The sequence below is a fragment of the Gymnoscopelus microlampas genome (assembly GCF_963454915.1).
Source record: "Gymnoscopelus microlampas genome assembly, chromosome: 1".
NCBI lineage: Eukaryota > Metazoa > Chordata > Actinopteri > Myctophiformes > Myctophidae > Gymnoscopelus > Gymnoscopelus microlampas.
The window spans coordinates 12,217,397-12,289,485 of record NC_139962.1 but is presented as its reverse complement, the minus strand read 5'-3'; the positions used below and the strand labels follow the sequence as shown (position 1 = coordinate 12,289,485).

The 72,089-nt window shown below is 40.8% G+C and overlaps 4 protein-coding genes across 8 annotated transcripts; 1 reads left to right on the top strand and 3 right to left on the bottom strand.

Moving 5' to 3' along the window:
* Positions 1-1,706: 1,706 nt before the first annotated feature.
* LOC311051195 (troponin T, fast skeletal muscle isoforms-like) lies at positions 1,707-15,408 on the bottom strand. Of its 4 annotated transcripts, XM_084065626.1 has the most exons (12): positions 13,266-15,408; positions 11,703-11,720; positions 10,779-10,793; positions 9,755-9,773; positions 7,159-7,204; positions 5,643-5,759; positions 4,795-4,872; positions 3,643-3,753; positions 3,341-3,453; positions 3,101-3,191; positions 2,362-2,402; positions 1,707-2,007 (listed from the first exon to the last, which is right to left on the bottom strand). In XM_084065626.1, the coding sequence occupies exons 1-12, from the start codon at positions 13,399-13,401 to the stop codon at positions 1,971-1,973; spliced, it is 822 nt and encodes a 273-aa protein (XP_083921752.1). In that variant the 5' UTR covers positions 13,402-15,408; the 3' UTR covers positions 1,707-1,970. The 4 variants fall into 4 exon arrangements, with proteins under 4 accessions (XP_083921752.1, XP_083921754.1, XP_083921753.1 ...); XM_084065628.1 differs by lacking the exon at positions 11,703-11,720 and having other exon boundaries at positions 13,266-15,406; XM_084065627.1 differs by lacking the exon at positions 10,779-10,793 and having other exon boundaries at positions 13,266-15,404.
* A 12,065-nt stretch (positions 15,409-27,473) lies between these two features.
* On the bottom strand, positions 27,474-28,028 carry LOC311034930 (ADP-ribosylation factor-like protein 2; the record flags this gene model as incomplete). Its single annotated transcript, XM_084042959.1, has 1 exon — positions 27,474-28,028. The coding sequence occupies one exon, from the start codon at positions 28,026-28,028 to the stop codon at positions 27,474-27,476; it is 555 nt and encodes a 184-aa protein (XP_083899085.1).
* A 6,982-nt stretch (positions 28,029-35,010) lies between these two features.
* On the top strand, positions 35,011-47,186 carry LOC311051798 (uncharacterized protein). Its single transcript, XM_084066444.1, has 3 exons — positions 35,011-35,133; positions 35,442-35,683; positions 39,421-47,186. Exon 3 carries the CDS (start codon positions 39,430-39,432, stop codon positions 45,484-45,486), a length of 6,057 nt encoding a protein of 2,018 aa, XP_083922570.1. The 5' UTR covers positions 35,011-35,133; positions 35,442-35,683; positions 39,421-39,429; the 3' UTR covers positions 45,487-47,186.
* On the bottom strand, positions 38,383-66,879 carry LOC311051825 (uncharacterized protein). 2 transcript variants are annotated; one of them, XM_084066477.1, is made up of 15 exons: positions 66,462-66,879; positions 63,768-63,935; positions 61,468-61,690; positions 60,636-60,769; positions 59,208-59,445; positions 58,282-58,425; positions 55,275-55,298; positions 54,773-54,814; positions 54,168-54,211; positions 53,615-53,699; positions 52,742-52,876; positions 52,053-52,151; positions 50,270-50,353; positions 48,219-48,327; positions 38,383-38,699 (listed from the first exon to the last, which is right to left on the bottom strand). In XM_084066477.1, the coding sequence occupies exons 1-15, from the start codon at positions 66,518-66,520 to the stop codon at positions 38,653-38,655; spliced, it is 1,635 nt and encodes a 544-aa protein (XP_083922603.1). In that variant the 5' UTR covers positions 66,521-66,879; the 3' UTR covers positions 38,383-38,652. The 2 variants fall into 2 exon arrangements, with proteins under 2 accessions (XP_083922603.1, XP_083922604.1); XM_084066478.1 differs by lacking the exon at positions 55,275-55,298.
* Between the last annotated feature and the right edge of the window lie 5,210 nt (positions 66,880-72,089).

The window sequence follows — 72,089 nt, the reverse complement described above, 5'->3', positions numbered from 1 at the left end:
TTGGGACCTCAAAAAAACACTTTCACCTAGAAACTCCATTCACTGTACAACAATTCCCCCTTACTGTGGACATGCATCCTTGAGATGTTTTACTTTGAAATGATTTGTAGTTTTTGAAATATTTAACTTTAAGCGCCCAATACATTGTCAATGGCAATGGATATTTAAAGGGAAAAGGGTACAAACTTTGCCAGGCTAAGTTAACAGAACAAGTCAGAACCTCTGTGGTATAGTGGTTTAGATACAGGACTTACAACCAGAAGGTTACCGGTTCAAATCCAATCCGGACAGGTTTCCAACCAATACCCGACTCCTGCACCTTTATCTGATCTTTCACTGAAGAGCGTGCAAGAGACCATAAAAAGTAGGAGTGAGCCTTCATCTGTAGTTGTCACCTACAATTACCGTCAAGGTGTTCTTTTCCAATGATTCTAGGAATGCATGAATATTCTCAGTGAATCCTGAGGGCTTCATTGTGGGTGGTTTATACAGAGTGATCAGGTTGATTGTAGTTGCACATTTCGAGAGTGTTAGTGCTGTGTGTTCCACGTTGTTAAGTGACTTCTTTAATTGTGTTGGAGAAAGGTCATTTGATGCTATTGTCATGATCCCGCCTCCTTTTTGTGTTTGTCTTTCAGTTCTGAAGCATATGGAGTTTGGTATAATGAGAGCATTTGGATCTAAGATGTCGTGTGGTTTAAGAAATGTTTCCACTAAACATAACACATCAAGTTCTGTCAATGTTGGATCTTTGTTGAGGTCAAGTACATGTACAGGGGAGGCATCTGATATTCAGCATGGCAATAGTTAGGGTGGAGTGTTTTGCAGCAACTGGGATATGTTGGGATGTTTGTAGTTTTCTGTTCTGTAGTCGTCTCATTTCTTCGAGTACAGCAGGGTGAGTTTTGATTTGTTTGTTATGAAAGCTGAGGAGGTACAGGCCTTGTAATGATGTTACTCTACTGAGTGCAACATAGACCTGACCTGGGTAGAAGAAGCCATTTTCTCAGTCTGTACTGGAAAGTACTGTTCTTGATTAATCCTGTCTAAGCTATTTATATTACGTATTGTGATGACACCAGTGTGTCTACATAATGTATTGCTCCGCCATTTCTCAGCCATTTTTTCCTGCCATTATTCCTGTCTTACCTCACTTTGAAAGAGACAAAGTGATCTTTCAAAGTGACACATCTATTTATAGGCCGCAATACGTCATGCGTCTCACTAGCCAATCAGAGCACACTCTTTCAACGTATTGTCACGTGTCACGTGAGGCTTGACCAATATTAGCTTGGCCGAGGGGGGGGGGGGGGGGCGGAAAGTGAAAACATAGTCTTCTGGCGGAGACAATAACTAGAAAATGTGCTCCTCGGAGCACAGGTCTCCGCAAGTACTGTTCCTGATTAATCCTGTCTTACCTCACTTCAAAAGATATAAATGATCTTTTGAAGTGACACACCTATTTATAGGACTCTATTTCATCATGCGTCTCGCTAGCCAATCAAAGCACACCCTTTCAACATATTGTCACGTGTCACGTGAAGCTTGACCAATGTTAGCAAGAACGAAAACATAGTCTCCTGGCGGAGACAATAATGTGTAATTAAAACACTGAAGTTTTGAATAGGTGTTTGTAGTGAACATACATTCTGCACAAATCTCCACAATAACCCCCAGACGACTGCCCCATTCAAACATACACATAATTTGGGCTGAATAGGGATTTTATTATGCTGCGGAGAGCAGAGTTGCAGTGCCAGAACGTCACATTGTATTTACAAAAAATATGTAACAATGGTCCGGTGTTGGGGAACACACAAGAAATCGTCCAATTTCCTTGCAATAGCCTATCATTTAACACAAGAAATAAGACTGTAAGACGTCCAGTGGTTGGCGGGCTCTGGGTTGCTGGTTGGAGGCCAGGGCAAGGCACCTCTTGCTGGTGGTGGTGAACAGCAGCAAGGGGCTGCTCACTTCCTGCGACGGGTATGAGCTCCCTTCTTGCTGCTGCAAGTGTCAATAGCACATACAGATTGTCAGTGGTGTTGTTAAAATACTGTACAAAACTCGATAGATGGCTAGATGGATAGATGGGTAGATGGATAGATGGATAGATAGATAGATAGATAGATAGATCGATCGATCGATAGATAGATAGATAGATAGATAGATAGATAGATAGATACAGTAGATAGATAGATAGATAGATAGATAGATAGAGATAGATAGATAGATAGATAGATAGATAGATAGATAGATAGATAGATAGATAGATAGATAGATAGATAGATAGATAGAGGAGTGGTGGGGAAGGGTTGAGGAAGGTGTTGCCATGGATGAAGTGATGGTGTGGGGACTTACTGCTTATGTAGCTCGTCAATTCGGTTTCTGAGCGAGATGACCTGAGAACACAAGACAGACAGACATTTGAAAAACAGACAGGGAATGCCTTGCTTGAATATGGGACACTATGCAGCTGCAGCATAACCTAGTGTTCATTTAAGGTAACTGTTGGTGCCACTATAAATGACTATGAATTGAATACCTAAGGACCTCAAGTGAAGTACTTTTTTGAACAGACCTTTTTGGACAAAGTATTTTAAATGTAACTGTGCTGTTTTACATTTTTTGCCTAATAAAGTATTCAATCAATCAATCGATCAGTGAATCTTCTTTGTAAAAAATGTAAATCATTACAATTCTATTTGTCTGATATTGTTTTGTCTAAAGCTTGTTTAATTATAAAACATAACATTCGGGCAGCCCTCACATCTCGGGCCACTACTAAATCCCTAATTGTCTGTGCAAGACATGAAATTAATTTTGGTTTCTGTAAGTAGTATCCGTAAAAATATATGTCTAACAATCTGCTGAATAGCACTGTCAACAGCATTTTAAATATCTCTCTCACTAAAGTAATTTAGTTACCAAATATCTAAAAGGCTAAGAAATGTCAAACAGAATTAGGAATTATGCTCGTCCAGGAAATGTAGAGAATGAAAGAGATGACCAGAATTGTGATTTACTCAGGAATTAACATGAAAAGTGTGTATTTACAGTATTATGCTTTCTTGCATGCAGCATTTAGTTAGCTACAGACCTCATATCTCTGCCTGTTAAGTTTCTCAAGGTTGTCAAATTTGTCTGCCTCCAAGTTATGCATCCAGTTCCATAGTTCCTGGGCCTTCTCCCTGAGAATGGCAGATAACATTTCAACAAATATATACCAATATATATACCAATTCCACAACAATTGTATTATTCTTTGTCTTAATTAACTCTGAGAATGTGGCCTAATGAACACATAATAATTGTTGTCAATTGTTGTCCTGTGGGTCACCTAAGCTTGTCATCACTGAGACCGTCTACGTTTTCGATTGTTTTGCATTTCTCCGCCAAGACCTTCCTCTTCTTCTCTCTTTCTGTGACCTTCTTTCCTCTCTTCGCCTCCACCTTGAACAGAAGAAGAATCAGAAACACCCAGGCTTGTTTGGTTTATCTCCAGGTAAAAAACACACACACACACACACACACACACACACACACACACACACACACACACACACACACACACACACACACACACACACACACACACACACACACACACACACACACACACACACACACACACCATCATACCTTCTGCAGGCCACTGTAGCCACTTCCCATGTTGGTCAGAGCGGACTTCTTCTTAGCGTCATCCTCAAATTTCCTGTGGGCGTCTGCATCCTCCTTTCTCTGCCTCTCAGCCTGTCAAAGGAACAATCAAAATGTAACCAAATCATCAAGGAGATTACATTTTCAGTATTATACACTCCAGGTATCCAAACCACACAGGTGTAAAAACGTGTAAAAGATTGACCCATAAATGTAAATCTTTACAAAACTCACTATATCTATAGATCTTTTGCTGGCAATCTTTACAGATGCATAAGCATATAGGATGGGATACTGTAACGACACAGCGCTTGTGTGTATTTTTGTATCCTGTAAAGTGCAGTCTATTGTATAGGGTGTATGCTGTCAGATACCATTGTTCATTTGGACACACGCTGACACTTTGCACCTTAATCCCATGTACAAAGCACTGACCTTTTCCCCCCTCCCACCTTAAGTAACGTCCATAGCATATCATGTACACTATATATCTGCTGCTATACTCACGCACCATTATGTCTAATGAATTTCACCCACTGTTTTACACCTATAAACCTGTGATGTGACAAAAAAAAGTTGATTCTGATTCTGACTCATAATTGACAGTGTTTTTTGTGATGTTTTTACCTTGCTGTATCTTACAGTAGGCTACTTTTCTTACTCTGTATCTGTACCTTAACTGCTGTGCCGCCTCTGGCGACTGAATTTCCCCCGAGGGATCAATAAAGGTCTGTCTGTCTGTCTGTCTGTCTGTCTGTCTGTCTGTCTGTCTGTCTGTCTGTCTGTCTGTCTGTCTGTCTGTCTGTCCGTCTAGATAATGAGTCACATGGGATTCATCTTTTTTGGAATGTATATCTGACATAAAGAAAAAAGATGCCCTGATGAAGATGCATTGTGGGTATTTCAAGAGAGATTGTATTCATTACATGCTCATACATGTACAGTATGTGCATTGAAATGTTGTTTTAAAGTTGCGACCTCAGTATATTCCAAACTAAAACATAACGTATAATGTACTATGGATGTAATCTCTGAAGAACAAACAGAGTCTGTTTATGAGTGCTGGAAAGAGACTCGCATATTGGAACTTAAAGCCCTAATTCCCAGTGATTGGTGGCACAGGAAATTACATACCTCACGTTTGTTCTCGCGTTCTTTGGCCTGTTCAGCACGAACCCTCTGAATTTCAGCACGCTCAGCCCTGCGTTTCTCCTGAACAAAGTACAGTAAGGTATTCTTTAATATCGCTTGGGGCTAAATATGAGGTATGTCATTATGTGAGAATACTGCAAAAATGTCACAAAAAAAACTCATTCACTTTTGTACTTCGCAAATATTAAATACTGGTTATTGAATTGCTCTACCAAGTTATGTCACAGGTTTAACGGTTGAACCCCTGTTCATACACAAACTCAAAATACATGCGACTTAATAACATAGTAAAAAACATGTATTGTATTTGCTTTCATACAACTAACAATTGATCACTGGCAAATGTGACTGCTGATGCGTCATGTAATGACAAAGTGAAAACGGTACATCGATGTTAATCAAATTCATCTGAATAAATGTTTCTTTTTCACAGGTTCAATGAAATTTTGTGGCAAAAAGAGAACAATGAGTTTGAGTTCAGCGTGTTCTAGATGATGTAGTACAAAAACAGTTTTTCATATGCAACAGTTAAAAATGGATTCAAGAAATGATTCTCGATATTCACAATAACAGTAACTTCAATATAAAAATGTGTGAGAGCAAAGAGATGTCAAATACAAAAGGCAAGTGTAGCCCAAACCTCAAGACTAGAACAGAACAATTGTGGTTAAAAAAATGTGGTTAATTTGGCTGATTTAGATGTAATTTAGATATGAACGTATGCCCTTCAGGAGAAATAGCCTGGATAGTAGTGTAGAAATACTAAAGAAAGTTAATCAACTCCATGTTTCTAACCTTACAAAAACAGTCTGAGAAGAATCTTATCTCACAATTCTGTCTTTGAGACTAATAAGTTCCTCTTCTTCCTTCTTTCTGCACTCAAAGTGAGCATCTATCAGCCCCTGCAGTTCATTCAGGTCCTTGTTCTGACGTTTCTTGTGGATGTCCTGCAGGAAGCCAAAAGAAGACCATAGTCAGTCAGAGACAGTTCAAATCAACATGCTGGTGGTCCAAGGGGTACATACTGTTGGCAGTGTCACTGTACACCGCGGGATAGTCCCCAGTGGTGCATAACGGAAAAGCTAAGGCATTCCATCTTCAGGTGAAACCATTTTTATATATTTTGCAAGGCAAACACATTGTTTTTGCTTGCTTGCCTTTGCTTGAAAATAATAAATTGATCAGGAGGAAAAGCATACCACACATTGTTGTCTGTGTTTTTATATCCAAATCTGATGGATAAACACACTCATTCAGTTCCCAAACACTCACAGTATGAACATGGCCTGTAGACTAGCTGCTATCAGTAGTTGGATGCGTAGGTATGTTTTGGTTCAGTGATTATCTGGGGTGAAACGAGTCAAAACAGTCAGCGAGATTCAATTCAAAGACTAGTTACTTGTCACATACTCATACACAGGAAAATCCTCAGTGTTACATTCTGTACACTCTCTGAGTTACAAATGGATACATTAACACTTTTACTGTGTACGTGTATGAGCAGTGAGTAGCGATCTGATTGACTTGTTACATTAGTGTTCAAAGTTGTCAGTCCATTTGCCTTGCTAGGCTTCTATGGTGTGAGATTATAGTCTAGCACAGGTGTCCCCAAACTATGGCTCGGAGGCTGGTACAGCCCACCCTCAAATTTCTTTACATTTTACAGAGATAAGTATTTGTGATCCAATATGTCCACCAAGTTGAAGCAAACACAGTTGAAACAGTTTCAAATATTCAGAACCATATTTATTGAAACAATAATTCATGACACTGGCACTTTTTTCTGAAATAACATTCTTAGGACTAATATGTTCTGTGCATAACTGTAGTTTCTGGATTCAAAAAGATGGCATACCTGTTTCCTGGACTTATATAATATGAAGGTGTCATAATATATAGGTGTTTCTGCTTAAAGTCTGCTGCCCTAGCTAATCCAACAAAACTGAACCAGAATATTAGTTGATACATGAATTTGTATTTTTTAATAGGCCAACATTGTTCTTATGAAGCAGGTTTGTTCATAGAACAAATGACGTTACGGAAATCTTTCATTCCCACTCCAGCTTAGGTTGTGGGGAGATTTAGTGAATGAAATAAAAACACATTCTGTTCCCACATTAGAAGTTAAACATAGAATTTTCAGTGCAAGTGGGATAGGGGCTTAAATCTCATTGCTCGTCTGTGGCAATTAACTGTCAAGGTGGCAAAGATGAGAGACTCCCATGGTTGCCCCAGGCAGGGTCCCTGTACCTAAAAGCTACCAGGTATGAATGTGTGCCCTGCAACTGCAGGTAAAGAGGAGCAGTGCTTAAGAATTATGCTTGGTTAACAAAAAAAGAGACTTACGTCAAAGTCGACCTTCTCACCATCAGGGATCTTAGGTTGACTTGGTCTATAGAACAGTAAGAAAACATAAATAGTGTAATTCTTATGGTGAACATTGTTTAATAATAAATAATAGTAATAATAATAATGATAATTATAATAATAATACAAGATATAGAGTTTAATAATATCGATATCGATCATATCGATATTAAGGTGCCGTTTGTGAACAAATCCCAATGCGTTGTTCAATGTGTGACAACCGTTGGCCATGCCTACATGACCTGCACTTTGCCTGACATTTCTCTCTGTTTCCTTAAGACAGGTATACTGTACTACAGTATATGTTCATTGTCTGCAGCTGTGTACAGGCATTTAAGGCTATGGTCACGGACGTGCAATGGCAGGGGAGTGGTCAACAGGGGAGTGATTTTGCAATGCAGCCAGAAGTTCCACCCCTGTTTCTGTCGTCATGCGTGTGTGACCATACACTAAATAGGCCAAGGCTGTGTGTCTCTCTCTCTCTCTCTCTGTAGTGCAGTGGTTCTCAAACTTTTTAATGTCAAGGACCCCCAAATTGACACTTATTAGCCCACGGACCCCCATTTCAAAAGATATGCCAGGGACCCCCATAAGAGAAGATGTTTTACGGGTCTAGCAGTGATTCTCAACCATTTTAATTTCAAGGACCCCCAGTTTGACATGCATTAGGGCTACAGACCCCCATTTAATGGCATTTCTATCACTTGGACCGCAATTTATATTGTAAAATCAATGTTAATTTAACTCTGAGAGTGTACAAATGGAACCAAATGGACCCGTTAGGGTCCATTTGGTTCCATTTGTACACTCTCAGAGTTACACAGACCCATAACGGTCCATTTGGTCCCTGTCCATCATTTAGCTGGGGACCCCCTGGAACCCCCTCAAGTACCCCTGGGGGTCCTCGGACCCCACTTTGAGAACCAATGCTGTAGTGTACTAGTGGCATTGTATCTTATATAATTGGGAAGTTTCCTTTACACTCATGTGCCATTTTTAATCATCCTGCATTTGTAGGATGAGCAGCACAGCTGATTATGTGGGGGGGGGGGGGGGGGGGGGCCAAATTGCCCAGCCAAAGTAAAATAGTGTATTCCCCCGTTGGTACTGACTCGATTGGCATCTGATTGTCGGCAGTCATGGTGTACGTGCCAGAGTATAGCCTAACAACAAATGCGACCACAGTGGCTGACTTACAATGAATCCTGGTTGAGGAATGGAATGCCATCCCATAGCGGCATGTGACCATGGCTGGTGATGAGCAGGACTGCATGGTGCGAAGCTGTTGTGACTGCGTACGTATAGTTCTTCCACCCACTACTGAGAGCCCCAACTAAGCCCTAATACGGTAAGATACAATGCCTCTAGTTCAGTGGCGGAAAAAAGTACTCAAATGTTTTACTCAAGTAAAACTATCAATGCTGCAATGTAGAAGTACTCCGTTACAAGTGAAAGTCTGGAATTCAACATTTACTTGAGTAAAACTACAAAAGTATTGGTATCAAAATGCACTTAAAGTACCAAAAGTAAAAGTACCAAAATGTTTGAAAATAGCAGATCTACAAGCTTGCATCGCGATGCGCTGTGAGCTTGTAGATCTGCTATTTTCAAATAGCCTAGGTATAAAATAGGGCTAAAGTGGATAATGTATGTCTTAGAATGTAATCATTTATATCTGCAAAGTAACTAGTAACTAATATGTTCAAATAATTGTAGTGGAGTAAAAGTACAATATTTGTCTCTGAGATGTAGTGGAGTAGAAGTAAAAGTATAGACAATTGGAAATACTCCTGTAAAGTCAAAGTATCTCAAAATTGTACTTAAGTACAGTACTTGAGTAAATGTACTTAGTTACTGTACACCACTGCCTTTAGTTCAAACTTTTGAGTTTGAGTTTTGAGTCCAAAGGCTCTTCACAAAAACATTTTTGGAGTAAATGAGATTTAGCAGAAAAGAAGAAGGCAAAGCTTTTACATGCAAACTATCAACTATTATACAACGTTCACACTCTTCATTTCACTTGCACTATAGCAGGTATTTCCTGGTGCAGATTGTTCATGCTGTGTCTGAGAGATGGTTCTCTTCCATGATAGGGGCATGAGCTGTGATTGGCAAAACTGTATGTACTATAGAACTCAGTGGTGGAAAGTATTTACTCAAGTACTGTACTTTTCTTAGGTACTTTTACTCCACTACAATTATTTGAAAACTTTATTTACCAGTTACTTTGCAGATCTAAATATATAACATTATAAAACATCCATTAACCACTTTAGCCCTATTTTTTTTAGATAGACGATCTACAAGCTCACAATGTGTCGCATCGCGACGCGTTGTGAGCTGTAGATCTGCTATTTTAAAACATTTTAGTACTTTTACTTTAAGTACATTTTGATACCAATATGTTTGTACTTTTACTCAAGTACATTTTTAATTACAGACTTTTACTTGTAACAGAGAACTTCTACATTGCAGTACTGATACTTTGACTTAAGTAAAACATTTGAGTACTTTTTCCACCACTGAAAGAACTATACACATTATCACATTGACATTTGGAGCAACTTGCACTTACTTGAACTTTGGCTTCTCCTCTGTTCATTTGGTACCAACATAACAACAGGAAGACAAAGAATTGGTTTAGTTAGAGAAACACATTTGTAAAGAGTAAGCAGGTTTCAAAAGGCTAAAGTGGGTGTTTGTTTGGTTAAAACTGTAACGGGGAAACTGTTACGGGGAAACTGTAACTGTGGTTACATTCTGTGTATTTTCAGTTATGTTATATATGGCAACACTTCACAATGGCCATATCTCAGTCTCTTACCAAAGAAAAAGAATTGTAAGCACACAATAGTAAAGAGTCCATGACAATCTCAGCAAATACAATATTGAAATATAATTACAACTTTAATGCACTTTTCACTTTTGTAACCAATAGCGGTCACCTCAAGTACATTTTATATGTTATGTTATGAACAACTTTCATTCCCCTCTACTACGTGATGATGGAAGTGGAGAATAGAGACTTAAGTGATTCTACAAACTAAAGAGCCATGTCATTTAAATAGAGAGGGGAACTTTCAAAGTTTATAACAAGGGGTTACTGTATATTACATGAAACATCAATGCCTTCTATACTTTTTTTTCTGTTGTACATTACAGTATGTAGATGTTTTAATATCTTAGGGAGATTTTCATTAAGTTCTCAAAGAATAACTAGTGGTGTGTACTTGCAAACCTTTCCATAAATTGACTATCATGGGCTGACTTCAGAAAAAAAGTTAATTTTGGTTTTGAATTAGTGTGTAAATATTGATAATTATTATTATTATTATTATTATTATTATTATTATTATTATTATGCTAATGCTTATGGGCTTGTTGCGCTAAATAAACTTCAACACACACTTTTAAAAAAACACTACAACAGGATTGTCAGTTTGACTGTCATACAACAGTTAATTGTATTGCTAATCAAAACTACAAAATAGTTATTTGTTTTTTTAATTGGGAATTTTGGATTTGACTTTTTTGACGCTCACATCACTCAAAACAACAACAGGCAAGGCAAGAGCGAATCAGCAGGAAATACAAACTACCATCTTGTTCTCCCTCTTCCAGTGGCAGGGCATATGTCATGTCATGTCATGCAAAAAGAGAAAGAAGCAGAGCATAGATGAGCTGTGGGTCATTGTAGCTTCGTGCCCCTCAGACATTTGATAGATTGCATCTTGAGGATTTGGAATACTGGACTGTTTGCAATGGCTTTATAATTCATATACTGTACTTCTGTTATATCCATTTTGTTATTGCCATGTATTTGTGTGTGTGTGTGTGTGTGTGTGTGTGTGTGTGTGTGTGTGTGTGTGTGTGTGTGTGTGTGTGTGTGTGTGTGTGTGTGTGTGTGTGTGTGTGTGTGTGTGTGTGTGTGTGTGTGTGTGTGTGTGTGTGTGTGTGTGTGTGATATACACACACACCCCTGGCCTGCACTGTGGTGAAAATAATTCCACAGCATATATGCTGCCAGCTGTATTGTACAGTATGTGTATGTGTGAACCCATGAATCTTTAGAATAGCCTTGATCAGTATTTTTGGATGACTAACTGGACTCTGTGCAGTGTCCAGTTACAGATTGTACAAAACCTCCATGTCTGACTTATATGGAAAGATCAACTTCAACCAGAGGCGTCATTTTAGAAATAGATAGTTTGGCAAGAAAGTGACCACTTAAGCCCTATTTAAAAAAAGAGCAGAAATAGCCAGTCTACTGCAATGCATTGTGAGCGTGTGGATCAACTATTTTAGCTCGCCTATAATTACATCCCCAAAATAGGGCCGTCAATTTGAAGGTGGCTAATGAATGTATGATTTCAGACAAGACACATGTCTGTAACATGCATGTTAAACACGAAAGGGGGGAGGGGGGGGGGCAATTGCCATCCCCTGGGAACCCAAATGACGCCCCTGACTACGAAGCAGTTGTCCAGTCAGAAGATCAGATAGAAGAATGCGAGTCAACGTACCTTCCTCTTCATAGGCCTCTGCATGCAGCAAGCGTCCAAAGCAAGAGCAGAATAAGAGACCATTAGCCAACACTCCAGAGGCTTGCGGTCAGATTGCAGCTTTGTGTCTCTACAATGCAGAGCTTAAAAAGCGCATTTACCCAAATTGAGGTGTTCTTATATTCTTAGTTACATGTGTATACAAATACAGTTTTGAAATAATGATAATTACAATCATTGCACATGAGCATTAGAGCAAATTGTACATACCAATATAAGATTCTGAATTTTCATTGACTTACAACACCCCAATGTAAACGCTTCAGCAAATGGTGCAGAGAGATAGCAGTGATATAGCAGTGTCAAACAGCTTAAAACCATTCTTCATTCAAGCACATAGATAAGAATGGACAGTACATGATGAACCAATGGGAGATGAAGAAATGGCCTTTTACATGAGAGCAGCGCCCACGCCCTCCATTCTGTTAGGGATGGTCATGTTTGCAAATTTCATGTACTGTATGTCAATTGGTGGCCATCAATGGAGAGCAGCGTTAAGTCATGTAAAGAGCAGTTTGTTTTCTTTTAACTCCCCTTATGCACAGAATACACGTTCAAAACACACGTAGCAAAATATGTCATGAAATAAATGTGATGGAAACAAGGCAAATCCTTTTTTTATCTTTTCTTTTTGGATTACCTAATTAGATTAGCTAACGGCAATGATAATTGCAAGGATTTGTTTGCTATTTCTGATGAATCCTATAGGATGAGAGTCTTGTGTTGCCAGACAGATACTGATTTGTGAGTCTTAAAGTAGATGTGACTTATATTCATTGGAATAATGAATATAACTCACATCTCCAATCTTATAGGATGATGACATTAGGTAGGGTGGTGGCTTGGTTTCTGTAGGGAACAGATAATTAAACAGATAATGGATAGGTGCTAGCTTGATGCTGCTGGCACGCCATATTATCCAATAGATGTGCATCACACTGGTATAAGGAAGGGACTGAGGCAAGGCGAAAGCAGTGCTCAGTGGCTTGGGGACGAGAGAGTCACATCTGCTTCCAGGATGTTGTCACTATAATCTCAAGGAGAAATGGTGCACCTTCAAACTATGTTAACACTTAAATTGAGCACCTTAACCTAATTAATCCCAATAACCACAGTATTGCGCACATGTAAACCACTTGCCCTCGACCACAATGCACATCTATTGTAATCTTCATACTGGGCTTGTATGGAGGGGAGGCACAGTGTGGAAAGGGGCTGTACTTGGATGTTAATGAACTGAGCCTCAGTGCGCCAGGGACCCCATATTGTTTTATGATATTTATATATTTGTGTCTGTCTGTTTTACAGTACACCATGGAAACTCAAAAATCATTTTCCGTGCTGGATTCCAGTGAAAATACATAACAGTGACTTTAAACTGTCGCTATTTTGCTATAAGGACGCCTTTAAAGATCCCCTGGGGAGCAGGAAAATAGGGGGGTATATGTCCAGACCTTCTGTTCGCTGCTGTAGGTGTGTGTTTTGGTGGGGGGTTATGAAGAGAGCCGCCCCAATGCCACATACCTTCTACCTCTTGAGCCACCTCAGGCTCGGGCTCAGGCTCTGGCTCAGGCTCGGCCTCGGCCTCGGCCTCCGGGGCCACCTCTACCTCTACTATCTCCTCCTCCTGGGCTAGGTGGGGCGGGGCAGCACGGGGCATGCAGTAAAGCCACCAGGTTCAGGGAGGGTTCAAAAGAAGGGTGATAAATGAAGACCACAGGGATGAGACAGGACATAGCAATTTACAACACTTTACTTCGGTCAGCCCCAGTGCCGGGTGCCCAGTCAAATCCGGAATGCTAATTTAACTCTCTGCATAAGGTGGAATAAAATCTCCAGATTTTGCTGTGTGTGCCCCAGGCAAAATGCTGGTCCTGTATAAGAACATGTCTTGATTAAATAATAATACATTTTTCATTTCCCACAATCTACTATATCGATATGCAAACAGCAAAATATCGTATCGTGTGACTTTGTATCGTATCGAATCGTTTTGCAATGCAAATAATCGTATCGAATCGTTTTGCAATGCAAATTTCATCGATACTACAGTAAGTACTTGCGAGTTGTATTTAGCAATTTTAAGTAGAAAAAAAGAGAAAAAAGGGTTTAACTACTTTTCCATTACATATCGCTACACTTAGTTAATCGATAATTGTGTGTCATCTCTGTGTTCATGTCAATTTGCGGGTTTGTCCATATGTGTTCAAATACAATGTCCATAATATTTTTTTCCCTTAAAAAACCTGCTCTATGCACACGTTTCACACAGCAATTTTTTTCTTTAGTTACTGTATCGATTTTAAATCATTGATTCGTATCGCCATGAATTAACCAATATCGTCCATGTATCGTATCGTCAACCATGTATCGTGACGTGTATCGTATCGCTGTTAAAATGTATCATTACACCCCTAATTGCTATCATGCGAGTTGTGTAATTATTGCACAAACTTAAAGGGCCGTTATACTTGGTTTCGCAACGGTGTCGTACAGTATCTGCTAGGCCTACTCAACTAAGTATAAATCCCTACTCGGCCTCCTCTACAGCTTGGTCAGCACTGGGGCTGAGGTAAAAGCCTAAAATGTATGTTTTGGCGAAAACTAGTCATATGACAAAAATGAAATTTCCAACTGAAACTGCATGGGGTTCAGTTGAAAAAAACAGAGTTTTCGCTGAAGCATAAATTAGGCTTTACGCAGAGAAAGAGCACTGCTGGAGAATGGTGACACTAAGGACAGGAATGGTGGGTGGAGAGAGGTGGGGTCGGGATAATGGAACAGTTGATGGGAAAGAGATCAAGTTAATGGCATTGTGCATCAAAAACAGAAAGTGACATTAATAGGTTGATGAAATCATTTCCTGGGTTGGAGATGGTACTGGTGGAAGCTAGAACACGTCACACGCCACAAAGAATGTGGAAAAAGCCCAGACAAATGTCTTCTTCTTTTTTTGCCACATTTCTTTAGCATTGTCGTTTAAGAAAAAAGTCACTCAGTCAGAGAAGTCACCCTTAATGTGGAAGTGTTTGACAGGTAGCAGTGTGAGCTTAGTTCTTCAGAAACTTAACGCTGAAGGTAACATTAACACTACATATGTTGTCGTAAATCTGTCTGTCTGTCTGTCTGTCTGTCTGTCTGTCTGTCTGTCTGTCTGTCTGTCTGTCCGTCTGTCCGTCCATCCGTTCATCCAACTGTTAATCTGTCCATCTGCCCAGGAGATCAGTTGATGTTAAATCAGTAATTAAACAAGAGTTTTACAGCATGTATGTTAACAAATCATATTGAGAGCAAATCTTGAATATGGTAAACATCAGTGTCTGGTGAATTATAAAGAAAACTGGCAAAGCAGTCACTGGCATCGTCAAACACACGTCAGATTAAGAGTGTGGAGAGGGAACAGCTGGTCTCATTAGTACTGTATGATGAAGAAGGTTTTTAAGTGTCAAGTTGATTCAGTCGGGTTTACCTTCCTCGTCTTCACGTTTGGCAAAAAGAAGATATGGTGAAAAGAAAAAAGCAAACAGAATAATTATTACATCATTATACAGTTCTTCTTGGATTGTTGCTAAATATGAATACACACAGTTCTGGGTAGACATTCTAAAGCCAATGGTTCTCATCTCTTGTCCTAAAGTCAACTTAGAAAATGTAACCGTTTCAGAATTAAATGAGCCACTTTCAACCTGGCGTCCCTATTGTACATTATTGAGTTAATTTTTTATGCTATATTGATGAATTGAATGCATATGACCACAACGGAAACACGTGTCCCCAGGGCCTTTTTGTGTTAACCTAATGTCTGACTGTACATAAAGTATTCAATCAATCAATAAATAAATGAATCAATCAAAGTCATTACAGGTGAAAATCTAAAAAGACTTGGCCTTTATACAGTATACGGCCACTTTAGTCTAAATTATGCGACATCATCGTGAGTGGTTAAGGGTTAAATATTCAGACCCACAGACAACCAATAAACAAACACTATGGTTCACTAGGACCAGAGTTGGGAACCACTGAATTAGACAATGTCATCTGTGTATTCATAATAATATAAAGTTACTTAAGGGTGATTTATACTTAGTTGCGCGACATTGTCACTCTCCGAAAATAGCCGAACTCACAATGCCTTGTAGCGCTATTTTCGGTGTGTGCATGGCACGCAGCCAAGTATAACTCAGGCTTGAAGAGGAGACAGAAATGTACTCTAATGAGGAGAGGAAGAAAAGAGAAAGAGAACAACGGTGGAGGAGATTAGGATGGGATGAGAGGGAGAGGAAGGAAGGAAGGTGGGGAGGAGGAGAAGAAGAGGGGAGAGAACAAGAGGTGAGAGTAAAGGGAAGTAAGGATGACAGAGACAGAGGACGGAAATGAGAATGAGAGGGCCAGTAGGAGAGGAGAGGAGAGGAAATGAGTAATCCATTAAGAAGACAATAACCAAGACAGAAAAGTCTAAAGATAAATTACTTTTATGAAAAATATCACACACAAGATGCATCTGTAATGAACATAAACACAAAACATTTATTTAATTATCATTAAATTGTTTAACACTTACCCTCAACTTGATCCCTGAAAAATGGGGAACAAGATGTTTAGAAAAGATACAGGAAGTCCTATTGTCCTGCATTGTTAGAGGCAATTCACAGGCTTGATAAAACGTCAACATACAGTATTACAACTTGAGGAACAAAGGTATATTTAGTTTAAGTATAAAAACTGCTATATATATGTTTGATTGAGTGATTTGAAAACACTTACAATTCCTCAGTGTCGGACATGGTGACGATAGACTTTTAACACCTAAGGGAGAAGAAGAAATATTGATGAGCTGCTGCATTTAGGGACTGTCCTGCAACTAAAAAGTAACAGGATCAACAACCCCTTGCAGCAGGTAACATGTGTTCATCATTAGACAGGTGGCCTGGCTGACAAAATGACTGGTGGCAACCTGGTGGATCAACCAGGTACCCAGTAAAATCCTCAGTGTTCATTTATCCATTTGTAATTAGACACTCAGGACTTTACAGCGTAGTGTGTAACTCATGACCTGCACATGTGGCATTCCATGTCTTTCCTATTACACTGTAGTTTGTATCAAAACACCAGATCAACATGTTGATCAGGTGTATATCTCTCTGTTCGTGAAATATATATTTTTGTATATAAGGATAGACTACCGTAATAATGATCATTTGAGAAAACGGAAATGGCTCTGTGGGGTTGACCAGGAAGTTGGTGCAAGTCTCTGAGCCAAGTCCAATGAAACCCTACAACGCCCTCTAACACTATTGTATCATCTTTTAAAAATGTCAATGAGCAATGCACTGAACCCCAATGCACTGAACCCCTTCCTGTTCAGGTCATAATGTCACCTAAATATCCTGAATGTAATGTGTTTTAAAGCCAGCTGTTGTTAATTAACAGTTTGTGGTTCCAAACAGCAACAACATAAGAGGTCAGGGCATGAACACAATCACAACCTCACCCAATTTCTTTCACCACATCGTCCAATTGACCATCATTAAATGTCTCAGCAATAGTGTGCTCAGTGCTTTGCTGTGTAGGTAAAGTCGACGTCCAAGTTTCTAAGAAACAGTGTACACCAGTCCAGCTTTGGGCCAATGCGTGAAACATATTTTATTTTATTTTTATGCTGTCTGGGAACCATTAAAATGTGTAATCATCTGAGATGCAACCTGAGTCTCTGTGTTAAATTCCCTGAGCAACAACAGGTACAATATATTCCTGACAAGAGGCGACAAGAAAAGGACTACAGTTATAGTTTAGCTGTGAGCTAGCGGAAATATAACTCTTGTCCTTTTCTTGTCGCCCCTTGTCAGGAATATACTGTACCTGTTGTTGCTCAGGGAATTTAACATGTATCACATCTAGAATCCCAACCATCAACATTGCCAAAGTGCCCTTGAGCATATGCCATTGAACTGCTCCAGGGGTGTGGTACTACAGGTGACTCTCCTTTGTGATGTCTTATAATGTCTGTTTGTATGAAGATATAACTGTGCAAGGGTATGGGTATGTGAAAACATTTTACATTGAAAGAAGTTATCTTTTTTGAATCATCATTGCCTAATATTTCAATCTACAGATATTGGTGATACTAGGATGCAAGTATAACCCTCTGGCATTGGCATTTTGTTTTAAAATGCAAATGTTGGACGGTCATGTGGTATGGCCGACTTGTTAATATGTATGTCTATCTTTATAGAACTGATGCTGACAAACCCAAGGCCTAATGTGAAAGCTTTTATGAACTTTTATCCAGACCCACTTACACGTGGAACTGTAGAATTTTACTAGCACATCTACTAGTAGCTACTACTGTAGCACTATAAAGTAACCAGCGTAAAGGAGCACAAGTGTTCAGAGACACTATACTCAGAGCTTACTCCTCTGCTCTAGCCTACAAAGGGTAAATAGCATTTGTGATCCTTTTTGTTATATATAAAGTGTCTTTGGATGACTTTTTCACACTTGGCTATCCAGCACAGCTGCAGAGGTCACCGAGGCTTAGAGCTGGATCATATTTCAGACCATCAGCTAGGAGCCTTGTCCAAATAGCTCCCTTAATCCCACTGGTCCATCCATTCCGGGCACCACTCATCATATCATCATGGACTGTACAGTTCACTGTACTCTGCAGATAAAGAAAACTCTGATGACTATAACGTTGGGTCTACTAGATGGGCTACGGCTGTCCCTGGCCACGGTCATTTCCCCAGAGAAAACACATTCAAGAATCAGCACCATATCAAATGTTAATTACTGATGGGGTAGATACCAAGTACAGTATGTATGAGTGACAGTGATGAGTAAGAGAGGGATCGAATGAGGATATCTGGGATGTGTGAAAAACCGATGAAGGGTAGAGAGAGAATGTGGAAGCATGTCTCAGTAGGTCATAGGAAAGAATGATAGACGCAAACCATTCACGGCTTAACCACTCTGACATTCATTATGAGAATATCACCAGCTATCCCTAGCTAAGCCACCATCATTTGTCATTGAAAATGTTGGTACACTTCAGCAAACATTAGGCGTGTGGTTTGTGGTCCTGTGCAGCTCAAATGGGCAGAGCATGGCATTAACACTGCCAGGGGTACTGTAGGCGCTTAAATCCCGAAGGGGGCTGCCCATTCTAAAAACGAACACACTCAAGGTAACAGAAGGCACTGTGGATAAACGCGTCCCTCCAATGACATATTAATGGCAAATGTTACACATCCTTTGGCAATGAGAAAAGGCCGGCAAACATCAAAGAACCCCATGAACTGCCCCGCTAAAGAATAATCTCTATCCTGCCTGACATGTAATAACTTGTTATGTTTTACATCTTTTGATTGTTAAATATAATGGTACCATTAACTCTAGATTGGAATTATTTATTTTCCATGTTCTAATATATCTATTGTATCGACAACCTGTTCAGAAAACATGAAACATAGAGGCAGCTATGCACAGACATGAAACATAGAGGCAGCTGTGCACAAACAATCACACACATCCCCCCTCAGCTGACACTTCTTCATACAAAGACTGTACATGTAAACATACATGCACATACAAGCAAACACATACAAGCAAACACACGCACACGCACACACACACACACACACACACACACACACACACACACACACACACACACACACACACACACACACACACACACACACACACACACACACACACACACACACACACACACGCACACTGATGAATTTACATCCAGGTATTTCTTTACCTTAGTAATTAGTGTACTTAATGCTTTCTTGTGTTGTTTTTGTTATTGTTACGACAATGTAGAGGAACTGAAAACATGTACTTGTATATGAGATGTAACAAATAAAATCTTATATCTTGAAACATTATACAATTACAAATTCTAATAATTATTTCAGAAATGATGTAAACCAAGGCCACAAAGCTCATCTCCCAAATACCATCTGCATTCCTGAGCATGAACATAACATTTGACATGTTTGGTAATTGTACCCATACAACCAACCTGCTGGCAGAAACATCCACCCAGTCTCTGCTAGTGGGGGAACTGGTTTTAATGAGCATTAATTGATTTATTTCAAATGTTCTTCTCATACTGTAGGTCTCAAGTGGGAAAGACAACTTGGTCACAAATCCCAGACAACTCTCCACTTTCCCCTCTATTTTACAACATCTGTAGCTCCCCTCCTCCCATTAGGATCCCCTCACAATAAGCAACGTTTTGGCTTAAAAAAAAACGAACAAAAAAACAAACATATCTCAAACTACACCTGAAACAGGGTATTTGAGGAATCATCCTATCGCATAAGGCTAAGTCATGCTTTGGCTAAAAGTGCCTGCAACAAGCTGCTCAACAAGAACAATGTATTTTCAAAGCATAAATTAGGATTCAGGATAGTGGCTGCTTCTATCCTTTCCATCTTACCTCAGAGAAGGAGAAAGATGCAAGCTCCCCTGCGGAGGAAGACTATCTGCAAGTATCTGCAAGCTCCGCTCAGAGAATAAGGCCTTGTGATATAGTGATACTTGATCTTCTGAGGTCTGTTATTGGCTGCATGTGGGAGTGAGGTAGGCCCCCAGAGGGGGGGCCTGCAGGACATCTTAGTTCCCTGTCTCTGGATAAGGAGATGGATGAGATGTTGCAGATGAGAAAAGTGGGCTCAGGTTTAAAAGATATAGCAGCTGAGAAATCTCTGTTGCTATATTTGCCACAATAAGGCTGCCAGGGAATTATCATACAGAAAGTAATCTAAGCAATGGAGGGCCGGAGGAGGGTCTTAGCTGACAACGGCTTGTTACACATTCGCTTGGCATGCAGACAATGTCCCTCTGTCTCACGGCCAAGGCTGTGATCTCACAGACAGTCCATCCATCATGCACTCAGTCCGTCAGCAAGTTAGTCAATTCGTTATTTAGTCACTCGGTTGGTATGTCAGTCAGTCTGCTAGTAATCCAGTCATTCAGTTAGCTAGCCAGCTACTTGGTCAAAGTTAGTGAGCCAAGTTGTCAGTCCATTTATTAGCTCGGCCAATCATTCAGTTGGTCAGACAGTCAGTTATTCCAGTCAATTAATCATTCAGTCAGCTAGGCTGTAAAGTATTGCTATGAGTTATTATTTCATGACTTGGTGAAATAATAATTTAAATAGCCTCTTCGCTATCGGGGATCATGAGGGACAATTCACATTACACATACAGTATTTCTCCATGAGTATCACGTCTCTTGGAAAACATTACCCAGACAGAATATTTTATTTGACAAGAAGTTATGTGCCTAATGCACACACGCACTTGAAAACCTTTGCCTGTACTGTAAATTATTAAAAAAGGCTTTAAGTGTTTAAAGCATTATGAGTAGGCTATTTATGAGTGCCGATAACTATAATTATACGGTCTTATATAAGCGGATTATAAGGAATTATGAATGAGCGTCACGCTTGGCACAGACATGCGCAGAGCGAGTTCTGTCAGGGAACTCAGGGCAGTTGTTGGTGGCCGACCATTGGGCCACCTCAGCTCCACGTTCACGTCCACTCAACCAATCACACACTCATTGTCTCCAGCAGGCCGAAAGGCATGGCCGAGACTATGTTTTGCACCCTGTCCGCCATCCGTCCGTCCGTCCGTGTGTGTGTGTCCGTCCGTCCGTCCGTCCGTCCGTCCGTGTGTCCATCTGTCTGTGAGCAGCTAATCTCCGGCACCGTTGGCCCCATTTTCCATTTTCCATCCCGATTGGCTAAGGTTGGCTTGTAAAGTTTGCAGGATTGGTCTGTTTTGAAGAAAATGCCTCAAATCATGAACGCAGCTTGCGATTTCCGTGAAATTGTGCACGCACATTCCCACCAGGGAAAAAGTGCCACTTCAAAATGTTCAAATCAACCTCATGGTGGCGCTGTAACAGGCCGATTCGCGGTTTTAACTATAACTGCACCGATCTGCGTTAAACTTTGCACGCACAGTCCCTAGAGGCCAAGGAAAAACATCTGCTCTGCATTTTTCACATCTGCTTTTTACAGCGCCACCAGGAGGCTGACTTTTGTAAAACACATTTTTGGATATTATTCCTTCAGATTCTGTCCAAAACTCACGCAACTCGGTACACAGTATCTCCATAGTCATGTGATTCTGATGGATCTGTCCGATATTTCATATTCCATCCTAATTGGCTAACATTGGCTTCCAAAGTTTGCAGGATTGGTCCATTTTGAACAAAATACCTTAAAACAGGAATGAAGCGTGTGATTTCACCCTTTTCACATAGCGCCACCAGGAGGCCATAATAGCCTACCTGACCTGGCGGAGACCTGTGCTCCGAGAAGCACTTTTTCTAGTGTCATTCTCAGACCGCTCTATTTAAACTGGAAGTTTGCACTACTCAGTTTGCTTTTGCTGCTGCTCATGCTGATGCTGCTGCTCTCACCACTGCTGTCTTGCTAAAAAAAAATGCTGCTCACCCTCCACCACCCTGTCTATTGGATCTGCTGTTTATGTATCTGCTTACCACTTAAATTATTATAAAAGGCTTTAAGTGTTATAAAGCATTATGAGTATTTATGAGTGCTGCTAACTATAATTATACAGTCTTATATAAACAGATTATAATGCATTATAAGTATGTTTATAATGCAACATAGACATGCATAGCAAGTGCCTTTTTGATTATCTTCGCCAGGCTGGCAGGCCGGGAGGTGAAGGCTATGTTTTCGCTCCTGTCTGTGTGTGTGTGTGTGTGTGTGTGTGTGTGTGTGTGTGTGTGTGTGTGTGTGTGTGTGTGTGTGTGTGTGTGTGTGTGTGTGTGTGTGTGTGTGTGTGTGTGTGTGTGTGTGTGTGTCCATGTGACTGTTGTCTGTGTGCAGCTAATCAGTGGGAAGGCACACAATGCTTTATTTGTTTCCTACTGTCTGATCTTAATGTGTAGCAGAGTGGATCAGAGCCTCATGCCTGAAGACCAAAAGCCTAATATCTCCCCCGACCAAGGAAAGATTCCCTCTTAGGTTACACTGTGGACATGATATCCAAAGTGCTCCTTTGCTCTTAAAACACTCTTTGGACACGGCGCCTTATAGTACAGTTCATCTAGATACCTTGCTAGCAATGTTTATTGATGCCCGCAATGTTCAAACCTATAACTGGTTGCTCAAACATTGTGTCATCTGCGTCATTAGCACAAACAGCCGTACATATAGCTGAAACAATGGTAAACATCAGGGCTTAAATGATTGGGTTGTCAGACACAGCCAGCTCCTCTCCAAAAGTTGAACAATTGTCTGCTAAGCGCACACTGTAGGCTACTCCACCAAAAACAACTGAAACACGATGCTCAGCGCTGGGAAGAGGAGAGCCCCAGCACGTCTTTACCAGGTGCGTCAATATATGGTTTAACCTCAAACAAATTGACACAAAAGGGTTTTCAATGGATTCTGGTAGTATTTGGCATGCTAAATAACAAAAAAAAAATCTAGGAAAGTACAGTATACGTCCCGAAAAGGCGTCATTTTCAAGATGGGGTCCAAGGTGGCTGCTATCTTGAAAATGACACCTTTCCGGAAGGTATATTTTCCAAAAATGTTGGTACGTTCTTAAGCATGTCTAGAGGTACCAGAATCAAGTGAAAATCTTTTATATCACTTTTTGCAATTGAGATACACTGTACAGTAGCTATTTTAAGCTCGCCATTTTGGACACCATCTTGAAAATGAAGCCTTTCCGGAAGGTATATTTTCCTAGATTTTGTGTCTTATCAAGCATGCCTAGCTACCAGAATCAATTGAAAAATCTTTTGTACAATTGTTTTCAATTTAGATATATAGCCATTTCTAGCTTCCCTGCAGCAGTCTTGGACGCTATCTCTTTCCAGAAGGCATATTTTCCTTGATTTCTTTTTTGTATGTTCTTAAACATCATCATACATCAGGTATTAGAATCAAGTGAAAAAAGATCACTTTTTGACATTTCTTTGGGGTTAAGTGATATGTTATTGACTCACTACATAGAAATGCAGGCAGAAAGGCACAGTAGCTTTAAAAAAAGCTTTCTACAGACATGTCTCATCAGTTTTTAAAATCAAAACCGTTTGTTACACATTTTAGCTTTCTCTTTTTAGTGTTAACGTTCCAATTAATCCATTAAAATCTCACTGTTGGTATCACCCTCTATGAGAAGGCAATTCAGCTTTTCATAAAATACATTACTTGCAGATGGTGGTCTTTTAATACAAGACAATGTGGTAAAACAGATCATTTAGTTTAGCCAGAGAATCCCATATGATTAGGATTATGATTCGCTATTCAGAGAAATTTGAATCTATGGTGCTCAGTGACAGTGATAGCCAGGTTTATCCTGCATTTTGAATAGTTTGATGATACATAGACTACGGTTGATCCTTTGTGCGTCACAGTTCACCACATAGAGTGAAGCTTACTGGTGTTTTAGTTATTGAGTCAGCTGAGAACTCACCTAACCTGATGACTTCATTGGTTAGCAATTTGCTGTTCACTAAAGTCATACCCCCTACCCCAGTGTATTTTCAACATCAGCCAAGCCAGGATTGTGATGCACATTCTCCACGAATGGCACAGAATGATGTTGATCTATCTCCTCAGCAATCCCTGCCCTGCTGGGATTAAGCTGCATATGTGACAGACAGGTATCCAGACAGCATTTTAGAAGGCTCAAGTTTTGTCTGTTTATCGTTGGAAGTAGCATTTATTGTCTCCGCCAGGCCGAAAGGCATGGCGAGAGAGTATGTTTTACCCCCTGTCCGTCCGTCCGTCCGTCCGTCCGTCATTCGATCTGTCTGTGTACAGCTAATCTCCGGCACCGTTGGCTTGCTCGCAGCCAAACTGTGCACACACAGTCCCTGGATACCAGAGCAGAACCTCTGGCCCAAATTTTTCACAGGGGCCTGTTATAGCGCCACCAGGAGGCCGATTTGTGCAAAACACGTTTTTTGACAGTACTCCTACAGATTTTGTCCAAAAATCCCGCAAATCGGTACACAGTATCTCTATAGTCATTAAACGAAACGGGTCTTTCAGATTTCTCATATTCCATCCTGATTGTCTAAAAATGTCTTCCAAAGTTTGCAGGAGTGCTCCGTTTTGAACAAAATGCCTCAAATCATGAACACAGCATGCAATATCCGTGAAATTTTGCACGCACATTCCCATTAGGCCGAGGAAGAACTACCATTTGAATTTTTTCAAATCAGCCTCATGGTGGCGCTATAACAGGCCGATTCGTGTTTTTACCTATAATTGCACCGATCTGTGTAAAACTTTGTATGCACACTCCCTATAGGTCAAGGAAAAACCTTTGCCCTGCATTTTTCATATCTGCCTTTTATAGCGCCACCAGGAGGCCGACTTATGTAAACCACATTTTTTTATACTACTCCTTCCAATTTTATCCAAATTTCACGCAAATCGGTACACACAATCTCTATAGTCATGTGATCACGACGGATGTGTTTGATTTTTCATATTCCATACTGATTGGCTAAGATTGACATCTAAAGTTTGCATTATTGGCTTGTTTTGAACAAAATTCCGCAAATCATGAACGCACCGTCCAATTGCGCTCAAACTTTGCACGCACATTCACACTATGTTGAGGAACAAATGCCACCCAAGAACATTTCATGCCAATTCAAGAACATTGCGATATAAAGCAAATTGTCCAAATGGCAGGCTTATGTCCGTATATATAAGGGAAGCAATAGTTATTTGGTGTCAAGCTCAATACACATGTGGGGTGTTTTTGTTGCCTGTGTATTGACCTTGGTTGGGGTGTGTTCGTCAGCACTGAATTCACAACAAGTGCCAATTGTAGCTGGTATGAAATGCATTCCACCAAAAATCACACTCATGTCTTACTTTTATTTGTAACGTTTTCTACACTAAATAATTTTGGGAGCTTCAAATGTTTTATTTTATTTGAGATTCATCACCATCCCTGCCACGATGTCATCTGCCTGCGTGGTTAAGGAGCTGTTAACAGGAGATATGTGTAGTCAAAATGCACCAACAGTATATTAAAAGTCTATTAAAAGTTATCTTAACAAGTATAAATATAGTCCAAGCATATATCTACCCCCAGTGGTGTGGTACTGGGTATACTACTTGTCGTCACCTTCTTGGCTAATGTCATTGTTTTTAAGTTTTTCAGAAAAAAGAAAACTGATTCAAAACAAAACTATATGATATTTCTTAATCGTTTCTCCCAAAACGTTTATAACAAATTATGACCATTAACATAACAATAACACTGTCTGTCAGTTATGTAACATAAGAGATTTAAATAGGTTTAAATAGGATTAAACCTGATTTAGGCCAAATGATTTACAATTTTTTTGGCCTAAGTCACAAAAACATGTGACTTAAGCCAAAAAAAAAAGCCTATTTTGGCCCAAGTCACACTGAGGTGGCCAGTGTCATGAGGAGCTGAAGCCAGAGCAGAACCTCTGCCCCAAATCTTTCACATCGGCCTGTTATAGCGCCACCGGCAGGCCGATTTTTGCTAAATACATTTTCTTATATTCCTACTACAGGTTTAGTCCAAACAAATCTGTCCAGGCAGCCAAAATGTTTACCACTGTTTCTGAGAGTGCAGGCCAGAGTGACCTTGTTTATACCTAGACAAGAAGAACTATGGCATGAGACTGAGGGCCCTAACTTGCACGCCGCCTTAATCCTTATGCCTAAACTCGTTTGCCATTTCTTACTATTTTGAAAAATATAAAAAAATAGTTCAAATAGCCGATCTACATCGACACATGAGCTTGTGACCAGGATACTGTGACCAGGATACTGACACATCACAAATCATCAAATATTAGGCTTGTCTGACCATTTATGGATTATGCAATAAGTAAATGTCCACAAGGCTTCATTCACATCAAATGTGAAGTGTCTTCCTTGGCCTCGTGCCTGGGGGTGTGCGTGCAAAGTTTACGTTGATCAGTCCAGTGGTGTCTGAGATTAGTTGCGCACAGAGATATGGACGGACAGCGGCCTGTCAACCTTTGCGGTGATAATGAAACATAATCCAAAGACATGATCTGTTGTTGTCAGAATTTTATTTTCACAAGATTCCTCAAGAAAATTCATTAAAAAAAATTGCTCCACCAAGCTGGATTGCCTAGCAAGGGCTGTGTAACTTGTGGGTTGCAGCCGTTGGTTAGACTGCGAGGAAGTTGGGGGGACACTTGTTGCACTTGTGGCTTGCACCCCTTATTGACAGAAGTGAAAGAGCTTTTAGAGGTGCACTCTATAGAGGCCCTTCAACGTGATTGGATGTTCATGTTATATCATACAACTCACATTGTATTTGTAAGAAATAGGCCGTGCCCACACATATTTGAATATGACCCTGTTTGACAGTCTTTGTCACATGATCCCAAGGCCAATTTGAAAAATCCTGTGGGGTGTTTTCCTTGGCCTACTGAGAGTGTGCATGCAAAGTTTGACGCCAATCAGACCATCTGAGATTAGCTGCACACAGGCGGACAGACACATAGACAGGGCAAAAACATAATGTCCGCCTGTTGGCCCGGTGAAGATAAAAACAATCATGAAAATACGTTAACAGCAACAGGTGCCAATTGGCCTTGGTGTGCCTGTATGTTCTCAGTTTCCCATTTAAGACAAATTGTCTTAAATATAAACAGCCTTGGGGATGCACGATCGTCTACTACCTGTCGTTCCATCTAGTCAGCGGTAAAGACTCTTGCGGCAATGTCGTCCAGTAGCCAGTCCACTCCAGCTAAAAGATTCTCTCCTGATACTGCACTGCAGCCAATGATACACCAGTGATGGCTCTTAATCTTATCCAGGTCTAGCGCCTCTCGTATGGCCTCTTTAGACAGGGCACCTGGTAGGTCCTGTTTGTTGGCGAACACCAGTAGAGTAGCCCCTGCTAACCTCTCCTCCAAGAGCAGCGTGGAGAGCTCTTGCCTGCACATCTCCAGCCGGAGTCTGTCTGCACTGTCCACCACCCAAATCAGGCCATCCGTGCTCTCAAAGTAGTTCCTCCAGTAGGAGCGCAGTGACTTCTGGCCTCCCACGTCCCATATGTTAAGCTTGAACCCTCTGTGCTCCAGTGTTTTGATATTAAAACCAAGAGTTGGAGAGATGGTGCTGATGTCTTCCCCATTGAATTTCTTCACAATTGTCGTCTTTCCGGCGTTGTCAAGACCCAGCATCAGAAGTCTCATCTCTCGTTCTTTGTGCTTCATTTTCTTGAGAATTGTCAGCAACCCCATCTTTGCTAAAAAACACAGATCAACGTCAGTAATATGTTCTTTTGATGTGTTTTAACCTCTATGGTTTTAACTCGTTTAACTAGTTAATCATATTATGTGATTTACAAATCTGCATCCAAACTGTTTCAAGTGGATGCACATCAGCAAGCAGGAACTAACCATGTGCTGTATTTATACTCATAGTGGCATAGTGACGTAGTCAGTGATGTCACTGAGTTGGGGGCTGAGGTTTGAGAGCTGTTTCACTGTACAATGTAAGTCAATGAGGAGCATATTTTGAATTCTCATTTCTTGTCCACCTTTGTAGTTACATCATGGCAAGGTAAATACACAAACCAAACCTCTACCAAAGAGGTCTTGCCCTTTCAATATGACATCAACCATTGCCAAAAATGGCATTGTTGAGTACTGTGATGTCAGGTACGTCCATACATGGGCATATTTGTCCAGACACACTCACAGACAGACAGACAACTTGAACTTTAAATAGCCTACATTATAGCCTATGATGTCTGACATCAGACCAGAGCTCAACCAGTGAGAGAAAGGAGAGAGATTGACTGAGAGAGCGTGACTATTCTCATGGCAGAACCCTGAACAGTGTTTGTGCCAAGTTTGGTGCGTATTGGGGCAACGGTCCCAATGGGGGCCACACATGGCCCCTGGTGTGACTATTGTCATGGCAGATCCCTGACCAGTGTTTGTGCCATGTTTGGTGCAGATTAGAGCAGCACTCCCTGAGGGCCCCTAACGTGGCCCCTAGGTTTATTTTAACGATCAATCAATCGATCATTTTCCGGCTTGGATCAATGGAAGCAACGAACAGGCCTACTATAAGTTCACTGTTTAGCTCTCATCAGAGCCTTTATAGGGCAATAACTATAAAGGTATTGGGGCCCAATACGAAGAGCATGCTTTATCTGAATTGGTGCAAAACAAAAAAACATTAAAAACTCTGTTGCATGAGGTACATGTTAGTAAACACTAGCCCAAATTGAGACTGAATCTGGGGTTGGATTTCATCTGCTGGCAAGCACTGAAGAACAGGATGGGGATGAAACGCGGAGTTGGCCTGTATACTGTACTGTTGGACCGGTATGGTGCCGGAATATAAAGTGTAAAAAAACAATATAGGTAAAGGTAAAACTATGAAATAATATAGAGTACATACAGTATGCAAACTAATTGTTTACAAAGTGCATCTGGTTGAGATTGCACCATTTTTGGCCAGGAATAAAACTTGTGTAGCCTACTGACCATTGATGGACCAAAGACAGCAGGGTGACCAGATGAACAGTGAACGGTTGAACTGACAATTTTGATTCCCCAAAATGGGACCAAAAAGTGAACATTTAAATACAAGTATTGTTTTCATTACTTGACTCATGTTGCTGTACACCACTCCACAACCCAGAATATATATCCTGTGGCCCAAGTGCTGGTCACAGACAACATCTTTGTGCCCCAAAGTCCTAGAGGCTTTGCTATGGCCATTTATTAAAGGGCAAGACCACTTTGGTAGACGTTTGAGTTGTGTATTTATACCTTGCCATGATGTAACTCCAAAGGTGGAGACAAGAAATCAAAGATAATTGCTCCAGTGATTCGAAATTGATCATTCAAAATATGCTCCTCATTGACTTACATTGTATGGTAAAACAGCTCTCAAAGTCACTTTAGCACAAGAACAAACGCAAACAAAGTTGATTTAGACAATATAGAACATCACCAAACCCAGTTTTAATATAAAATGTTAACTTCCTGTTGATTTTACTATTTGAAGATCCGGATCCACGGATGCAGTCCGGGTTTTCTTCCCAATACAAATGGCAAAATCAACAGGAAGTTGACTTTGAGAGATGTTTCAGCGTACAATGTACGTCAATGAGGAGCATATTTTGAATTATCAATTTCTCACTATCATCACTGTATCACTGGAGCAACTATTTTTGATTTCTTGTCCACCTTTGGAGTTACATCATGGCAAGGTAACTACACAACCCAAACCTCTACCAAAGTGGTCTTGATCTTTAACACTTTTTTAGGAAATAGCCTACAGAGACTTCAGGGTGGGCACAGACAAATCAACAAACAAAAGAACGTAATACAAGTGCAATCTAACTTACTTAACAAACTATAATAAACAAAATTCAGGTGCTGAACATAAGTTTACTTAACTAACTCCCCAACCAAAAATGGGAAAGAAAGGAGAATTAACCCTGAAAAATGCTCACAACCCAGGGACAAAAAAAAGATGCTGATGCTGAAGCGTTGGAAGCCGAGAAACAGAGAGAGAGACAATACATCTCACCATTAAATTCTGGGACAGTGGTGGATCTACATTGTGGGACAGGGTAAGTAAAGCCCAGTTATCCTTAGCTTGCCTTTGAATTTGGCCCATGGAATGACCAGGATAGAACTAGCTGATGATCTCATACAGCTTGTAATGGTTAAAAGATCAGCGATGTAGCTGGGCGCAAGTCCAGAGCATGCTTTACAAGGCCTACGTGAAATATTTAAATAAATTCTATAACTGACAGGAAGAAAAACTGCAATATTGAAAAATAAGTATTTTCACAGTACTTTTGCACATACAGTACGTACGTGAAATTTGTCCTCTGCATTTAACCCATTCTAACTATTAGGAGCAGTGGGCGCTATTAATACGGCGACCCGGGAGCAGTGAGGGGTTACGTGTCTTGCTCAAGGACCGGGGTCAAGGGCAAACTGGGGACCTTCTGATTTCCAGATTGCCTCTTTACCCATTCAGCTGTTCCCTTATGACAGTACTACACAGAAACACAGGGTTAGTTTTGTTTTTTGTCAATCCTATAATACATTGCAAAACCCAAAACCCCCCAAAAAAAACTCTCACTGTGTGGGACTAAACACAAAAACAACATATCAATGTCACTAACAACATAAGCCACAACGCGCATAATGACTTCGCGCAACCTGTAGGCCACTTCACACTGCTCAGCACACATCTGCCCCCTCGAAGCATAATTAATTGCGGCCAACACAAACTCACAACATTACGGTCGGCCATGTTGTTCCTTAGCGTCATCGCCGAACACCGCCCAGCGAGACCCAAACCGCGAGGCGGACCAAATTTCGTGTACACCATTTGTGTTACCTTTTATTTCCTCCGAGGTGGAAACTGGAAAGACTGGTGATGCGAGGTTAGTTCCCTTTAGCTCTCAGCACGCTGTGTGTGTGTGTGTGTGTGTGTGTGTGTGTGTGTGTGTGTGTGTGTGTGTGTGTGTGTGTGGACTACTGCACGCTTTTGTGGGTCTTTGCGAAATCCCGAAGTGGAGTTTATTGGTCATTGGAACGGTGATGCACGTCACCCCTTTGTCAAGTGGGTATTTTCAAACCCTGGAATGGATTTAAGGGAGCATCAGAGTGTTTGTGTTGGAGCGCCTCAGTGCGGCTGCAGAGTTCATGTGCAACCTCTTGCATGCGATGTTTCGCGGGGGTCCAAAAGGGTCCGCGATGTTTGGCGGGGGTCCCGACACTCCCAGGGGACCCGGGGGTCCCCCATATTGAATATCAGCGTTGCCACATTTGCGCCAGAAACAAGCAAACACCTTCATGAAAAAAAAAAAAACAGCCGAAGGGGTCCGCCATGTTCCAGGGGGGTCCCAACACTCCCAGGGGGCCGCGGACCCCGACGTAAAAAAAATATATAAACATTTTTTTCAATTTTTTATTTTATTCTTTTTACTTTTGGAAAGTTCTATCCCACCATTTTGGTACCCCAAAATAAGCACGCCATCACAGCCCTAGAGCCCCGTGCGCGGCTGGGGTCGAGGGGGGCGTAGCCCCCCGAGACTCTAGTTACAATACATTACAGTCATTTAGCAGACGCTTTTATCCAAAGCGACTTACAATAAGTGCATTCAACATAGGTAGGGAACAAAACTACTAATCACCAGAAGCATTACGTGCATTCTCTTCTAAAACAAGCAACCAAGAGTATACCTAGCGCTAAAGTAAAAGTGCAATATATCAGCTACCTACTTTCATAAACAGATGAGACAAAGTAGGAAAATCAAATGAGCAAGAGCTAAAATAAGTGTATCGAATAAACAAGGTCCAATAAAACAATAAAACAAGAGTTTGTACAACTAGTTAACAACAAGTAGGCAATGCGAAGAGGAAGGGTAGTGTTTCCTGAAGAGGTGGGTTTTCAGCCTGCGGCGAAAGATGGGCAGTGACTCTGCTGTCCTGACATCAGTGGAGAGTTCATTCCACCACTGTGGGGCCAGAACAGAAAAAGGTCGTGACCGTGTAGATCGGCCAGAAGGCCGATCAATAACTGTACAGTAGTATTAAGATGGAACATCCTCTTTTGAACCAGGCTACAGCCAGACCCTAAAATCCATGCTGCCTCTTACATCTGGATATTGGCCAAAGGATGTCGTTATAGAGGAAAAGCCTTTGGGGTCACCAAGATCAGTAGGCTTAATCCTGGAATCTGCCTATTAGATTAACTAATCTTCTATCTATCTTGGGTGAAATGGATCTTTTGGCCTGATGGTGGCACTAGAGGATAGGTATAGGAGGATGGGGTCACTGAAACAGGGCATGAATGCACTCTACATGTTTATCGCAATATGTATAGTAGAATTTGAACTTTTAGAAGTTTGGTAAAATTGGAAATACGTGTGTGTGTGTGTGTGTGTGTGTGTGTGTGTGTGTGTGTGTGTGTGTGTGTGTGTGTGTGTGTGTGTGTGTGTGTGTGTGTGTGTGTGTGTGTGTGAATATAAAGTGTCAGGTGCCTGAATGTGGGATGTCTTTAAATAATATAAAGTCGCTGTGTGTGTATAGGCCATGCTTTAATAAATACAGTATGTACTGTATGTGCTTGCGTGCACGTGTGTGTGTGTGTGTGTGTGTGTGTGTGTGTGTGTGTGTGTGTGTGTGTGTGTGTGTGTGTGTGTGTGTGTGTGTGTGTGTGTGTGTGTGTGTGTGTGTGTGTGTGTGCGTGCGCGTGTGTGTGTGTATGCGTGCGTGCGTGTGTAACAGGCAGACAGTCAACAGGCCGTTAGGGTCTATTGTTCATAAGCCTGGTTGCCTGGTGGAAAAAGCTCTTCTGGAGCCTGCAGGTCCGGGCCTTGGGGCTGCGGTACCACTTGCCAGACGGTAGCAGCTGAAACAGTCCGAGGTCGGGGTGGCCAGGGTCTTTAATAATCCTGCCGGCTTTGCAGACTAATCGTGCGGTGTATACAGTATATCCTGGATGGAGGGAAGCTCATGTCCACCAATTGCTCTGTGCTATCCGTACAGCAGTCTACAGCCCTTTGCGGTTGAGGGAAGAGCAGTTTTCTTTTTTGAAGGACAGCATCCTTCAGATTGTAAAGGCCAGAGGATTTCCTTTTTTTTAGAACATTTATATTTATTTATATGTTTACTTGACAGGGATAATACAAAAAAACAATGTATCAAGTAATAAAAACATGAAACAAAGGTTTTAAAACGTGGCTAACATATTTAGTGTTCGCAGCTTTGGTTTGATTTCAACCAGTATTTACCCTTTTCATTAAATATTTTCAGATCAGTTTGTTTTTTTATTTCAGTTGGTAGGGCATTGCACAACTGTATCCCTTTTACTGAATAAGTGGTGCTGCGCATTGCTACCTTGTGGTCTCCATTCGCTGATCCCCTGGTGATTCTATTAGTACCTGTCCCTTTCACCTGAGGACAAAGTACAGCTGGGGCATGATCATCAACACGTTTAAAAATCAATTTAATGGAGAATTTGAAAAATCTTTCAAAACTAAGCATGTTGTATTTTCTAAGAATTATGCAATGGTGCCATTTCATTGGTTTGAATGTGTGACGTGGATGTGGAAAATGAGTATCAGATCAGTGTGTAGGTAGAATTTGCTTTGTTAATTAATTTAAATTAAAAACTTGTTTGGATTACACTGTATTCTAAAGCATTAATAAAAGCTGACCTTCATGCAGGTTCAGCCATATATAGGCAAGAGAACTCACTGCAGTTTTATGTCAGTTGTCTCCCTCTCACGACAGGGAAAGGTAAGAGCTTTGTTAATCCCGTGGGGTAAATTAAGCTTCGGTTTCACCCAGCTGATGGCTGCTTAGCCTGCTTAGATGGCCAGGATGAGTGCTCGGGGGGAGCGGTGTCTTGCTCAGGGACACTTTGACACACATGGGTGGGCCAGAAGGCAAACCGGTGACCTTCTGATTAGCTAGCGGCCACTCTACCCATGCCGTATCATCCCTCCACACAGTCTATTTAACTCTGAGTCTTCCAGTCTTATTGTCCTTTTTATTATTTAGAAGATAGATGCAATTTAGATAGACTTTGGCTTAACTGTGGTAGACTAAAACCTAGACTAGATAAATACACATACCACACGACAATAATACTGTTTCATATATGCATTTACAAAATAGGTTGTGTAATGGAGCATTCCTGTTGTAGAAGTGGTGAATTCACAAATATGGTGGCATAGTCTAGAGGGTAAAAGCCCATTTGTTTAACTTTTAAAATGTTTTTGTTTTAGCATTCTGTAGCAACTACAATTGGCAGCATGCTATATTAAACAGGACCACGACAAGAAATAGATCCCGTACATCGCAAAATAGCCAAAAGATAAATGGTTGAGAACATAACTTTTATGGGAGAACATATGTTGAGTGCCCTGAATATAGTTATAAATATTTGTGAAAATATATTTTAAAATCCAAACCATATTTCTTTAATAATATTTCTGGGTCTGTTCATTGTCTATTGTGAAACATGGCTATGAACTACTTTTTTTTAGAATACAGTGTACAGCTAAAGACACTCAAATGTCCATATTATGTTACATCAGTGTCTGCTATCCATGCGTACTTGTAATGCCTTTAGTTGCAACACACTTTGCTGAAATCTTAGCCAATGGTAGTAGGGAGGGCTGGATGAGTGGTCTCCTGCAAATATTGCCGTTGTGGAGGTTGCACTTTGCACTTTATGCTCGCTGAAAAACTGCTCCACATCGGCTCCACCACCAAGAAGAATTAAAAATAAAAACATCTCTTTTATTGAGCATCAGAAGATGCATTTATGGAACTGTCAGGCATCTAGTTGGCAGTACAGTTTTGCCCTATCGTGATTTGGTTCATCTATGTAAAAATAACATTGTCTGCCTATTGCAGGATAGGTTTAAGTTGGGTTAAATCTTAAATGTAAGGGTGATTTCTGCAAAGGCTGCACATTTGTATAGCAATAATGCGGGGTAAAGTGATGGAGGGAGATTAGTAGCTTCAACTGTAAACAGTACAGTATTTGTGCAGTTTAGATAAATGCATGAAAACAAACTTCTAACATTATGCAGCTCAGTAGAGGAAGTAGATCTCTCTCTCTCTCTCTTTCTTGCGCACACTCTCTCTCTCTCACAGGTGACCTGGAAACTCCCTGCATGAGTAAACCTGTCATAGTTCCAGAGCGCTGTCGCAGTGGAAACATGAAGTGAAGGCAGCAGGGGTTTTTATTTTTGGAGTGGTCATGGACACCGGGTGCCCGCTCCCCAAAGCAGGCTGTGGTTCACTTCAGGATGAGACGGCCCCTGTGACACTGTCTCTGAGCTGGGATTAACAAGCAGCAAGCAGCTTCCCCTCCCTCCATCAACACTGTCACAAAGGTAAACACAATCAAACTCACTGTCTGTTTTGGCACCTGTCGGCCTGTTGTTCTGGAGCCATCGGCATGGCACTGATGAGGAGTGCTCTGCAAAATGTGCAGAGGAATGTTAGATAGGACATGCATGATCTGACAACTTTAAAGCACGATCCATTTCAGTGTGCATGTGGACAGTGCATTACAGCTGCAAGGGAAAACTTCTGCACACTATTTAGGCAATGAGGGATGAATTCATTAATTAACCACATTTTCAAGAAACCTTCTTTGGTGAATGTCTGTAGTTATTTGCGGCTGGTGTATTTGGCTGAGAATGTGAAAACAAGAGTTGGTTGACGTCAACAATCCCCTGGGACTCCAAGGTGACGTCAGATCTCGTCAGATCTTCAGATGAATTGATGCCCCTGTATAATATTGCAGCATATTGATTATTCAGTTTATTTACGATACCCACGTAAATATTCACTTAACTATTGTTTGTACTTACTTACTCTGAATGTGAACTAACTAGACGTGGCTTTATATTTCATGGGTAAAAAAAAGGGTAAACTTCTGCATTCACATGTGAGTCACGAGTATCACATGACTTTATATTGTGTCTGAGACTTTATATTGTGTCTGAGTCAATCAACTTATTGGTGAATTAACAGCTTGTTCTCCATGTTGATCAACTGTAGCTAGACTTAGCTGAGGTCATTGACACATATTTATTGCAAAGCTAATCTTACCCTTTCCTCTTTTGAGCTGCTTCAGTGGAAGTGGCCCAGATACCTTAGTGCCATAAAAGGGTGACCTCTCATATGTCGAGGCTGGCTTTAGTCTCTGTAGTCGTACAAGTGCAGTTTAATGATCAACATTGTCCTTGAGTGTTACGACAAAGACCTTTGTTTTGGAGTCTTGCACACAACCGTGTGCTCCATTTCATTTTGGGACCCTGATCTACATATTTGTCCTTCTGAGAGATCTAGGCACAATATAAAGTGCAAGATCATTTATGATAGGTCATTTTGTTAGACAAAAGACTCTGAATACTTTTATTTTTGACAGGTATCTGTAAGATGCTTCTCTTGTACCTCTCACAACAAAAGCGCATCTCGAAGTCGAAGTGATTAACTGCCTAGGCGTGCATGAATGACTACAGTCACAGTTGGTGCTGTCACACTCAGAATAGTTGGGGCCTACCATGAGGCCTAAAGGGGCATTCACACTGGACGCAGCGCAATGTTTTCCTTTAGTTTTTCTTCGAGCAACACAATTCAATGTTAAGTCAACGAAAATATGCAATGGAGTGATATTTATATCGATGCTTGAAGCAACGCAAATCACGTATGTTTTCAACACAAGTGATCTTTCCCAAAGTGAACAGAGCGACACCCCCATGTGTATGTGGGGAAATGTCACTTGTCGTGCCCGGTGTAAATGCAACATAGCAACGCTTTTCCCCTGACTCGGGCGACGCAATTATTTTTATCGCATCCAACACAGAGCAAGGTTGATTGACTGCCCAGACTGGGCAGGTCTTAACTGCAACAAGCAGGTGTTGGTGTCATGATCTGTTTGCTCCTAGTCTAAAATTAGACCTTGTCGTTTTACAGCGTCTCCACAGAGAGAAGAGAAAGCTTAAGAGAAGAAAACAATTAATCTCATATGCTATATACATAGTATGACTAAAGGGACTAATTTCAAATGTACACAGCCAACAATACATTTTCAATGTAGATTACATTCATTTCATGACTAAACATTTTAGTCATGAAAAATGAATAATGAATGTAAACACATTTAAAGGACAACTTTGTTTTTTTACAAACAATGTTTATGTTTTAGATTGTAATTAAAGTAAATAAAAGATGAGTGTTAAAATTTTTAAATTTACTGCTTTCTATAGTTTTAGCAATTTTCACAATCTTTTTTACAGTGTTTTCACAGTGGGCGGGGGTATTCTGTCCGGTGGCTAAATATGTATTTTTTTAACACATTAACCTGGCGTTTTCTTTATTATTATTTACAGTAGCTCTTCTAGCCCCCAATAACTCACATCTGGCCATCTCAGACAGCCGGACCTTTTATATTGTGTAAAAAAGGCATATTTAGCCACCGGACAGAATGCCCCCGCCCACTGTAAAAAATATCGCAAAAAATGCTAAAACTATAGAAAGCAGTAAATGAAAAAAAAATTACACTCATCATTTATTTACTTTAATTACAAGCTAAAATATAAACCTTGGTTGTAAAAAACCAAAGTTGTCCTTTAATGTGTTTTGACATGATCTCACTTCATGTGCCCTTCATGTGCCCATCATCGTTTATTTCCATAGATCATATCCAAGTCAGACGTTGTCCTTTCTGGAAGTCAATTTTCCCATCCGGTTTGTCATAAGTAACCTACCCATAAAGAACAACTTGTATGCTTTTCTATTTTGGGCTGTGGCGTTTCACAAAGCTATACAACATCTTTAAGGTCCCACCAAGATCAAGGTTTTGAAACCTGCTAATGAGTCCATAGCCATGAGAGCCTTTCTAAAGCTGCCACATGGTTAGGTTTCCCAGGGCCATTAGTGTCAGTTAAATAAAGGATATAGGCAGCTGTGAGGGTTAGTGAACACAGTCCAAGCATACACACAAAGAATTGTATTTGCAACCATTGTACTATGAAATTACCTATATGGGCCTATTTATCATAATTACAAATCAAACATATCATTTTGATTAACGTTATTTATTATAGCAAAAGGAAATTTAGTAAAAGGAAGTAAAAGGAGAAATTTAAAAAATGAACAGTTTTTGTCCAACATTTACACAGAATACAGTACAGTAGTAGTACATACAGCCTACATACACTACGTGTTGTTATTCTGCAATGATTATGATTAACAGTATGTTTGCATATAGAGAAAAATAACTAACCATTCTACACTTATAGCTAGTAAATTGTGTGCAGCAATAAAGACATTCTGCCAATATCCAAGTTTTTCAAGGATCCAATGTGTCGTTCACAATATCTTCATGGAACTGTCCCGCTGTAAAGCAAAAGAGCTCTTGTCAATATTTTCATATCATTTAAATGACCCGTACAGAAAGTAAACATAGCATACTATACACACATACACACACACACACACACACACACACACACACACACACACACACACAGATAGATTTTCAGTGACCGTATTTAAAAGAGGTTTTCAACTATTGGAGAAGAATCTTGCAATGTGCGATATCAAACACAAATGTAGGGAAAAAAAATATATATATTAATTACTTATGTGTGCCCCCCTCCAATTTAATCTGGAGGGGGAAATCAGTATCTCACCAATCAATAGTCTGATTAAACGTGGGTAGGTCAGTATCTCGCCTACTTAGACCAATCAATAGTCTGATTAAATGTGATAATGTCCCATTCAGTGCATTGACATTATCCAACTGGTGTAATATGGTCTCTGGAATGGGTACTGGTGAGCAGGCAGGCAGCTGAGTTCTGGATATATTGAAGTTTATTGAGGACTTTGGAGGTGGTGCCAAAGAGGATACTGTTGCAATAGTCGAGGCAGGATGTAATGAAACCATCATGGATGAGTGTTTCAGCTGCAGAGAATTACAGACAGGGTCGGAGACGGGCAATGTTCTTGAGGAGGAAGAAGGCAGTTTTGGTGACCTGGTTTACATGGGGGAGGAATGAGAGGGCGGGGTCGAGAATGTATTTTATTTATTTATTTTATTTATCTCTTTGTCTTTCAGGGTCTCAAGATGCTGATGGAAGAGGACTACGCTAATGGCTTCGAGGAAGACCTCGACCAGCAATACCCTCCTCCGTTACTGCCCAAACCAGGTAAAGACAATGCCAGGCTACAGAAGCTGAAGAAGAAGAGATCTAAGAAAAAAGGCCCCATTCAGACACCGATCCCCTTTCGCTCCTGTTTGTCCCCTGTTAACGAAGCGAGCACAGACCTGGAGTACAGCGACCACCCCACTCCGCCCATGACGCCTGAAGCAATCTATGTGGGTGATGCTTCAGTCTCCAGTGTCCCTTTTGCTCCCTGCTACAGCCACCGAACGTCTCCCTTCCTTAACCTCCGGAGCAGCCCCCTCAGCCAGACTGGAAGCTTCCCCCAGCAGTCTTACACATTGCCAAACCATTTATATGAAGACCAGGTGGCTCCACTCTATGAGTGCTCCTCGTTTTTATTTGACGAGGCAATGCCATGGATGATGCCACCATCGGCTGCGCTGCGTCCACCTGGGCCAGGGCTGGTAGCACCCCCTCCTCCTTTGAATTCAGCCACAACACCAGATTATTGTGGGTCTGTTGTACTCAAAGCACCTCTTGTCCCACAACCTGTGCCACAGTCCAGCCCTAAAATATCAACTCACAGCCTGAAGCTGTCTGCAGCTGCCCCCAATGGGGGTTCAGGCATGGCTCTGTCCTCATCTACCCCGAGTGGTGGCGCAAGCCTGGCACCTCCTCGAGTCGCCAATCTTCCTCCAGTTCCTGTCCTGCTATCGGTTTCAGTACCTCAAAGACAACCCGTTATAACCAGCCAAAGGCAGACATACGCTGACATTAAGGACAAGACCAAGAGCCAAATGTCGTTGACCAGCTTGCATTCTAGTGATGGCGGTTCCATCGCCAGCCAGATGTCCCCTGTTATGGCCAGGTCAGACATATCACTTGTCAATGCAGTCCAAGAGAAAAGGTTTGATGCTACTCAGACAAAGATTTACACATCCAAGGCCACGTTTTATGAGCTCTCCAAGCCCCCTTCAATTCAAGACTTAACAGGACTGAGTGCGTCATACCAGGGAATATCATTATCTACCATTCACCGAGAAAAAAATGCTGTAACTGTGTTGAGATCTGAAACCATTTCCCCACATCAAGTCCCTGTGTCCAAGACCCCTTCAGGGAGACCTAAGACACCCGCCTGGACACCCTCCCGGGGCTCCACACCAGTTATTGAAATATCAAAACCAAACCCACTCTTATTTGCTGCGAGTCCTGCTTTCAATTCGACCCAAAATCTGCAGCCTGCTGCCGTCAACAAGGAAGCTCCAATATACAAATCACCAATGCATACTATCAGTATGAGTAAGCCTCCCACTGCCGAACTGAAACGGACTGGATTTAATGACTCGATCCTCAACAAGGTTTCTCAGGACCGAACAAGTCATTACAACGACAGAAACAGAAAAAGTTCAGGAAGCGTTGGTGTAAAAATAGCACCCAAAGAGAACTTAGTTCAAAGTATGACTGCATTTGAACAAACAGAAGCCAAATTGCCACCAACACAGCAGTCCATCTCAGTTTCAGAGGGAGCTGTACATTCACAAATGACTCCACTAATGCCCCCTACGATGCAAAACATGGGTTCCCATCCCCCTTTCATGCCGGTTATCTTAATACCCAGTCACCCACCACGCTCTCCTATGCTTGAGGCACGGCAATCTTTATCATCACTACTGGGATCTCAGCTGGGATCTCAGCTGTCATTAGCGGGCTCAAAACCAAAAGCGCGGTCATATTATGGACTAACACCTGCAGAGTATGTTGCCTATGGTGGGATTAGGAGTGCGCCAAAATGCTACAGTCCTGTAGGCTTCAAGGTTAATGAACAGACTTCAACCAACATGCAGCCTGATGTTGTGCTAGATGGACCTTCTGTCTCAAACGCTCAAGTGACCACATCCAAACCCCTCAATGGACACCAATCTGAAACGTCTTCAGTGGAGAATTCCACCATGCAAATTTCAGTCACAAGAGACTCTGAATCTCTGACGGAAGAGACTGTTGAGTTTTTGAAGATCAAGTCGGATGAGGCCACATCTGAAGCACGCTGTAATGGAATACAAATGAATAATTTGCCTATAGTGGACATAGTAAAACCTGAACTTGCATATGGCTTGGCACAGAAAACTATGCAACAACCCACAGGCGAAGTATCCGCACCAAAAGCCTCATATTCAGAGGCGCCAATACCAATACGTAAAGCAGGTGAGGTACACACACAAAGTGCAGCACCATATCAGATAGCAGAATCGTCAAATATAACTCCCTCTTACCTGAATGATAGTACTAGTCTGCCAAACTCTCCAGCTCTCCCAGGGAAGTTAGATATCCAGAATAGTGCAACGGTAATAGATGTAAAAACACAGAATACTGTCAATGTGGAGAAATCATCCAAAATGATTAGCCCTCAAACTGTTCAAAATAATCCTAACATTATAAATGCCCCACTACAACCCTTACCAGTTGATTCAACTCACAAACCAATTCCCCTTGTACAATGTTATGAAATGCCCAGTGGTCTTAATCCAGCAGACAATGTCCTAAATATTCAGGGTGCTGCCAAGCCATTTAATGAGCCTAAACACCTCCCAAACCCTTTAGTAGAACATCCACCCATAAAATCAATAGATCCAAAACTCTCAGGGAAGGGAACCATTGATACGATGTCTGCCATAGGACTCCAACAGCACCCCAACACTGGTCTAGAGGATGCACTAAACATCAAGGCAGTAGATGTTGCTAGTGTTCTACCCAATGAGAAAAACATTGAGAACCGTTTGCTCTGCAAGTCTTCTAATATAGGCAAAGCACATGTTGAACACCAGTTCTCAGATGCATGTTTTAATCCACCAAGTTCTACAGTGAGATCTACCCTTATAACTCAGCATTCCACGACCAATGTGGGTGCTGTAGTCACAACAAAGCAAAACACAGATATTGCACAACAGAGAGAACTAGCCTTAAAGACGGCAACTCACAAAAAGCCTCCAACAGAAAATAAAATCCCCACCAATCATTTGCCTGGACCAGATTTTCTCACCAGGCCTTCTCAGACGCCAAGCATGTCAAATGCATTTGCTGTAAATGATATCTCACCAGACATGCCTTCCATACAGCCCCCACTCCTCAGACAACCCATTACTGCAACCCCATTGCCCAATATTACAGATATCAAATTTCCTTTAAAGATGGAGGTACTCAAGCCCAAAACCGACGGTGAGGATATACAGCCATGTACGCCAAAAATAGGATTCAATTACGACTTTAAAGCCATCAGAGGAAGTAACCGGTCCCAAACACCAACTGTAGAACCTTTAACTGCTAGCAAACCTGCAGAAAAGGCTACCATATGCGTGAAGTCTACTGCTGAAACTGTACCATTGAAAATCCCTACTCAAGTGCCTTTACTGTCCAATCACGCAAACATGACAACTGGGCCCCTCAGTAACACTGTGAATGAAACCAAAGCAGTTAGCCAGGAGATGGTTAAAAATGAACTACAAGAAAAACATGCCACAGGAAGTGCAGGTCTGTTGCCAATTAAAACAGTGGGATTTCCTCCCAGTACACCTGTTATAGCAGAAAACATTCACAGCAAACCAACTGTTGAATTAGGATCCAATCCTTCAAACGAAAACAAACCTCTGCTGAACATAATTGGCAGTCAACCCAAACTGTCAGACAAAACTTCCATAGGAATGGCAAGTACAGGCAACTCTGCCATAGAGACCATCTCACCTGGACAGCCAGGAAGTGCAGAGAAACTTAAATCCAACGGTGAAAAACTGCAGCCTAACAAAGACAGTTTAAGCAGCAACCAGCTTCACAGTATTGCACCCACCGACACCCACCTTATCAACAAGGCTGTTGTAGAAACTGCATCTTCTGTAACATTTAACACACAAATAGGAATGAGCAGCAAAACTGCCATTGAAACGATTCAGCCCAGTAAACCTATCATGCCATATAGCCCAATCATGAGGCATGTTACACCACAAAGTCCTCCACTCACATCAGCTGCAAAGTCTGCCCCTGGTAGCTGTAACAGTCAAACCAGATCCTACTCAAACGGCAGAACAGAGGGTAAACCACTTGTCAACCCTCTTGGCGAGCACAGGAGCTGTAGAACACCTGAGCCTAAACTGTCATGTACAACAACCATAAATGAGCAGTTCCGTTTTGGCCAGTCTGCTGTAGACATAAGACCACCACTAAAGCATCCATTAGAAGCTAAACACTTTGTGAAGCCTGTGGCTGACAGAAGAACTTCCCCTGCACCGGGTTATGTTCCAGCTACCACTTGTAGAATCCAGACACAACCCACTTCATTGCCAAGTCAAATCAATATATCTGCAGTCAATGATCAAACTTCTGCCAATGGATTGGCAAACAATCATGTTGACCTGATACATGTCACTCACTCTGTAATAGACACAAAAGAATTGTTCATATTTAATGTACAAACTGCAAATACACAGCACCTTACACATCGTACTCCGAATAATCCCTTGAGAGATTTAAGTCCTCCTGGAAAAGCCATCAGAGATATTAAAGCCCCGTCAAGCCCTACTCCACAAAGATACTTTGTTAGACCTGTGCCTGGGAGGAAAGACTCACCTTTCCCACAGTATATGGAGCCTATGGCTTGTAACCATCCTGTAATAGAGACTAAACCCTCTACAGTTGTTATAAAAAACAGAGATCTGATTAACTCGCCCCCCAAATCTCTACCAACTAATATGCCAGCCACTACTGTTAAACCTCCCTCAGTGCCAACTGCAAAGAGCATTTCTTGTCAAAAAACAGATGCCAGCATGAAAGCATCCTTAACTAAAACCACTACAATCCCAACTAATAGTCTGGCTTTAGATGTACATCAACCCCAGAAACAGATTGTACCTTCCCCATCGTCACCCCTCCTTATGGAAGGAAAACCTTCCTCACAGATTGTAGAATCCAAAGATCCAATCCTTTATTCTGATGCTGTAAAAAGACAGACTTCCCCTATGCAGGCTGAATCGAGGCTGTTCCCTGCTACTATGGAAAGTAAAACTTCTATGACATCAATTATAGAAACTAAAGACTCTGTTAAGCCCTCCCCTGATCCTGCCCAGTCTAACACACATATTAACGCTCAGAGCCTTACTGAGCCAGCTATAGAAAGTGTAACCCCAGCAAACCCAGCAACAAATACTGACATGCAAGCATCCATAACCGAAGCCGCTGTGACTGACTCTACCACTCCTGCCTCTTTGCCGCAGGCCTCGGTCTCAGTCAAAGATCCGTCTACAAACAGAGGAATGTCACTGCCATCTCAGCCAAAAAGTGGACTAAAAGCCAAGGACGTTCTGAAGACCAAATCTACAGCTGCCCTGACGGAAGCCCCCCCAGACACGACCTCTATGAAGTCAGCGACATCACCTGCATCTTCAACTGCTGACAAGAATGTTGCGGCCTCCGAATCCAAACCAGCGCAGAAACCGAAAGGCCTCAAGGCCAAGCTTAGCGGATGGACGCGACTCAAAAAACACATGGTGGTGGAGCCAGAAGAGCCTATGTTTCCAATACAAGAGGGCAAAGCTCAGACAGATTCCGGTGGACCCATGGTGCAAGCTATTAATGATGCGACGCCAGCATCTCAGTCTGCTGGCCTGGAGGTGGACGAGCAAAAATCCGGCCCCATAGCACTGAAGATGTGGGATGCCATGCTCTTTCAGATGTTCTCCACCAAGGATAAAATTATACAGCAGATCAAAGCTAACAAAAAGGATCCAGACCAAAAGAAGGCATCGAAAGACAACCAGGTGGAGGTTCCATCCTTTGTGAATCGGCTTCCAATCCTGCTGTACAGCCCCCGCTTCGACGCAAGGAAGCTGAAGGAGGCGGCTGAGAAGCCCCTGACTAAAATAGCCTCCGTGTTTGAAAGAGGGCTGCTGAATCGCAAATCTCAGGAGGATGAACGAAAGGACTTTAACAGAAAGGCAAGAGGATTTGGTGCACTGAAGAGGACAGAAGCTTGACTTCTTTTGACGCCACTAGGACGCTATATGCATGTCTTGAGTATTTACTGGTAATATGTGATTGCTTTTTCTCCTGTAAGAAGCTGTGTGACATGAGTTTCTACAGATCTCTTGGAGGAATAGAAGAGACATTTTTTGAGTGTAAATGAGACTGAGGCCTCAGAAAGAAAGCATAATGGTATCGCAGAAGTCTGTAGTGGAATAGCTACATTTAATATTAGCAAAAGATGTCCAACACCACACACACACACACACACACACACACACACACACACACACACACACACACACACACACGTAATAGAAATGTATTAAGAACATGTGTGATTAATAGGCACAAAAAATAACTTAAAGCATAGTATGTATACAGACATCAAAAATAAAAGCTAGATTATTATAGTTATTATCTTAAAATAAACCAATGAGTGATTGAGCTGATCATCATCTACTTTAGTAAGGTCAGACTCTTTCAAGTTTTCACTACTACTGTATTATACATGTTTTGTTAGAAAATGGAAAGCACATATTTTATTCCATATACAAATATATATATATACACTAAAGTGAACAAAATCAACCCCAACAAACAGTTTATTTTTGGTTCTTTACTAAATATTTTTTTATAGAAATATTTTTTTATAGGAATATTTTTTCATAGAAATATTTTTTCATAGAAATATTTTTTCATAGAAATGTATTTATCATTTTACTCAAGAGCCGTGCAGTCAGCATGAATCTTTGCAATCTTTGGGTTGATTTTTCTTTCTTGTTAATTGTTTTGTCTGAATGCATGTAGATAATAATTTCAATGTGATATTGAAATCACTTCATTTGTCAGGCTACATTTATTTTTTCTATTTTTTTCTAAATGATGCTTGCTCTTAGTGCCAACTGCTGAAAGGGTAACTTTTTGTTGTTGTAATCTCTGTGTGATAAATAGAGCTTTTACATTCCTGGAATAAGGGCAGAAGGACATTGTATGACAGGGCAATTTGCAGAAATGTAGAGGTGACAGAAGGTATTGTATGGTGAGTGGAGAACAGAGCGATATGGTATGGGCAAAGGACAGTTTCCGTAGGTCTTGTCTAGATGAAATGTATTATGAGTTATGTGGGATCTGGTCCAGGGAGGGAAACTATAAGCTCTCAAAAGGAACCAGACATTTTATTTTCTTATACTGTAGACAAGACCAATTTACTAGAATAGATTTTTGGAATAAAAGAGGACCTAAACTGCACCAATAATGATTGGTTACCTGTCAAAAGTGGATGATAGTGGATGATAGAGAATAACTAATGATCAGCAGATTTGCCATTATAGTACAAGTTCAACAGTCAGACATTGACTGGTAGATATTTCCCACCCTGGTCCTGAATCCTGAATGACATGGAATAGTTTTGATAACCGTATGGCCGAAGAACTGAATGATAAAAGAAAAGACGATTAAAAGAAGAGATTGAAAAGTGAAGAGCAGAATGTAATTTAGTAGGTGGTCTATATTATTTCATGGCTTCTAAGGTTTATTGTGCTGCTACAGCAGTCATGAGCATATTTTTTTTTATACTTTTGTTTGTTCATTTCTGGGATGGTGTTTAGAGTGGTCATTGTACCCAGATACCAATAATGACTTATACATAATTATCTGTGTTTGGGTTAAAAAACTGACTTGACCATTGTGTGATTGTTAAGATTGCATAAAGTTGGACGGAAAGCCACATGTCTCACTTCTGTCATTATTTATGTATGAATTTTTAAATCATAATCACTTCTTATGTGACAAGACTGTCATATCAGTCTATATCAGTCATATCAGTCTATTTGAAAGTAGTTCTTGTCCTGTGTGTGACTCCCAAGTTACAGCAGCATAGTGTGATATTTTCGATAGTCACAAGGCCTGAAAATAATGTATAAGGGTTTCATTGAGACGCTACTGAAAAATATGTGCTCATGTCAGACATCCATCAGACAGTTTCAGACAGAATCTATACTGCTGCTCCCAAAACAAGCAACTTCATACCCCAAGTATCTCCCAAGACTGATACAGTATGCCCCTGAGGTGTGGCAACCATATTTGCTGCATTCAAGTACTGAGGTGTTAATTTATTTAGTAAAATTTATTTTACGTCTAAGAAATTATAGTCAGCAAAAGACTTAAATTCACTATGTCTCTGACTTTTGCTTTTTTAATGCTTTATTACAGATAGGTCAGTGTGTACATAGACACCGGAAGTGCAGAGAGTAGAGAGACAAGTGAGACAAGACGGGGGACAGATTCAAACCCCAGGCCTCACACTCACTGGCTGAACCACCATAATACTATATGTATACGTTACATACATTAGCTTTTTAAAAATGTTCTTGCATGCGATCCCTGATTGAATGAATATGCGAGTGCATGCATGAGCTATGCCATTCTCTTCTTTTAGAAGATTTTGGGAGTGACATAAAGCAAAGGTCCGCCCGGCACCATTGGCACCCCAAAAACTTTAATTGGTACAACCCAAACCAGGCTCGAACCCCATATTTATTTATTTTATCGATTTATTTAAACTTGATATATTTTATAGCAATAATTTACATCAATTTCTTTCAAGCATATTTACCCAAGCCATGGAAACCATGTTACGTATTTAATAAATGTATTAATATAAGTAAAACATAATTCAGACTTACAAATAGTAAACAGGACATGGACATTTCCTACAGACTAACACGTTTGAGAGGTTTCTTACCAGGCTGATTATCTGTGCATTCATTGTAGCCATCATCATCAGCAGCAACCTTCTCATATTTCCCATGGCGCGTCACCACAAATTTGTATCGTTTTCCAGAGGAGCTCCCCTAAAAATAGGAATGTTATATTACTTTAACAATACATACCAGAAGTAAGTTTCCCATTTACAGACAACATTCGCTAAAGTCTTTTGCGTTTGCATGCATCTGACCTTTCATAATGTACAGTATTACCCTGCCTGCAGCATCAAGATCAATCGTAGAATCACAATCAAGGACAAAGTCAAAATTAAGGTGGACCTTTATGAAACTTGGAGGGAGGCAGTGAAGTGGTGCCAATTTGTTTTTAATTAGGCTGTCCAGCGTGTGTCCCTGTCCACAATAACTCAATACAATGTACAGTGTCATGAAATCATAACACAATTCCATTAAACCGTGTTCCAATGTGGTTAATATTAGTCACATGCTCTTGTTAATACTTTTCATTGGTTTAATATGAATAAAACCCACATCACAATGTGTCACGACGATGCAAAATGGATGTCTTGATCCAAAAGTTTGACATTTTTGAAATTCCTTTAAACAATTTGATTTGAATTCTGAAAAAAGGGATTAAGATCTCCAAAACTGCCAAGCATGTCTAATGTCAAAACAGATTGTTCATCAAAACAGATTGTTCATCATGGACATGAATGATGTTTCAAGCGGCAACGCTAGTTGCCCCCGACTAGGCTTATAGAGTGTAAATAGGTTGTGGAATTGCTAATAAAGTAATTGCAACCTTTAACCGTCAAAATGAATGAACGCCTATTTTTATGCCCATTAATAAATTTCAATTGCTATAACAATTCATTATTATTATTTTATTATTCATTTCAGGAAATCTGCCACTAGCCCTTCCATAGGTTTGACAAGTTACTTAAATTAAACTGCTGTGTGAAACTTGGTTCTCCTGGTTTGAGGCACTACTACTTGTTAACCAGTAGGTGTCCTGCCCAACAACAGGATCTAAATATATGTATCTATTCATGTGCCAAGCTGCAACTATACCTGCTGCACGTTCAAACAGGGATTATTTCAAGTGGATCAAACGTCTATGTAAAATAAACACAGGATCCTACCTTAAGACTTTATAAAGGCACACTTGTGAGATGATCATACAGTATTCTTTAAACGTAAAACATATTGAAATGGGAATGAAATAGACCAGTGGTTCTCAAACATTTTTAGCTCAGGTCACCCCTCTAAATAACCTCTTCATCCACAGCACCCCTGAATTACATTGTTACTTAATAGCACCTTTTTGTCATATTAACAGTACGTAAATATGTAAATCTTTCCCCCAAAGATACATTATGTCATAAGGAAAATATTTGTTGAGAGAATATTTGTTACATTAGGACAGACTGAAAATAACTTTTATACTTGGCGTTTGCACTTAAACCGCAGCATTCCTATTCTGGGGGGGTAACATTGACCAAAAATAGCCGATCTACAAGCCCACAACGTGACGCGTTGTGAGCTTGTAGATCTGCTATTTTGGGTGAAGAGACTTGATGTACTGTAGGCTGAAAAAGAACGCAGCAAGTACAGTTTAACTGAGGTCCGTTTTACTAAGTAGAGAGGGTCTAAGTGGTTAAACTGAAGTTACTTTGATGAATTCCAAACATTATCAAGTATTCTGAGGCACCGCTGGACTTGCGTCGAGGCACCCTAGGGTGCCATGGCGCCCACTTTGAGAAGCCATGAAATGGACAGTAGTGTAGGAATGGCAGTTCCAAACTAGGCCAAATTCATATCGTTTTGGTGTAGAAGACGGTTGCTTTCGACATAAAATTTCATCAAGTGAATTATTAAATATCCTAGAGATGGTAGTATTGTGTATTTGTTTTTCAGGTTAGCATTACTACTTACTACGAATTAGTTTGCTGTGTTGTAATGTAACCTAGACACTAACCAACCAAATCAAATTCCTTTTATGTGCAAACTTAGTTGGTCAATAAACGTCTACAAAAGGAAACAATGAACACTTATAGGTGAGCATGCATACCTTCCCTGCTCTTCCAGAACAGACTGCATCGCCAAGGTTCTCCCATAGGTTTTTCTTGCACAGCACATCACCTGGTTTTATTTCCTGCAACAATGAAAACACTATTGTAAGTTGTCAACCAAGTAAAATCAGATTACATACTACATGCAGCGTCAGTCAGATGAAGGTACTTTTTTCGCCCTGAGGAAGACCTTCCGAGGTAGAAACATGTTGGCAGTTGCCTATTTCTTAAATAAAGGCTTTTCCTCCTTTTTACCCCTGAGCGCCCGGATCGTCTGTTTGTTCTCATGTTTGATGCCTTTTGATCAGTGAGCACCATTGACACTTTGAACCATTGTTACCTTTATATATCTCCTGTGAGCACCTGGTTGTTGTTTTTTGAGTTGAAGATACTGTTGACATGTATTAATCAATCCATTTATCCATCAAATATAGGGCATATATACTGTACATCAAAATGCAGTGCAATGGTGCTTCGCTGTAAAATATAGTGAAAGTAAAAATATACAGGTCAGATACAAATCTGAGTAAAACATTTTAATAATTGAATTTGGATAAGACCTATAGAAAAGACAAGACAGAATTAGGCTTCAGAAAAACTGCCCCTAAGGGTGTGGTCACACCGAAGTTTAATTATACCTATGCAGGCGGATTCTGCCAATGCTTTTCAATGGGAGCGGAGTGTTTTTTTAGCGTAAATCCACGAATCGTTCCCATTGAAAAGCATTGGTAGAATCCGCCCGCATAGGTAAAAGTTTGGTGTGACCGCACCCTGACCGAAGGTTTTAAAATGTCAATGAGCCACAGTACAAAAACAACCCAATGTACAGTAACACTGAAGTTTGAATTCCCCCACAAGAGGGCAGACATTCTTACATCTCAGCATCATTGACAGATGAAATAGTGTGACTAACACTTTTTAACATAGACACAAAATGAGAATATTGTGAATTTCGAAAAACCGTGAAATCAAACAGTTACCTTTGCTAAAGAACAGACAAGAAATGTAAAGTTGAGCAGAAAACTGAGCAAGAGAAGATTAGAGATATGAAAGAAATTAACAAGTTACTGATCATGTAACAGAATTGGATCTCAGCAAGAACAGATTTCAACATAACAGAGAAATTAAGTAAGCACATCAGCAAATATTCAATGGAGCTCCTGTGTTTGGAATTGGCAACAGGTAGCACTTTACTTAATCTTGTCCATATGCGTATTTTAAGAGAATGCGAGTAAATCCAGCTAAATTTAATAGATCCTTACCGGGTGCACATACAGGTTTCAGTATAAAGCCTTCTGCAGTGTTACCAATGCTGAGGAGGGCTTTGTGATGAAGCCTGTACATTTACCTGTAGTCTGTGTGTGTGCCCGTGTCAACTCAATAAGTTGTAATAATAGTGCCGAGGGCACTGAGTGCAGTGTTGTAGAGCAGCTCCCAATTGTTAAGAAATGCACCATTCACCATCTTGGATGCAATTTAGTTTTGTCTTATCAGAATTTATGCCATTGAACGAGGCCCCACCAAGTGCAGTGGGGTTCTGATTCAGGGCTATGTATTAGCCTTTGGAATAAAATAAATAAATGTACTAATACATACCTCGGAGTGTATACAGTAACAACTGTCAAGTGTCAATTAATGTTTATTATTTGAAATTGTATCACGTTGGTGTTACATGCAATGGAGCATTAGAGCATTACTGTGTGATCCAACCACTTTGTTACAGTGTTACAGTATTGTATTAAAGCCACTGAATGAAGTGAGGTGTTAATACCAATAACTCACAGCTGGTTTGGAGGGAGAACTGCTTTTGGTGCCATCGGAGCCCCCTTTCACCCATTGGTTGATGAGCTCAGCCACACCCACATTGATACTTTCTACGTCCTGAGGGAAAGAATTGTTACGTCATCAGTGTGTCAAAACATCTGGCTTTGTGTGGTTTAATTACAGGCATAAAAGACGTGCCCCTTTGCGCAAGGGGGTTCATTTGTACAGCAGTCGATTTAAATGTTGACTAAGAACAAATCATGATCACATTTAATAAGTTATCATTCTGTGTTGTTCATGAACAAGTCACATTATGGATGAGACATTGAACTAATATAAACTCATGGTTATTCATTAGGTATTGATATACGAAGTCATATTTATCGTTCATTAGTACTATAATGGTATTCATTGCAGAAACATACAGAATATACTGTATTTCTTATAAAATATTGGTGATCGTATTTAAATCACTCAATGCTTTACGGCCAAAATTCATCACTGACTTGTTTTTACATTTAATTGTATTTCTTTTACATAATGCAACCACAACAAGTTTCAGGTTGACTGAGTCCAGAGGTTTTTTTTGTTTTTGTCTTAATCTAAACTTTTATTACATTTTTAGTTCATGTATTTTAGCACTTCTACAGGGTCTTTCTTATATAGGTTATACTGTCACTGTGTTGATGAAAGCACTTGGTGTTAACCTTTGACAGTGGCACTTTCATGGAGTGTTGGTTCCAGGCGTCACCAGCCTCGAAAAGGTTCTTTTTGGAGGCTACAGGCTCCGTAGGAACAGGGAGGTCCGTCAACAGCTGCTTGGCCGCATCCTCAGATGAGACCTGCACAGGGAGACATACAATTTACACACAATCTGTCATAATAGGAAAATATATAAGATATCATAAGTAAGATATGACATCATGATATAAGATAGGATATGATATGTAAGATATATCTCTGCTGTCAGGCAGGAACCAGCTAACTACAAAATGTTCATTTATCAGGAAATGAAAAAAACAAAACAAAAATGGAGTTGGAGGTCAAAAGGGGGTGGAGCCTGGAGTCACCAAAACCAGCTCCACCCCCCATTGCTGGACTTAGCTGGTTTAGCAGAACGTTTGAGGATCCAATGGAGTTAGCTGCTTTTGTCAGAAGCACTTTTTAATACTTTTCATTGGTTCAATATTTTTTTTACCAACACAGACAGTAAAGGGTGTTCAATAGCACTGATTTATGAAAAAAAATGCAAAAGCGGAAAAATTGAGTTAGTTGGTTCCTGCCGGACAGCAACGATATGATAAATGATAAGGTTCAAGTAAAAACCAATTAGCACCAAATGTATTGTGCACACTGTCAGTGGAACAGGAATATGTTTTAGATTTTTTTTTAAATATTGAACTTACCGCCAATTTTATATTGGCGGTCAGACCAGGCTGAAACCTTGCCGAAACATGGAGTCATATGTCATAGATAGTCACTGATGTCACAGACTGGCCTCATACAGTCCGAGATCCACATGGGATCCATGCAGTTATTAGACCTTGTCTTGCATTGGTCTCCAGTGGTTGTGGCATTACCTTGACAGCATGTGTATACTGCTCCAGCCTATTGTCAATCTTGGCAACAGTCAAAGGAGGTGGCGTCTTCTTCACACTGTCAGTGCTTTACAGAGAACAGGAACAATCGTTGGTCAAGGAATACGATTAGTATACTCTATCCATCCATTTTGGGGGTTGAGCAGATAATCAAATGACACATTAAGCCACTGCAGAAGTCTCATTTGTTCACTCATTCATTAATTCTCTCTCTCTATGCATTGGTAACAAGAAGTCATTCGAGCATTGCTACAGCAAGAGCTAATAAAGGATATGCGCATGCTTAAAGTGAATGGCACATCGAGTGGCAAAGCGAGTGGCAAAGCAACATGCAAAGTGAGTTTAACATTGTTTAATGTTGTTTAATGCAATCAGATATGACTTTTCTGTTTGGATGCATGGGCTGTCAAGGCCAGAAAGTATTTTTTTTGACACTCAGTAGGCATTCCTGCATAACTTCCGGGTTTGATGATGATGTCACACGCATATCCTCTATAGTTCTCAGTGGACATCAAAGTTAAAAAAAAATTCTCACCTGTTCTTCAGAGAGCGGCTCAGACACTCTGTTCTCTCAGTGATCTAAGATGAACCAAGATTGGATATAGAATTAAAACTGGGGGTCCTTGAAAGTAAAAAGATTTAGAATCACTGGTCTAGTAAACAAACAAAAAAAGGCATGGGTTACTGAGGCTACTGGTCTAGAGGTGGGAGCCATTATATTAACCACTTGAACCCGAGCATTATTCACAGCTGTAAACACAGCAAGAGGAATTACCTCCACCTAGTGGTAATTGTGCCACCTGCAAGTTTAATCCACCAGCTACTTTGCTACCATTATTTGGAGGTGATCTACTCTAAAATATGTATCTATTGTACCAGCCGCTCTCACAAATTGAATTTAGAAATATGAAATCAGACCACAGCATGTTTATAGAGCATACCTCCATGAATACCTAGCACTGCACATATACGTGCAGTAGTGTTCATGTCCATTGTGTGTGAGTAAAATGCAACACTGTATATTTCTGTTAATTTATCCATTTGTAACTCAGAGACTGTCAATGGAACTAAAAGGACCCTTCCATTATTACACTCAGAGTTCAGTTAAATGAACAGTGCACCACTGCTGTTGACACTCACCGTGCATGTGCTCTCAGCTGTGACTCTGGCCTCCATCTCATTCTGCATAACACAGGAAGGCAGGGAATGAAATACATGAACTGAAGAATGTCTTTTGTGACATTATTCTCAGACATTTCTGCTTTATTAAAATCGCAAAGAAGCAGAGACAGAAGAGAAGGGGGTAGAGACAGCATGCGACACAGGTTATAACCTGGATTAGCACTGTACCAATGTAGCACGTGCAGCACCGTGTTGCGCCAGCAGGGTGCCCCTTCTCAATGCAGACACTATTGGCAAACACAATGGCATCATGCACAGCAAAAGCTGGCTATATTTTTTCTGGATTAGAGCGTTGGCTGTATAACAAAAACAACACTATATCCACAACACCACATTGTTTGCAGTGGACAGTTTGGCAACTCAAAGAAAGTTACCAACTCATAACTCACATAACACTGAACACTCATAACACGGTACAAGCACAGGAACATAACTCTGATGACACATGCGTGCAACTTACTGGATAGAACTGAATGAGAAGTTTCTAGCGGGTGGCATGTGGAGCATGAAAGAGATAAGACATCCGAACATGACTGACAGAACTACATTCCTTTTTACCTCCACCTGTTTGTTTAGCTTTAGGCCAAAAGACTCAAAAGCAGGTGGATTTTCATTAAACTTGGTGAGAATGAACAGTAGGCTGCTGGCAATCAATGTCAAGGTCAAAATCCTGCTGGTCAAGCTACCTTGTGGGAATGTACACTGCCCAAAGACATGATTCACTTTTGATTCAAAAGGTTCAAAGGTCAAGGTCAGGTGGAAATGACATTTGCATGGTTTTGGCGGAGGTATGCACTCTAATGATTTCAATCTTTATAGTTTTAAAACGATCAGGCAGTCCACTGCCATTTGCATACAGTACTTCTGTTCATTTGTTGACCTGGCTTCCTATAGTTTCAATGTATACAGTATTTATGTTTTGATATTATAATGTTTAGACTTATGATAGGTTCTTTGTTTACCCATGATCCTGGAGTCTACACCGTCTCTATGCATTTGATGTATTACCTTGTGTTTACCTTGCTTACAGTAAATCATTCTGGATTAAGAGCATCTGTTAAATGCCTAAATTGTAAATGTCTTATTATATTTATAGTTTAGAAAGCTCAGAGTGAGAGTGCCGTTAAGGATTGCCATGCTCCCCAGAGGATGAATCCTACCAATAGTATTGACCCCATGGCCTTTCCTCGGGTGCAATACGTTAGTCCGACAGACCATTCCTCCGACAGCGCATGCCTCCGACGTTTACTATACTAACCCTATACCTAACCCGAACCCTAACCCTAACCGCACGCGGATGCCACATAGTCGGAGAAATGGGATGTCGGACTTACGTATGCCTCTAGCACCACCCTTAGGCCAAATGTTCCACTTCCACACACTACATCTCAAAATCTAACATGCAGATTGCTGTGAAGCTTGCTGACACTGCTAATGTTTCCCAGAGGATGAACCGTAACCATTAGTGACCCAATGACTTTACCTCTAGCGCAAAAAAAATGTCAACGTTGAACACAAGCTATCTCATAATCTAATATGCATAATTGTAGTCACGGGTTTCCAGAACGTGGCAACATGTTTCCGGATATAGTTTGATTCGTTTGATTGGCTCGTTTGATACGGTATGCCACCTTTTGGAAACCTGAGACTACAGTTATGCACAGAGCCTACAGGCCGATTGCAGGGTGAACTCTGGAACTTCCTCTAATGCCGTCCTCTGGACAAAATCTTCAGTTGGATGTAAGGAGCAGCACAGTCTCTTGGGCCTGCTAGCAGGGATTTTTGATTTCTTAGACGACAACGGTCTCTGGAGAAAACGGCAAAAATAAATAACAGATGTGCCGTCCGTTTAGACGGCAACGGCATTATCGGGGGTTGAAAGTGCAACAAAGTGAAAACCCCTTCCAGAGTGGAAATCTTTGAAAACGCTCCGCCTCGCGTCTCCATGTAAACATGGAATACGGGGGAATCCACAAAACGTGTGATGTCATGGTTCACGTCGGTTCTGGTGCAGAGCCGTAGAACCAGTGTTGCCATATTTTGTGAGAGAAATAAGCAACCAGGTCTAGGAAAACAAAATAAGCAACTATAGGCCACATGAGCACTTTAAATCCAGGCCTGCATCGGCTATTTGAAAATAGCAGATCTACAAGCTCACAACGCGTCGCGATGGATTGTGAGCTTGTGAAACTTCCAATATTTATAAGAGACTTTACAGCAAGTCCAAAGTCGCTTATAACAAGCCGACATGGCAACGCTTCGTAGAACCACGCTGCATTGGTGTCATAGAGGTATAATATAACTAGAGGGCGGATTGCCCCGCCCCCAGCTATCATTTCAATGAATGTGCTCACTGGCGTTTTGAAGCACCCGGAAGCCTGCAGGAAGTAGAATTATTGAGTCGTTTTTGGACACACCGTAGATTTATGAGCATGCGCAGTAGTGTCCTTTTTGCGTTCTACGGCAGCCCGTATGTCAAGGATTGAACGCGAGATATTTATGAAATTCACTGGAGATGCCTATGTATATGTAAATGCATATGTATTTATGTATAATATGTTTACATATTTATATCTATATATATAAATATATATCAGTATGTTTTGCTCGCGCATGTATTTCTCCCCGCCTGCAGTTCCAGCTTTGGCCACTGGGGTTTTGATTGATTGATTGAATATTTTATTAGGCAAAAAAATGTAAAACAACACATTTACATTTAAAATACTTTGTCTAACAGGTCCGTTCATAAAAGTCCTTGCGGACTTGTTTCCAATGAGGGCCTTGGTATTCAATTCATAGACATATATAGTGGCATCACAGTTCGAATATCATTACACAAAGAAAATAAAAAAACAGCAAGAATATATATATATATCTATATATATATATATACACACACATATATATATATATATATATATATATATATATATATATATATATATATATATATATATATATATATATATATATATATATATATATATATATATATATATATATATATATATATATACATACATATAATACTATGTACAACAAAAGAAATAAAATAAAAAAAAGGGGGGGGGGAAGATATGTACAAGAACAGGGGGGGGGGTGGCGGCTTCAAGATTTCTCAGCGGCTCTGGGGGCTTGATTGGTGTACACAAACACCTGTGATAGGAAGTAGAACGGAAGTGGTTCTACGCATGCTTGACTGGTCTATCTGGCAATGTGTCAACGGCATGCACACTACAGCGTTTTCAATCACTGTTGCGTCTCCGTGTAAACTCAGACTAAAAAGTGAGAACACAACGGCACTTTGCTCTAGAAACTGTTGTCGTCTAAACGTGGCCTTAGTCTTATTATACTGGCTGTTTCTCTTAACATTGTTCTTAATAATGTTGTTCTAGACATTGCATCTTAGCATTTATGTTTATGTTAAAAGATTGTAAAAGATTTTATTTATTTTTAACTAAAATTACCTTAAATGTTGGACTCATGGGACTAAAAGGGTTTATCGATTGCTCCTCTTCATTGCCAGCAGTGCTGAGTGTTGTTGAGCTTTTCTCTTGATTCACCTCCTGCGTCATCCTCCTCCGCTCCGGGTTCCCCCTCTCTCTGTCCTCCTATGGGTAGTAGAGTCACAGTGGAACATCACTAATAGATTCAGTGTTCACAACAGCAGCAGTACCCCAGACACTACACGGATACAGCTGGCTCTAAAACATGCCAGTGTTTATTTACTCCTGAGTGTACAAATGTAACCAAATGTCCAACTGGCTGCATTTGTACAATCTAAGACTTAACCCTTTGAGACCGGGAACGCATCTGTGTCATTTTAAGATTTCTTTGGCTATATAAAAATAGCAGATATACAATCTCGTAGCGCGGCACCGAGTGCCGCGCTACGAGCTTGTAGATCTGCTATTTTTTTGAAAAATCGTGAAAATGTGTGCAAATCTTTAGTTTGAATATATATATGCTTTTTTAAAGCGAAAGTTTTTAACTCAAATATTTGCTTCTGGGGATTTTACAAATGTCTAACCGTTTGTTTTCCCTAAAGTTTTTTTTAATTGATTTTTTACTTACTGCATGTTGCTATATTATCAATGATTTTCAAACTTTTTTCATGTCAAGGACCCCCTAAAATAATATGTATTTGTCCGCGGACCCCCTACCATCTAAGAATATTTTGTTCCAGGGACCCCCAGAAGCAAAGATTTGAGTTGAAAATAAAAAAATTGCAAAACGTTTTTTGCGTTCCCTTCATCAAAGGGTTAAAATAACTATTTTTATTTTATTTTTTAACAAGTGTTGTAGTATACGTAGAAAATATATTATAGATAGAAGTCGTAGTACTAGTAGCAGTAGGATCAACAACAGTGTTTTTATTCATCCTGTCACCCACCTCCTCTGGGATGCGATTGTGCTCCTCCTCCGGCTTATTGACTCCGCATCTCTCCTCCCATCGGTGGTCGAGGTCTCCCATTTCCTGCTCCTCCTCTTCCACTCTGCACCTCAGCTCCTCCAAACCCTGCTCCAGTTTCGCCATGCGACACCGTAGGCCCTCTTGCAGTCTCCTCTCGCTTTCCGACGAAGCCTCTGCCTCCTCCCCACACACCTCCACTTTTTGTTCAGCCAGCCCACTGAAGCAGCAAAGGAGGAGATATTGAAATTGAATGTTAGTTTTCACCTGCCAATTAGGCCTACACAACCCTACACAAGCTTCAACCCAGGACCTTTCCTGGTTTCCCAAACATAGGTCTGCAACGCATTTTGGGTGGCAGACCCGCTTTTATGGGTCGCAAGTAAATATTATGGTTCCTACAAAAACCTTCAAAACCCTTTCAAAAACGTAAGACATAAAAAAATAGCGTTTTCAGAAATATGCAAGATTTTTCAAAAGTAGAGAAAATAACCAATCGACAAACTCACAACTGTTGATTGTAGTTTGTTCATAATAATTTTTGTACGTTTGGGTCCCACCTAGGAAGACACCAAATTTCTCTTTTGGATCTTGAGCTGAAAATGTCTGGAAACCCCCGTACTAACAGGCCACAGATTGAATTTCTGCCAGCAACTGTGCTTCCTTCCACAGCTAATGTATTAGTTGTCTCAGGATGAGAGCATCAACCAAATGGCTTAATTGTGAAACTGGATTAGAACTGTGCCATATTGGGTCGTAAAAAACCCTCAATTGTTTCTTTTTTTTTTGGTAAAAAGCACTCATGGGATATTCTGACACACAATGGCGCAATTCCCTTTGTTTATTGGCAGTGGTCACGTTGTCGAGCAACACAATGGGGTTTTAACCACCAGGCCCCTTCAGATCAAGAAATACTTTTTTCCAGAGGCAAACATAGGCAAGGACGAACACAAAATTCATATAAAAACAGCACATATCAACTTCAAGATGACAGAAACAAAGATGTGTGTTCAAGTGTGGCTTTAACCACTTAAACCCTCTATACACTTCGTTGACCATAGTCTCCCAGGGGTCTATACTAGGCCCCCTCCTTTTTTCTCCTCTATACTAAATCTCTTCACTGAAAATAGGCATTCTTCAAGCCCACAACGCATCACGTGGTGACGCGTTGAGGGCTTGTAGATCTGACATTTTTGTTGACCGTTCGCCTGTTTTCGCCTATTGTGACATGCCCATAAAAGGGATGCTAGGGTTCATGTGGGTTAGCTGTGTTCTGCTGTGTTGCTGCGTATATGTCCTGATGAAGATCTGAATAGATCGAAACGTTGACGACGCAATAAAAATACAGTAGAGCTTTTTCAGCATCACCAGTGTGCAGACTCTATTCTCTTTTAAAGGCTGTGTTCTTACCATGGTTTTATTGTTAGGAGGTTCTGGTAGGAGGTTCGGTCTGCTGTGTGGCCATTGGTCCGGGACCTGGCATCCTGTGGCATGAATACTGTGGAGCTATACGACATCTTCACTTCCTTTTTATTGACGCATATCTGGAAGAAGCCAAAGGATTAAAGTAGTGGTTTTCAAACTTCAACCCCAAAAAAATAATATGTATTTTGCGGTGGAACCCCATCAGAAAACATATTTGTGACAGGGATTTGAGTTGTTAAAATGTAAAAAAAATAATAATAATATACAATCTACAAGGTCACAACGTGTCGAATTGTGAGCTTGTAGATCGTCTGTTCTCAAATAGCCGATGTGAAGGGTTAAAGTGGTTGAACTGATTTTGAAGCTATATGAACCCCCTCAAGGACCCCTGGGGGTCCCATTTTTCAATCTTAAGTGCTCAATGTAAATCTCCCAAACTTAAAAAATCCCAAATTAAGCCATTTACTGACAACATCAACAGTAAAGAATGGCGTGTGCCGTGAGCTCAATTCTGACCAGAGCACAATGTCAAATATAACTTCACAGTAAAATCTTCTGTTAACTTCTGAAATTAAAGCTGAAATCAAGAACTTGTTTTAAAGGAAGAAATTGTTATTTAAATGATGATGATTGAATCAGTATAGTAGAGTATATTATAACTAGCACATCTGCAGAGGTTGGAGGTGGTCTGCCTCCGGTTCCATTGACACATTTAGATCCTTGAGTCGAGTAGGACACCTACTGGTGTTCTGTATTAGCTCAGGGGTAGAAATGTGGTATCTCATTCAGGCTTTATACTATGGAGTTGCTGGATGACCTTTTCGTCCTGGTGTGTTCTTGAAGCTTCGCAGGACAGGCTGCTTCCTCCCACAGCTTCCTTCTCCTCCGACGGCCTCAGATTTTCTTTTGGTGCAGGTGTTGTCTTTTCGGTCCGCCAGTCCTCCTGCTCCTCAAGGGGACGCTGGCTACGTGTCATGTCGCTGAAGCCCTCGTCTTCCTCCACAGACGGCTGCTGGCTGGCCTTCAACTCTGTGTCACATCTGGAGGGGACAGAGGACACAGGGAACTTTTTTTACTTTGGCTTTTTCCTTTTATGTCATCCGTTCCAGGCTGCATACTACTTTCCCCAAGAACAAAGCCAATTAATAGACCTAAATATCACCTTTTTCCTTCGCCAAAGATTTAGAGATAGACAAAATGGTGCACTTGTTTTTTTTTATCACTCACTTTTTTTTAAAATAATATTTCACTAAACCATGATGTAGTGATTGTTGTTACCCTCCAGTCAAAGACATGTCCTGCTAGCCAACACAGCATTAAAATAATTACAAAACACTTATTTATTCATATTTATCAAATTCATATCGTAACTTACATAATTTGATGTGGTTATAGGTGCTAACAGAAAGGTCTCAATTTTGAGCCTCCAAATAGTATTCTGCCCAACTGAAAATCTAGAAAGCCAACTGCGATCAAATTGTACTGACAAGAAAAAGAGAGAAAATAACTTCTTAACCAAACACCAATCATGGATGGATTAGCAATATGATGAGTTCTATAAACAGAAGTGATCGTCATGGCACACAGGACAGAATTTCATTGCAATCAAAGACCGACAGGTTAATGATTATCAGCTTGTGACGTGGATGAAAGGTATACTTAGCAACACAGCAACTTGGCCTTGGTTAAGATGTTATTGTCCGACAAGACATGAAGTTACACACCACATCCAACCTCAGCACATAAACCATACACACAGCAACTCTCTCTGTCTGTTTTGACAGCATGCTACTGAAGTGTGTAATTGGAGCAGTGATTGCCAATTAGTCACACATTTTCCTTACAGTCAGCATTGCACAGATCCATTCGATTTTACAGACACCTCTTGATTGGGACCTTCATTTAGAATAACAAAGCTCTAATGTGTTTAGCAGATTACAACCAATAAAGTCATATAAAAACTTCCATATAATATCAAGCAGTGCGCTTAGTCTGCTGTAATGTTCTCATAATACTGTGTTACTCTATGCATGGCCTGAAATGTCCCATTGCACCAATTTGTGTCATGTCCATGTACTTTTTTGCCTGCCGTCTTGAGCCAATTAAGAGGTTTATGTTGTGTTGTTGCCACAGCACATGCAGTATGTCAAAGTAATTTACCCGTATGAACCTCATGCCAGCAGCGTAGCATACAGTAGTTCCATCACCATGGGAAATGAAAATTTGGCTAAATGTAATGGTTGTTATTTTAAGCATCTTATTGGTATTATCAATAAGAGTTAATAAGATGAGGCTTTTATTGTCCCTGTGGGTAAAATGTGTTTGAGCACAGTGCTGCTGTACAATGACATTACACCAAGGGCATCACATGTTTCACATAAATACAGACAAAAAACATTACACTTTAAGAGACATTATGACAGACCGCGACATTTAAATGGTGAACACATTTCTTTATGTTCAGAGCATTACTTGAGGCAATATTTACGTTTTTTTCTGGATACCCTATACAGCCTGCCAGATGGAAGGAGCTGATATTCAGAAGAATGCAGAATGTGAGAGGGGTCTGATATGATTTTCTTGGCATGTCTCATCATAGACTTAAAAATGTTTCCTTAGTCATTATTTCAGCAGGGACATTTTTGTTAGGTCAATGGGACCAGAAGATTGCCAAACCAAACCACACTTACGGAATCTGATGATAATCTCAATATCTGTTCTGTATTATAATCACCAGTTTCATACCCTACAGTATTTTATTAAACACTGCTGAACTCTGGAGCGCACTCTCCACAATAGACTTGTCTCAAACCAGGCAGAATCAAATAACCTTTATGATCATCAGTGGTGACATCACATCTCCCTGCATTTATTTTGCCACTGGTGTACAATGACATCATTGTAATGTTTTTAACAGTCACCCTATCAGTCTCATGCTGTAAAAAATTAGGGCTATGGTTAATTATACTGAATGGTTTTGCAATAAAGTATTTATGATTCTGATTCCAAGTATATAGCATGTGTTTTTCTCACATGTGATTATTTATGTATTGTGGTTTTGATTACCAATAAATCTCACACACACACACACACGTACATTTTTCTGTCTCTACTCACACAGTCATTGCTTCAACTTGTGCTGCATCCTGTGACAGGAGGCTGTTATGTGGTGTCAGGGTCGTGGGCCGCGCAGGACCCCCCGGTCCTATCGGTTTCTCCCTGGCTCGTCTCCTTTGCTCCTTTGCCAGCTCCTCAGCATCCTCCTGACTGCGCTGGGCTGTCACCCTGTGTGAAGGACACAGAGAGACAATGAGACAGGAACAGGCTGATAAAGTCACTGAAGTGACATTTCACACAGCATTCCTGGGTTTCCAATAAATATCACCAATGCCTAAGTGAGGCTTATGCCTGATTTATACTCAGTTGCACACTGCTGTCGAATGCGTTGTGAGCTTGTAGATCTGCTATTTTTGGTAGGTGATAACCTACAGCCATGTATTATCAGTAATCACCCTTTAAAGTACCATACCAGTGGTCTGGCTTGTTTTGCCCATTGAATACGACTCACTGTTTACATTGCTGCTGACCAGTTTGTTTAACTTTCGATGAAGCGACTGGATTCTATTAATTTCTATATGGTTTGGAAATAAATTGGAGAGTTATATTGTCTGTGACTTCTTAACTGTGTTGTGAGGTTTGACTTAATAATTCGGCAAATGAATATAGAGAAAATGTCAACAGGGGCAAAGGAAAAGGGGATTCTGGAGAGAGGGGTGCGGTCAGGGCCAGGGGAGGAATGGGGAGCGTCCTGCTTTGGACTCTGGAATCCTACTCACAATTCGATTCAGATCTTAATTTTTCTGTAAGGAAAATTTTGTTTGCATGCTGCATTGGCAATAGAAATGAAACTATTGTAAGTACTGCAACTTACACCATGTAAGTGACTGTGGTCATATAGCCACTGGCAGACACTTTGCCCTCCATACACTGCATGTGTATTATGGGGACATTAGGGGAATTTCAACTCCATTTCATTATGTACAGCATGACAAAATGGAAAAACTTTACAATTATTCTGGTCCAGGAGACGAGGTTCATGTAAGCTATTTCTGAGGTGACATATCCCTAAGTGATTCATCTGTCTGAGCATGTAGAAAAACTTCAACATAAGGTGGCCTCTTTCAGAGGCAGAGCAATGACGTGGGGAATTAAGGCTGAACAAGATCCTGTGTTCAGGACTCAAATTCCCTTGAAAACGCTTAACTGCATTGTTTTATTTGTTCCCATGTGGCTCCAGAGAAGCACATGGCTAGATGCCTTTGTCTCACATCTGCACAAATGTGCATTTTTTTCCTTCTTTTGGCATGTTCACTTTTGAACTAAACTCTACAGCTGTCCTAGTGATGTCATGCAGCCTGCATGCACTGTTTGACCAAATTCTGAATTTATATACAGTATCTACTGTATAGTGGTATGAACCATCTACTCCACTGCATTTCCCTTTCTCGTCATAATGAATGCAAGGCCACATGCATAGGTCTTGTGTCATCAATATAGTTGTTGTTCGGTGTAATGCAACAACCAAACAGAAAAAGAATCCTCATACGTGCAAACATACCATAAAAATAATTCTGAATCTGATACTCCAGATAGTATTTCTTTGTATGAGATGAGATCAGATGGGATGAGATATTGTGTGTTCTGTGCCTGTTTACAAGGCTGAAATGTGAGCTTGCCGATCCCAAGGGCTGTCCAGGTCAGGGCCCCAAAGTTAAGGAGGAGATCTGTGTGCCGTTTCATCACACTTTCCACTGTTTCAACACACATTTAAACGCGGGAAGTCTGGGAGACATACTGTGCGTGTGTGTGTGTGTGTGTGTGTGCGCGCCCCGCACGCAGGCACGCATGCATGTGCACGTGTGTGTGTGTAGCAGCAGGGGTAGGAGATGATGTCATTACCATTAGGGAAGTTTCAGCAATAAAAAATGCCATTGAAGCCAGACCTCAATGTCATTCTCAGTGATGTCATACAGAAACGCAGCACTAAAGAATCTCCCCACACACCATATGACACTAAACTGCACAGGACTTCAAATGAAAATTTGCTTATTTCCAATCAACAGTCACATATCTTTTGTTGCTAGGTTTTGATTTGCCTATCTCTTATTGCAGAATGTTGAAATTATTAACTTTACAAATGAATACCTCTGTTAATAAAATGTATAAATAACTTTTAGAAGCCAAAGACAAAAATATTGTAAGGAATAATTATTTAGCATATATGATCCAATAGGCTATGTCATCCAATATGATTTGTTATATCAAAGTGCTAAAGAAAACACCTTGCATGAAACTTGCCAATGAAGTGTTTCTGATTCTGATATCTGGGCTTCTCTGTGTCAGACTCTGAAGTTAGAAATTGCAAGTCTAATTCAGAACATAAATATGAAACACACGAGGTGCCCATTTACCACATAATGTCACTTCTACTCTCACCAACCACTGTAAAGATGCCCACACAGCTGATCCTAATTATACATTTGTCTTTTTCTCTCTTTATTTCTTTGCATCAACCGCAATTCTTTTACATGGTTTCTCTTGACAAACATTGCTCTCAATATTTGTTCTTCCACAATTGTATATGTCCAGGTGATGATCTGATCGTGAGGCACCTTACGTAACTTTTCCGTTTCATGAAAAGCGCTTACAAATCAAATGTGTTCTTGGTATTAAATTGTAAATGCAAACTGAACTTCAACGTCTACAGTGGCTACGGTTCAGAAGAATATAGCTGCTTATTGAGCTACTCACCTGATGAGGTCCTCTAAGCCCTGCTTAGTGGAACTTCTCCTCGTAATGGAGTTGGCCATGGCTTGCTCAGAAGACTGACAGGGGTCAGATTATGAAGCTGGATTTGGGGTGACGTCCGGCCACGCTCCACTAACCCACTTCTTTTCCTTCTATCACAGGGGAAGGGACTCCTTTTTGTGGGAGAGCCTCTTAGCTGTCACTCTTGGTTGTATATTCTCCACTCTCTCTCTCTCTCTCTGTCTACAAACACAGGATGTCCTGAAGGGAAGGCTTCCTTTCTTCTGACAGTGTGAACATAAAGTCTCACTTTTTCTTCCTTCTTTGTCTCTATATCTCTCTCTTTCTGTCTCTCTACCTCTCACTGCACCATGTAGTCCTTCAGCACTGCCTTCTGCCCCACTCCCCTCCCTCGCTTGGCCTCTCTCTCTCTCTCTCGCATGTGTTTTTCATTGAGGAAACGATTGAGAACCTGCCTGCCTAATATCTAGCCCTCCTCCCCCTGTTGTATTGTGATCAGCAGGATACATCAGGGATCCCATGTCTTTCCCAGGGGGGTTGACAGAAGACGATCTCTGATTACAAAAGGGAAAAGAACCCCCTCACTGCGTACACGCATGTTAGGAAAGACAGAGAGTGGAGGGACAGATTATGTTAAATGTATATTTATAGATTATCATGGGCATTCATCGTTGCCCGTCGTTACCCAACCAATGGCCGGCATGTCGGCCCGAGCCGTAGGCGATGTCATGGTGTGGGGATGGAGTTGGCTGAGAACGTGACAGGTGCTGCTGGCGGGCCCTCACTTGTTGGTACAAACAGCCATTCTCTGAACCGTCATTTTCCACTACGTGTTTTGGTTCCTTTGAGCCGTGAAATTTACAGAACCATCCGCAGCAACTGTGAATCTTGCAGTGATCATTCATCTGCCGTTTCAGACATAACCTTATCACCCACCAATTCAACTACTCAATCGGATATATAAATTCTCCATTTCTATTCAATTCATGTTGGTTTTCCACTATATAGGGACTGCCATCTGTTACACCTATGACCAATGTAAACCAAAACCACATGGTTATAAATTCAGTTTATTTCCATTCAACATTTTTCACAGCTTAAACAATAAAAAAGAATGCTGGCTTTAAGCACTGACCGGGTGATTTAGGGGGTATTGGGTGATCCTTGTTATACCCAAAATGATAAACATTACCAGTTCACCCTTATCAGAAGCACCTTACTGTTCAGTAAGTGCAAACATTAGTGTTAGTGCCATGCTCAACCCATTGAGATACGCAGGAAATGGAGGCCCCGACCGTGGAAGTATTACTGCTTTGGTGGACAGAAACTCTTATCTCCGGATGTGCAAATTTATGGTCTCTATAAACTGGTGTTAAGCAGCAATTCTAACCCTCTCTCAACAACAGCAGTGTTTGGCTGGGTGGAGGCCAGCCCATCCTCCTGTTCCTGGCATCCTCACTCCACAACTGGTGGGAACAGGAAAACAGTCACACCCCACGGTGGAAACATGTGTCTGTGTGTTTATGTATGTGTGTGTGTGTGCTTGTTTTACTATCATTATAGGGAGTTTGGATCAAAACTTCCCATACTGTAGAGATACAAAGTCTATATCAACAGTATCACAACAGTATGTTGTGTTAAAAAACATTGAGCGCAGGTGCGACGCTGGTCAGCCTGAGCAAAGGAGAGGGTGAAGGCTCCTAATAAGCAGGGTGTATTCGGTTACTGTTTGGACCCTGAGTGGTTTATGAATAAGAAATGCTGCCATTACAGTACAATGCAATGCAGAGCAGCTGGTGTAGGAGGAGTTATTAGAGATCATTACCAGCTCTCTCTCTCTCTCTCTCTCTGGCAAAGGGACTTGAATAAAATGTAATGAAAATGAGATCCAGATGATTAAAAAGTATCACAACTTTATTTGAACAAGTCATCTACATTGCTTGACTTTTGGTTGTGGTCGTGTCTAAGTCTTTTGGGCATCTATATTCATAAGACCTGGAACGCATCTTTGTCACTTTTTCATTTGAGCTAAAAAGCATTATTTTACACTTTGGCTATTCAGATATAGCAGATATACAAGCTCATAGTGCGGCACCGAGTGCCGCGCTACGAGCTTGTAGATCTGCTATTTTTTTTAAATCGTGAAAATGAGTGCAAATCTTTGAATATAATATTGTTTAAAGCGAACATTTTTAACACTATTCTTTGCTTCTGGGGGTCCCTGGAACAAAACATTTTGAGATGGGGGTCAGCGGCCAAATACATATCATTTTGGGGGTCCTTGACATGAAAAGGTTTGAGCACCACTGATAGAAACATACGTTTTTTCAGAAAACTGTTAGGATTTAGAAGACATTTGTAGAATCGGCCTAGTCAGAATTGAATATGAACTAAAACGAACTTTCACTCGTGTCAGAAGAAAAGGTTAAAGGGCTGTATATGAATTATTTGCAACATGTTTCTGTTACTGTATATCGGTTGGTGATGGACACATTGATATACACAAACAGACAGTTTCATTATTCTAGATAATAGCTTGCATCGCTTCATGGCTCAAATAAAAGTTTTCCCTGTTGTTCTGTTTCTTCTCTTCTCCCACTTGATGCTCCGTCCCACGCATGAAGTCACTAAGGTCTTCTTGCCAACACAGACACACGGATTCTTGTGCATTCTGCTTCGCCTCCTCACAAGACCCCAAACACTCATAAATGTAGCATAAACAGTCGCCACGGCAACATGAGAAACCTGACAGCAGATGTGCAGTGTAAGGTTGTTCCATATTTTTTGGTACTTTTCTGTTTTGACACAATACATGTTTTTCTTTTCTTTGTGACATTTGTTGTTTGTTTGCTCTATTCCTTGACAGATCTGATATGAAAAATAAATGTGTAATCTCAATTTGTAATCTTATTTAATGAATTATGACCCCATGCCGGTGGTACTGTAGTTCTAGCTTGAAGCAGCCGGTGCAGAGTCAGTTCCAAAGAATGAGGACATGGATTTAAGGTTAATGACGTCAGGGAAAGAAATGTTGGGCAGAATAATGAGGTAGCTTTTCACCCCATTTTGTCTGGTTTACAAGGTCATATATTAAGAGCTACACAGTCTGCAAGATAAATACTGACTAATTGACGGACAAATCGTCCTTGCTTTCATCTCCTCTTGCCTCAACTACTGTTTTTTTTATTGCATTTGCATTTAGTCTGTTCAGTATATGCTAATACTAGTTCTACTTTTTGCCAAATTTTCTACAAAATGTAGTCATTATCCGAATCAATTCCCACATTTCTGTATGTTGTCACTGTCACTGGCTCACCTGCAGTGGTGGAAAAAGTACTCCGATCTTTTACTTAAGTAAAAGTATCAATACTGCAATGTAGAAGTACTCCGTTACAAGTAAAAGTCCGGAATTAAAAATGTACTTGAGTAAAAGTACAAAAGTATTGGCATTAAAATGTACTTAAAGTACCAAAAGTAAAAGTACTAAAATGTTTGAAAATAGCAGATCTACAAGCTCACAACACGTCGCATCGCGATCATTTATATCTTCAAAGTAACTAGTAACTAAAGTTTTAAAATAATTGTAGTGGAGTAAAAGTACAATATGTGCCTCTGAGATGTAGTGGAGTAGAAATAAAAGTATTGGAAATTGGAAATACTCAAGTACAAATACGTCCACATTTTACTTAAGTACAGTACTTGAGTAAATGTACTTAGTTACTTTCCACCACTGCTCACCTGCCAGTGAGGAGCCCCCACCGAGAGGACATGGAGCCTCGTCCTACTCGCCGGGCCAACACTCCCCGCTGACAGGTGGCGCCCCAGCCCGTAGAAGTACGTGCAATGACAAATACAGTATAACCCTATCTGCCCGGCTTCCCTCCCCGAACATGGGCCAATTGTGTTCAAATAGACGCTGTGGTGGACAGGTACTACTTTACCATTGCGTCACCTGAGCGCAGGACAATACAAACCTCAAGGAAAGCTGCAGAAAACCTGGCAACCGGGATAGCTCAAACGTCAAAGAAAGCAGGACAAAATCTGGCAACCAGGACAACCCTAGCCTCAAGGAAAGCTGGAGAGAGACTGACAGTGGACTGTTCTCTGCGTATACAAGAGCTTGAACCTCTGTCTGACTGTGAGTATTTTTATTAGCTATGTGCCAAACAGCTGTGAGCATCATGGCCCTGGTCATATACAAACCTCTCTCACACTTGCTCTCCCCATCTCTCTCACTCACTCTCTGACACTATTATCAGTCACATTCATGCATACACATGCACACACCTCTCTCTCTCTCTCGCTCCAAATAGTGACGGGTGTGATGGGATAAAGAATATGTGCCAGCTATGCACCAAACAGCTGTGACTGTGTGAGTGATGATGTAAACCTTACTCTTTCTTTTAGGACCACTCCCATGCGTTGCCTGCATCTCCCACACGTCTACAGGCCAAACTCAGTGAAGCCCTCTCTATGGTGGAGAGTCTGGACCGAGAGATCAGGAACGCCAAGGACCAAGAACGGAGGGCAAAGAACACGGTGCATGGTCATCTGGAGGATCTGAGAGGGAAGAATCTCATCAACGACGAACTGAAGGGGAAGCTTGATTTCTACTGGGGTAAAATGAAAATACAACTTTGAGCATTATGTTTACATTTTTCCCGTCTTTATTAGACGTCCTACTTATTATTTCAAGGTCACTTAGTCTTTGCTAGCCGAATTTCAGATTTTCCGATGGACCTCCTGTTAAAACAGGGCCATAAGTACACAAAAGATGGAGGGGGTTTGCCCTTTACTCTCCACCTATATGGTCCAAAAGCAAACAACTATGCATGTAATGTCTCTCCATCTTAACCTCTCACATCCACATACACTGCAACGGTATTTTTCTTGTCATTTGATTGTAGTTTTCTTTTTAATAGTGGTTTTCCATTTTATAAAGGTGGATTCCAAGACTGGCCTCAACATGAAGTTGGACATGTTGAAAGGAAAACAAGGAGACTGTGTTAATTTATCCATTTTGAACTCTGAGTGATCGACCGGCTGCAGGTCCCAAACCGGGTCCATTTAGGGTGCCAGTTTTGTAAAAGTGTTGCACTGCTCAATAAATATAATTTTAAGGGCGTAACTTGTACATGTATACGGTATTATACTATACTACTTAATTTGGTCTAAGTGCAGATGTCCAGAACTGACTTAAATGATTTGGTGTCTTTTTTTTTTTTCCAGCTACAGTACAATACTACTCGTTTACTCCCATTTTTTATTACGTTAACCCTTGAAGGTTAGATGTATCTGTACTCACAGCTAGAAGGTCCTGGGTTCGATTCCCGCCGGGGACGCTGTGAGCACTGGGGGTGTCTTCTCCTCCGCGTCACCAGCGCCCATACCCTAGGTGGGGTTGGCGAAAGGGCCTTCTCTGTGTGGAGTTTGCATGTTCTCCCCGTGTCTCCTAGGGTAGTTAATACCCTCACAAAAACATGTAGTAATCCTGGTCACTATACTGCCTCCCCCTGGTCAGCCGGGGCGCCTGATGGAGGGGAAGGGAACTGGTTGGAATAACGTGTTCCTTCCACGCGCTACGTCCAACCAGGGAAACTCCCCCGTCAG

Bases quoted from the DNA above. Each gene is read 5' to 3' on its own strand.
- LOC311051825 (XM_084066477.1), bottom strand. From the start codon at position 66,520: ATGGCCAACTCCATTACGAGGAGAAGTTCCACTAAGCAGGGCTTAGAG. The intron at 52,877-53,614 runs GTAATGCCACAA...CTCCCTGTGCAG, and splicing joins AGTATACACATGCTGTCAAG to GTCTCATCTGAGGATGCGGC. The intron at 52,152-52,741 runs GTTAACACCAAG...TCTTTCCCTCAG, and splicing joins TGAAAGTGCCACTGTCAAAG to GACGTAGAAAGTATCAATGT.
- LOC311051195 (XM_084065626.1), bottom strand. From the start codon at position 13,401: ATGCCCCGTGCTGCCCCGCCCCACCTAGCCCAGGAGGAGGAGATAGTA. The intron at 3,754-4,794 runs GTATGTAATTTC...TTCCTTTGACAG, and splicing joins AACGCGAGAACAAACGTGAG to GCTGAGAGGCAGAGAAAGGA. The intron at 2,403-3,100 runs GTCTGTAGCTAA...TTGTGTTCTCAG, and splicing joins TTAACAGGCAGAGATATGAG to GTCATCTCGCTCAGAAACCG.
- LOC311051798 (XM_084066444.1), top strand. From the start codon at position 39,430: ATGCTGATGGAAGAGGACTACGCTAATGGCTTCGAGGAAGACCTCGAC.